The 72,089-nt window shown below is 46.0% G+C and overlaps 1 protein-coding gene across 2 annotated transcripts; it reads left to right on the top strand.

Moving 5' to 3' along the window:
- Nucleotides 1-42,749: 42,749 nt before the first annotated feature.
- LOC144695388 (cornifelin homolog) lies at nucleotides 42,750-71,739 on the top strand. 2 transcript variants are annotated; one of them, XM_078566280.1, is made up of 5 exons: nucleotides 42,750-42,778; nucleotides 55,949-56,105; nucleotides 61,047-61,183; nucleotides 69,090-69,203; nucleotides 71,505-71,739. In XM_078566280.1, the coding sequence occupies exons 2-4, from the start codon at nucleotides 56,003-56,005 to the stop codon at nucleotides 69,180-69,182; spliced, it is 333 nt and encodes a 110-aa protein (XP_078422406.1). In that variant the 5' UTR covers nucleotides 42,750-42,778; nucleotides 55,949-56,002; the 3' UTR covers nucleotides 69,183-69,203; nucleotides 71,505-71,739. The 2 variants fall into 2 exon arrangements, with proteins under 2 accessions (XP_078422406.1, XP_078422407.1); XM_078566281.1 differs by having other exon boundaries at nucleotides 42,759-42,778; nucleotides 55,980-56,105.
- Nucleotides 71,740-72,089: the final 350 nt, after the last annotated feature.

The raw sequence follows: 72,089 nt of genomic DNA, 5'->3' as shown, positions 1-72,089 counted from the left end.
ATGCTGCATTCTGTCCCAGTGCTGCATTCTGCCTCTGTTCTGCATTTTGTACCCGTGCTGCAGTCTGTCCCCATGCTGCATTCTGTCCCCTTGCTGCATTATATTCCAATACTGTATTTGGTCTCCATGCTGCATTCTGTCACTTTGCTCCAGCTTGTGCTGTTGCTGCCGCCTCTCCCCATGCTGCATTCTTTCCCTGTGCTGCAGTCTGTCCCCATACTGCATTTTGTACCCATGCTGCAGTCTGTCCCCGTGCTGCATTCTGTCCCCGTGCTGCAGTCTGTCCCCATACTGCATTTTGTACCCATGCTGCAGTCTGTCCCCGTGCTGCATTCTGTCCCCATGCTGCAGTCTGTCCCCGTGCTGCATTCTGCCCCAGTGCTGCATTCTGTCCCCGTGCTGCATTCTGTCCCAGTGCTGCATTCTGTCCCCATGCTGCATTCTGTCCCCGTGCTGCAGTCTGTCCCCATGCTGCAGTCTGTCCCCGTGCTGCATTCTGACCCCATGCTGCATTCTGTCCCAGTGCTGCAGTCTGTCCCCGTGCTGCATTCTGTCCTCATGCTGCATTCTGTCCCCATGCTGCACTATATCCCGATGCTGTATTTGGTCTCCATGCTGCATTCTGTCCCCATGCTGCATTATATCCCGATGCTGTATTTGGTCTCCATGCTGCATTCTGTCCCCGTGCTGAAGTCTGTCCCCATCCTGCATTCTGTACACATGCTACAGTCTGTCACCGTACTGCATTCTGTACCCGTAATGCATTCTGTCCCCGTGCTGCATTCTCTACACAAGCTGCATTCTGTCCCCATGCTACAGTCTGTCCCCGTACTGCATTCTGTCCCCGTAATGCATTCTGTCCCCGTGCTGTATTCTCTACACATGCTGCATTCTGTCCCCGTGCTACAGTCTGTCCCCGTGCTGCATTCTGTCCCCGTGCTACAGTCTGTCCCCGTGCTGCATTCTGTCCCCGTGCTACAGTCTGTCCCCATGCTGCATTCTGTCCCCGTGCTGCAGTCTGTCCCCGTGCTGCATTCTGTCCCCGTGCTGCAGTCTGACCCAAGCTGCAGTTCATCTCCATGCTGCATTATTTCCCCATGCTGCATTCTGACCCCGTGCCGCGTTCTGTCCCCGTGCAGCAGTCTGTCCCAGTGCTGCATTCTGTCTCCGTTCTGCATTCTGTCCCCGTGCTGCAGTCTGTCCCCGTGCTGCATTCTGACCCCATGCTGCATTCTGTCCCAGTGCTGCAGTCTGTCCCCGTGCTGCATTCTGACCCAGTGCTGCAGTCTGTCCCCGTGCTGCATTCTGTCCCCGTGCTGCAGTCTGTCCCCGTGCTGCATTCTGTCCCAGTGCTGCATTCTGTCCCCATGCTGCATTCTGTCCCCGTGCTGCAGTCTGTCCCCATGCTGCAGTCTGTCCCCGTGCTGCATTCTGACCCCATGCTGCATTCTGTCCCCATGCTACAGTCTGTCCCCGTGCTGCATTCTGTCCTCATGCTGCATTCTGTCCCCATGCTGCACTATATCCCGATGCTGTATTTGGTCTCCATGCTGCATTCTGTCCCCATGCTGCATTATATCCCGATGCTGTATTTGGTCTCCATGCTGCATTCTGTCCCCGTGCTGAAGTCTGTCCCCGTCCTGCATTCTGTACACATGCTACAGTCTGTCACCGTACTGCATTCTGTACCCGTAATGCATTCTGTCCCCGTGCTGCATTCTCTACACATGCTGCATTCTGTCCCCATGCTACAGTCTGTCCCCGTACTGCATTCTGTCCCCGTAATGCATTCTGTCCCCGTGCTGTATTCTCTACACATGCTGCATTCTGTCCCCGTGCTACAGTCTGTCCCCGTGCTGCATTCTGTCCCCGTGCTACAGTCTGTCCCCGTGCTGCATTCTGTCCCCGTGCTACAGTCTGTCCCCATGCTGCATTCTGTCCCCGTGCTGCAGTCTGTCCCCGTGCTGCATTCTGTCCCCGTGCTGCAGTCTGACCCAAGCTGCAGTTCATCTCCATGCTGCATTATTTCCCCATGCTGCATTCTGACCCCGTGCCGCGTTCTGTCCCCGTGCAGCAGTCTGTCCCAGTGCTGCATTCTGTCTCCGTTCTGCATTCTGTCCCCGTGCTGCAGTCTGTCCCCGTGCTGCATTCTGACCCCATGCTGCATTCTGTCCCAGTGCTGCAGTCTGTCCCCGTGCTGCATTCTGACCCAGTGCTGCAGTCTGTCCCCGTGCTGCATTCTGTCCCCGTGCTGCATTCTGTCCCCATGCTGCAGTCTGTCCCCGTGCTGCAGTCTGTCCCCGTGCTGCAGTCTGTCCCCGTGCTGCATTCTGACCCCATGCTGCATTCTGTCCCAGTGCTGCAGTCTGTCCCCGTGCTGCATTCTGTCCTCATGCTGCATTCTGTTCCCATGCTGCACTATATCCCGATGCTGTATTTGGTCTCCATGCTGCATTCTGTCCCCATGCTGCATTATATCCCGATGCTGTATTTGGTCTCCATGCTGCATTCTGTCACCTTGCTGCAGTCTGTCATCTTGCTGCAGCCTCTCCCCATGCTGCATTCTGTCCCCATGCTGGATTTCGTCCCCGTGCTGCAGCCCTTCCCCATGTTGCATTCATTCCCCGTGCTGTATTCTGTCCCCGTGCTGCATTTTGTACCCATGCTGCATTCTGTCCCGATGCTTCAGTCTGTCCACATGCCGCATTCTGTCCCAATGCTGCACTCTGTGGCCATGCTGCCGCCTCTCCCCGTGCTGCAGTCTGTCGCAGTGCTGCATTCTGTCTCTGTTCTGCATTTTGTACCTGTGCTGCAGTATGTCCCCATGCTGCATTATATCCCGATACTTTATTTGGTCTCCATGCTGCATTCTGTCACCTTGCTGCAGCCTCCCCCCATGCTGCATTCTGTCCCCGTGCTGCAGTCTGTCCCCGTCCTGCATTCTGTACACATGTTGCAGTCTGTCCCCGTGCTGCAGTCTGTTTCAATGCTGCATTCTGTCCCCGTGCTGCATTCTGTCCCCGTGCTGCATTCTGTCCCCGTGCTGCATTCTGTTCCCGTGCTGCAGTCTGTCCCAACACTGCATTGTGCCTCCATGCTTCAATTTGTCCCCATGCTGCATTCTGTCCCCATGCTGCAGTCTGTCCACATGCCGTTTTCTGTCCCAATGCTGCATTCTGTCCCCGTGCTGCAGCCTCTCCCCGTGCTGCAATGTGTCCCTGTGCTGCTGTCTGACCCTGTGCTGCAGCCTGTTCCCGTGCAGCACTCTGTCCCCCAGTGCATTCTCTGCCTGTGGTGACTGTCCTAGTGCAGCACTCTGTGCTCGAGCTGCATTCTGTCTCCATGCTGCATTCTGTCCCAGTGCTGCAGTCTGTCCCCATGCTGCAGTCTGTCCCAGTGCTGCAGTCTGTCCCCGTGCTGCAGTCTGTCCCCAAGCTGCAGCCTCTCCCCATGGTAAACTCTGTACCCGTACTGCATTCTGTCTCCTTGCTGCAGTCAATGCGCTTGCTGCAGCCTTTCCCCATGCTGCATTCTGTCCCAGTACTGCGTTCTGTACCCATGCTGCCGTCTGTCCCCATGCTGTATTCTGACCCCGTGCTGCAGTCTGTCCCCGTGCTGCATTCTGTCCCTGTGCTGCATTCTGTCCCCATGTAGCATTCTGACCCCGTGCTGCAGTCTGTCCCCATGTTGCAGTCTGTCCCCGTGCTGCATTCTGTCCCCATGCAGCATTCTGACCCCGTGCTGCATTCTGTCCCCGTGCTGCAGTCTGACCCAAGCTGAAGTTCATCCCCATGCTGCATTATTTCCCCATGCTGCATTCTGTCCCCATGCTGAATTCATGTCTCTGTTTTGCATTTTGCCATCGTGCTGCATGCTGTCCCCGTGCTGAATTCTGTCCCCATGCTGCATTTTGACCCTGTGCTGCATTCTGTCCCTGTGCTGCATTCTGTCGCCGTGCATCAGTCTGTACACATGCTGCCGTCTGTCCCCAAGCTGCAGCCTCTCCCCATGGTAAACTCTGTACCCGTATTGCATTCTGTCTCCTTGCTGCAGTCAATGCGCTTGCTGCAGCCTTGCCCCATGCTGCATTCTGTCCCAGTGCTGCATTCTGTCCCCGTGCTGCATTCTGTCCCCTTGCTGCATTCTGTACCCGTGCTGCATTCTGTCCCCGTGCTGCAGTCTGTCCCCGTTCTGCAGTCTATCTCAATGCTGCATTCTGTCCCCATTCTGCATTCTGTCCTGATGCTTCAGTCTGTCCACATGCCGCATTCTGTCCCAATGCTGCACTCTGTAGCCGTGCTGCCACCTCTCCCCATGCTGCATTCTGCCTCTGTTCTGCATTTTGTACCCGTGCTGCAGTCTGTCCCCATGCTGCATTCTGTCCCCATGCTGCATTATATTCCAATACTGTATTTGGTCTCCATGCTGCATTCTGTCACTTTGCTCCAGCCTGTGCTGTTGCTGCCGCCTCTCCCCATGCTGCATTCTGTCCCTGTGCTGCAGTCTGTCCCCATACTGCATTTTGTACCCATGCTGCAGTCTGTCCCCGTGCTGCAGTCTGTCCCCATGCTGCATTCTGACCCCATGCTGCATTCTGTCCCAGTGCTGCAGTCTGTCCCCGTGCTGCATTCTGTCCTCATGCTGCATTCTGTCCCCATGCTGCACTATATCCCGATGCTGTATTTGGTCTCCATGCTGCATTCTGTCCCCATGCTGCATTATATCCCGATGCTGTATTTGGTCTCCATGCTGCATTCTGTCACCTTGCTGCAGTCTGTCATCTTGCTGCAGCCTCTCCCCATGCTGCATTCTGTCCCCATGCTGGATTTCGTCCCCGTGCTGCAGCCCTTCCCCATGTTGCATTCATTCCCCGTGCTGTATTCTGTCCCCGTGCTGCATTTTGTACCCATGCTGCATTCTGTCCCGATGCTTCAGTCTGTCCACATGCCGCATTCTGTCCCAATGCTGCACTCTGTGGCCATGCTGCCGCCTCTCCCCGTGCTGCAGTCTGTCGCAGTGCTGCATTCTGTCTCTGTTCTGCATTTTGTACCTGTGCTGCAGGATGTCCCCATGCTGCATTATATCCCGATACTTTATTTGGTCCCCATGCTGCATTCTGTCACCTTGCTGCAACCTGTGCTCTTGCTGCAGCCTCCCCCCATGCTGCATTCTGTCCCCGTGCTGCAGTCTGTCCCCGTCCTGCATTCTGTACACATGTTGCAGTCTGTCCCCGTGCTGCAGTCTGTTTCAATGCTGCATTCTGTCCCCGTGCTGCATTCTGACCCCGTGCTGCATTCTGTCCCCATGCTGCATTCTGTCCCCGTGCTGTCGTCTGTCCCAATGCTGCATTCTGTTTGCAATCTGCAATTTGTCCCCATGCTGCATTTTTTCCCATTTCTGCATTCTGCCTCCATGCTGCAGATTGTCCCAGTGCTGCAGTTTGTCTCTGTATTGCAGTCTGTCCCCGTGTGGCAGTCTGTCTACGGGCTGCAGTCTGTCTCCATGCTGCAGTCTGTCCCAATGCTGCAGTTTGTCTCCATATTGCAGCCTGTTTCCATGCTGCAGACAGTCTCCATGCTGCAGTCAATCCCAATGCTGCAGTTCATCTCCGTATTCAGGTCTGTCTCCAAGCTGTAGTCTTTCTCCATGCTGCAGTCTGTCTCCATGCTGCAGTCAATCCCAATGCTGCAGTTTGTCCCCGTGCTGCATTGTGTCCCTGTGCTGCAGTCTGTCCCCGTGCTGCATTCTGTCCCCATGCTGAATTTTGACTCTGTGCTACATTCTGACCCCTGCTACATTCTGTCCCCGTGCTGCATTCTGCCTCCATGCTGCATTCTGTCCCCATGCTGCATTCTGTCCCCATGTTTGTACATATTGGTATGTGTTTTAGTGTGCATATTAATGATGTGTGTGTGTTGGCTTGTGCGTATATTGGTGTATGCATGCTGATATGGGTGTATGGTGTGTATGTGTGTGTATGTTGGAATGTGTGTTGGAGTTCTGTGTGGATTGGTGTGTATGTTGATATGTATGTATTGGTTTGCATGTGTTGGTTTGTGCATTGCTGTGTGCATTGGTATGTGTATCAGTGTGGGTGTATGTGATTCGATGTTCATTTGTTGGTATGTGTGGTGGGGCCAGAAAATCCCAGCCTTCTTGTGTATTGATATGTGTATGTGTTGTGTGTTTGTGCATTAGTGTGTGTGTTCACATGTATTAATGTGTGCATTTGTGTGTTTTTTGTATTGTGTGTATTAGTGGGTGTGTGTGTGTTTTGGTGTATATTGGTGTGTATGTGAGTGTTGGTGTGTTAGTGTATTAGTATGTGTTTGTGCATTTGTACCTGGGTATTAGGGTATGTGTGTTTTGGTGTGTATATTGGAGTGTGTGTGTGTTTTCATGTCTATATTAGCATGCATGTTGGTCTCTGTATGTTTGTTGTGTGGGTTTGCATAGTATGTGTTTGCTTAGTATGTGTGTGTTTGCATCGCGTATTTGCGTTGTGCGTGTATGTTTATTGGAGTGCGTGCATGTTTCTCTGTGCGTTAATGGGCAGAATTTTACGCTCTACGAATGGGCACATGCCCAATTTGATCGGGCATAAAATTCCACGCAATGACCTCAGGCAAGCATCCTGACATCATTGCGCACTCACGCGATACTTCACCCAGTGGGCTCACTGCCGACAATTAAGAGGCCGATTAAGGCCATTAATGTAGTAATCGACCTGGATTTTGCACTGCCCGTCCAACGGTCGGCGGGTGGGCGAATCAACCAGGCGGCCTTTGGAATTTTGCAGAAACCTCTTCTGTGTGCATCTGTGTATGTGTGTTTCTCTGTGTGTGTTTCCATGCGTGTCTGTGTGTGCATGCACACGTGTGTGTGTGCGTGCACATGTGTGTTGTGTGTGTGTGTGTCTGTGTTTCTGTCAGTGTGCATGTGTGTGTGTTTGTGCGTGTCTATGTGTCGGTGCATGTGTGTCGGGGTGTGTGTGTATGCTTGTGTCTGTGTGTGTGCGCGTGTGTCGGTGTCGGTGTGTGATTGTGGTGTATGCTGATGTGTGTGTCTGTACGCTTGTGTATATGTGTATGTGTCGGTGTGTATGCTTCGGTGTGTGTGTTTCCATGCGTGTTTGTGTGCTTGAGAGTGTGTGTGTGTGTGTGCATGCCTGTGTATGTGTGTGTGTGTCTGTGTCTGTGTCTATGTATGTATGCTTGTGCGTGTGCCTCTGTGTGTCTGTGTGTGTGTGTGCATATGTGTGGGTGCATGTATGTGCAAGTGTTTGTCTGCGTGTATATGTGGGTGCATGTCTGTCCATGTGCGTGTGTGCATGTGTGCATGCGTGTGTGTGCATGTGTTTGTATGTGTGGATGTGTGTAGGTGTATGTCCATCCGTGTGTGTCTGTATGTGAGTTTGTGCATATGCGCAGAATTTTTTGCTTGGCATATGGGCACGAATTGAGAGGCCACTTAAGGCCATTAAAAAGCCAACTGACACCGATTTTTTGTTGCCCATGCGATTTCGTGCTTGTTGCACAGGGAAAACGGGCAGGTGGCTGAAGGGTTCTCAAAATTCCCACATTTTTTCATATCAACAAGGATATGACTTTTGGACTTTTATGGTAAAGGACCCAGCTGCTGAGTTAAGTGTCGAACCCTGCAGACAGGAGGCAGCCCATGAAGGCCTGGGACTGGACATGCCCGGGCTTGTTCAGTGTAGTGTGGATTGTTGCCTGTAACCAGACAACGAGAGGAGACAGAATACGCATTCTTCCCTTTAAAACAATCAACCCAGAGAAAGACTTCATCTTACATGAAACTAAAGCCCATCAAAATCTTGCATAAATAATCGCTACTAACTACTAAGGCAGGAAGGCCACAATCAATGCAATTGTGCAAACCCATCAATACTCCACACATACAATGGCTTTCAGTTCAAGACTAGTTACAGGAACAGGAAGACAATGATAAACATCATGCGAGCCCATTAAAAACAATGAGACAACAATCACCTGAAGAAGCCCAAATCAGACAAAGAACTAACCTTGATTTGGTTTCAGATAAGAAATTCGAAAAAAACAGTATAACTGGGCCACCAATTACGAAAGGGAGCAGTTTTGGAGAGTGGGCAGTTTTGGGCAGTGAGCAGTTTGGAGCGGTTGTAGCTGAGCCAAGCAGAGGGAGGAGATCTGGAGGTTTGCAGACCCGCAGGCAACATCACGGCGAGGGGCACGGGGTGCCAGGCTCAGCCAAAGACAACAAGGCCGCAACCGCAGCCCTCCACGAAGATTGACCACCCACAACCGCGCCCTCTACCCAACTGAAGAACATTCGCAGACTCCACAGACCAGGACCACATGGGCCAGCAGGCCCCAGAGGACCCAAAGAGCGTACCCCAAAACTGCAACCGGCTTACCTGGCTGGATTTCGAACTGTCAAGGAACCCTGGTTGGTAAGCATGATCCCTGATCTCTCCTAGTTCAATTTAGTTAGGTTTTGGGGGTGGGACAAGGGTAAGGGGATTAATAGCGTGATTGTCCCTCATTATGCCGTGTGTTCTCCATTCTTAACTAAGTGTACTTTGTAGGTCTGTATAATCTCAATGTAATCCTAATGTTATAAATTCATTTGTGACTTCAATAAACCCGATTTTTTTTTTCTTGCACCAAAACCAGTTGTCTGCTGCATTTTGTTACAACCCCCAAATAAGTCCAAAGTCAGACTCAGAAAGTGCAGAAAGTGATGGTGCAGCCCATCAATCTTATTTTCAGATATCTTCAAAACCGATACAAGATCCAAGTATGGTTATATGAGCAAGTCAACATGAAGATAGAAGGCTGTATAATCCCAGAGAGTGGGAGCGATTCGGACCGCTCAGAAGTCAGAGATGAAGCTGACACACACCACCACCCCCTACAGCAGCCAGCCAACAATTGCAAAAACCTCACCCATGAGCAGGATAAAAGGGGTCAGTAGCATTGCCAGTGTCAGTAGTGGGGAGTTTGGTACATAGTTTGCTGCTGGTGGCTCGTTGGTACTTGGCAGCTTCATCTCTGTTTGGGGCTTCATTCTTAGCATTTCCAGGCTTCATTTCAGGTCTCGAAGGCCCCTGGAAAATTCGGACCATGTGGACCCTTCCAGGTATCAGACAGCTTTCTGTTACCCTGGTAATGGGGATTGTGGTCTCCGCTGGAGGCACGTCCTCTGAGGAGGAAGAGAGGGGCAGAAGGGAGAGGAGGCCAGGTGCCCCAATGCAGCTTCAAGGGGAGGCACCTGTGGGAGGAGAGGCGCAGACACAAAGGGCACAGGGCCAACAGGCAGTCCAAGGTGGAGCGGGCCACAGAAGACGCCACTATCCTGCTGCCAGGGTTTACAGGCAGTGAAGCAGCTGCCTCAATATGTACAAGGTGCAGTGCTGAAGGAGGCTCTGCCTCTCAAGGGAGACAGTGACCTCCATTTGTCAGGTGATTGGGCCTGAGGTCAGCTCCGAATGTGTGAGTGGACACCCAATGCCAGTGGCTCTGAAGGTCACAGTGGCCCTCAACTTCTATGCCTCCGGCTCTTTCCAGGAGTCAGCGGGGGATCTGTGTGGAGTCTCCCAATCAGCTGTGACAGAAGCTCTGTTCAGGTGGGTACTGACCTTTATTCTTTACTGCACAGTCGAGGCCAGCCAGTCTGAGCGAGCCAGAGGATTTGGAACGATTGCTGGGCTCCCCTGTGTCCAAGGTGTCATGGACTGCACACATGTGGCCATCAAGGTGCCAGCAGGTCAGTCGGGTGCCTTTGTCAACAGGAAGGGCTTCCACTCCATGAACGTGCAGATAGTGTGTGACCACAGGATGCAGATTCTGCAAGTCTGTGCAAGGTACCCTGGCAGCTCTCATGACGCTTATATCTTCAGGCATTCCCAGGTGCCGAGGCTCTTCAGTGCTCCAGCCCGGCTGGATGGATGGCTGCTGGGTGACAAGGGCTATTTGTTGAAAAGGTGGCTCATGACCCCTCTCCGTCGCCCTAGAACAGAGGCAGAGTAGCGTTACAATATCAGTCATGATTCCACAAGGGCGGTGGCAGAGGGGATCATAGGTCTTCTCAAGATGCGCTTCCGATGCCTGGACCTTTCAGGGGGAGCACTACAATACTGCCCCAGAGCGGATGTCACTGATCGTGGTTGCATGCTGCATTCTGGCACTGGCGAGGGGGTCCCACTGGAGGAAGAGGAACTTGACCCAGCTCCACAGGCCACAGATGATGAGTCCTGTGGTGAGTCAGAAGAGAAGCACAGTGAAGAGAATGCTGACAGTAGGGAGGCAGACCTCGGTAACCTCCAGTGGGGCAGGGGCACCAGGGATGCCTTGATTCAATGCTCCTTCAGGTAGGCTACCAAAGGCCAGCTTCTACCTCATGCCAGGGCTGCCACCTCCATCCCGGATGTGTGAAATGATCCTTTCATTTGAACCCAAAGTCCACTCAGTGCCTGTGCAATAAGGTTTAGAGCCAGTCACGTGCAGTGTTACATACTAGCGCATCCTGCACCAAAAAAATATAAAGATGAAGCATATGTGGGCCATTACAACAAAAACAAAATTGATCTCATTTTGACAATCCAAAAAAATTTACATAACCTTCTCTGGTCTTCATTACCAGACCAGGAAAGATAAACCAAACATAAATGAACAGAAAATCACCCATGAACAGTCCCTCTGGTGCTCATGGTGCCTTTAACTTAGATTTCCAAGGGCTATGTCTTGGTGACCACCCCCCTCCCTCTTGCTGGCACTGGCATTGGGGACAGCCTGCTGACTGTGCTGTCTTGTTGGCCTTGATGACCTTGACAGTTGTCCTCTGGCCAGTGGAGCCTGTGCTGGTCCCACCTGGGAGGGACCAGCTAGTGCCACAGTTGGAATCTCCCCAGTTGTCTCAGCCTCATCAGAAGCCAAGGGCACTGGCCGAGGGGTGGAGGAGGCTGCTGCCGTCATCCGGAGCACCCTGAGAGGAGCCCACAGAGATGACAAACAGCTTGTGTGCCAACATGAGGTCGCTCTGGACCTCCCTGCTCACCATTGATGGACGGACACCGAGCTGAGATACTGGTGCCTCATCCATCTCCCATACTGGCAATGACCACTTGAGGTCATTGCCTGTGTGAGGGCTGGCAGGTCTGAATGCAACCCCAGGAACCCCTGATTCTGTCCCTGGAGCTGCCTTTCCATGAGAGTCACCACTCTCTCAATGGAGGAGGCAGTGCGCTCGGCCATGAGAGTCAATGAAGTGCTCACGCTCCGCATGGACTCCTCCACAACAGAGACCATGGCACGCAGAGCCTCATCGATCTCTGTCAGATCCTCCCGCACATCTCGCTGGACATTGAGCATCTGCTGCCTAATGGACAACTCCAGAGGCTTGTCATCTGTCTTCAACCCAGCATTGTCCTGGTCCCCAGCAGTCCTCCGATTGTCGGCACCCTGGGCACTCTCTGCCTCCACCTGCTCCTCAAGCGAGTCTGAAATGCCCTCACCGCTGTGCACCAACATTCTAGCTGCTGATCTAATGCCCACCAAGGTGCTGGTATCTGTGCTGGTGCCTGGTTCACAGAGCGTGTGTGACGCAGGTACAAGTGAAGCCTGGATGGTCCTCCGGCGTCAGGGGTGGTCCTTCGGGGTCCACAAAATGATTGTGTGCTAGCAAACCTAAATGGGAGAACAAGGACATATCATTAGTTTAAGTCACCACACTGTTACTGCGAATGCCAGGCACCCTGGTGAGACAATGGAGATCTGCATCATGGTACAATGGTTTCAATGATTAATGGGGACTCCAGGTTCGAGATTCCCATCAATGAAGGGACTACACTAGAAAGGTTGCACAATCTGCAGCTTCATGTGGCACCCACGCCTCTACACATGCGGTTACATGGGGAGCAAGCCAGCTTTTGAGCTCCAGGGCATCCTGTTCGAACCTGCTGAGCAGCAGGAGATTGGACGGGCCTCCGCCAGTACTGCCCTCTCTGCCTGGTTATAGCTCGTCTTCTCCTGAAACAACAGAGGAGAATAGATTAGTCCATTCTCTACCTGCAGCACCACTGCAGCCTGGCCAACCCCACCTGAGGAACACCTCGCAGGGCACATCCGAGACATGGCCCTTGAGCTGCACGGCACTCAGTCCAAGCAGCCAGGGCTCACCCCCTTGGCCAGCACCAGCATCATTGACAGTTGGCACTCAGACTCTAACACCCCTGAGGTCCACTGGGGGACGGCCCCACCTTAACACTTCTGCACACTGACCCATGCCAACACGGTACCCACCCTTCCTGAGTGCAGCAGGTCATTGAACCTTTTCTGGCACTGTGCACTATGTGCGCCACACCACGTCATTCCTGCTAACCAGCTAACCCTCCCACACCCTTTTGGTGCGGTGCAGTGGCCTCCTCCACCCATCTCTGGGGACAAGGGTGTTCCTCCTGGCAGGCACCTCCTCCAGCAGGACCGTGATGCGCTCACCTGAAAAGCGGAAGGCCGAGCGCTCACCCGGCCTTCCCTCCCGCCTGTTGTGTCCAGCCGCACTGGACTCCATAACTTCAATGTTGAACACGCAGAATAGATGTCCCTCCATAGCAGCCTTCCAGGGGCTTCCTGGGCCATTTTTTACCCAACTGCCCAGTCACCATTGGATTCGGCAGCTGACAGGCACCCATCTCCACTCGGCCCTTCCCGACCAGTGATAAGCCATGTTTTGCGCTGGGCAGGCCTTAATTGGCCCGCCAACGTGAAATCGCGGTCGGGGGCCAATTGTGGGCGGCGATACGTTTCCTGGCTGCTCCCGGGCCCACCCACCACACCCACCCGGCATCCTGTGCATGTGCATCTGTGTGTGTGGGTGTGTCTGTGTGTTGGTTTGTGCGTGTTGGGGTGTGTGAATGGCGTGTGTTGGCATGCGCACCTGCTTTTTGTATATATGGGTATATGTTTGTGTGCGTGTGCAGTGTGTTTAGGTGTGCGTGTGCATTTTGTATGTGTGTATGTATATAGTAATGTCTGTCTGTGTTGGTGTTTCTGTGAGTGTAGGATTGTCTCTTTGTGTGTTGGGGTTTATAGGTGTTTCTGTATAGATATTTGTGTATTGAAGTGTGTGTTGTCACAACTCACTGGAGATAGTGCACTGTAATGTCAAGCCCCTCTGCTCCCAAGCCAGGACAAAAGTGAAAAGTTTGATCAACCCACCTAACTGTTCAATTTAGGTTAACAGAATACAAGCACCAGGTTTGTAAACTTAATAACTAAATAACTGCTGCACTGCTCTCACACAAACCCTGGTCACCTGGTCAGGAGCCAATTAAAACATTTGTTGCCAGGCAGTTCCCCATTAGGCCAGACTCCTCGGCACCATCCTGTCTTTCATGGCACACTCTATTCCAGGACAGCAACATTGTATATATCCCTCACACTGTTCCAGTAGCCATGTCCTTCAAACTGCAGCCATTGTAATTTTAATCCACAGTCAATCAGAAATAAAAAGCTATGTTCTTTATAGTGTGTTCGTCTATGTGTTGGCTTGGTATGTGTATGTTGATATCCATGTGTTGGTATGTGTTTGTGTGTTGATATGTGTGTGAATTTTAGCTTGTATTTGTATGTGAATGTTTGTTGGTGTGTGTGTGTTGGTGTTGGTGTGTGTGTGTGTCTGTGTATTAATGTATTTATATTAGTGTGCATGTATAGGTGTGTGTTTGCATTGAAGCCAATTTATTGATGTGTGTGAGATGTGCTGTGTGTACACATTTGTGAGTGTGGGGGTGTCTGTTAGTGCATGCATATTGGTGTTTATTTGAGTGTGTTTGTGTTGTTGTGTGTGTGTGTGTGTGTGTGTTGGTGTGTGTATGAGTGCTGACGTGCAAGTTAGTGGGCTGAGTTTTTTGTCCTGTGAGTGGGTGCGCGCTCGACCTGAACAGGAGTAAAATAGTGCGCAATGACGTCAGCCGAGCGTCCCAAAGTCATCGTGCACTCGCGTAATATTTCACTTGGCGGGCGCACACAGGTGCCGGAGCAGCGCCCGCCATTAATTAACAGGCCACTTAAGACTATAAACAATCCAATTCTCTGATTTTTCATTGCCTGTGCCAATTTCTGCTCATCGTGTGGGCAAAACAGGCAGCTGGCTAACCGATATTTTCACAAGCCTCATCCAAAGGCAGGGTAAAAGGGTCAGCAGAATTGCCAGTGTGAGTAGTGAGGAGTTTTGGAGATAGTTTGCAGCTGATTGCTTATTTTTATTTGGCAGCTTCAGCTCTGTTTGGGGCTTCATTCTTAGCATTTCCAGCCCTCATTTCAGGACTCATTGTTGTCTTCCAGGCCCCCGGAGGATTCAGACCATGTGGACCCTTGCAGGTATCAGACAGTCTTCCCTTACCCTGGTAATGGGGACTGTGGTCTCTGCTGGAGGAACCTCCTCTGAGGAGGAAGAGAGGGGCAGAAGGAAGAGGAGGCCAGGTATCCCATGGCAGCTTCCAGGAGAGGGACCTGTGGGAGGAGAGGCGCAGACAGAAGGAGCGCAGGGCCAACAGGAAGTCCAAGGTGGAAGGTGCCACTGAAGACGCTAATATCCTGCTGCCAGGGTTTACAGGCGGTGATGCAGCTACCTCAATATGTCCGATGTGCAATGCCGAAGGAGGCTTCGCCTCTCAAGGGAGACAGTGACCTCCATTTGCCAGTTGATTGGGCCTGAGGTCAGGTTTGGCTGTGGTTTGGGGTGGATACCCCATGCCAGTGGCTCTGAAGGTTACAGTGGCTTCAACTTCTATGCCTCTGGCTCTTTCCAGGGCTCAGTGGGGATCTGTGTGGAGTGTCCCAATCAGCTGTCCACAGTTGCGTCAAGCTGGTGACAGAAGCTCTGTTCAAGTGGGTATTGACTTTCATTCATTACCGCACGGACGAGGCCAGCCAGGCTGAGCGAGCCAGAGGCTTTGCGGCGATTGCTAGGTTCCCCCGCATCCAGGGTGTCATCGACTGCACACATGTGGCCATCAAGGCACCAGCGGGTCAGCCAGGTACCTTCATCAGCAGGAAGTGATTCCACTCGATGAATGTGCAGATAGTGTGTGATCACAGGATGCAGATTCTACAAGTCTGTGCAAGGTACCCTGGCAGCTCCCATGATGCTTACATCCTCAGACACTCCCAGGCGCCAAGGCTGTTTGTCTCTCCAACCCGACTGGATGGATGGCTGCTGGGTGACAAGGGCTATCCATTGAAAAGGTGGCTCATGATGCCTCTCCGCCACCCGAGAACAGAGGCAGAGCAGCGGTATAACAGGGGCCATGCCTCCACAAGGGCGGTGGTAGAGAGAACCATTGGTCTTCTCAAGATGTGCTTCCAATGGCTGGACTGTTCAGGCGGAGCACTACAATACCCCCAGAGTGGGTGTCACTGATAGTGGTTGCATGCTGCACTCACCACAATCTGGCACTGGCAAGGGGGGACCCACTGGAGGAAGGGGTTCTTGGCACAGCTGCACAGGCCACAGAGGATGAATCTAGTAGTGAGTCAGAAGAGGAGAACGGTGAGGAGAACACTGAGGGCATATAGCTAGACCTCGGTAACCTCTAGATTAGTCCACTCTCTACCTGCAGCACCATTGCAGCCTGGCCAAACCCAGCTGAGGAACACTTCGCAGGGCACATCCGAGTCGTGGCCCTCAAGCCGCAAGGCGGTCAGTTCAAGCAACCAGGGCTCACCCCCTTGGCCAGCTCCGGCGTGATTGACAGTTGGCACTCAGATACTAGCACCCCTGAGGTCCGCGGGGGGAACGGCCACACCTTAACACTTCTGCACACTGACCTATGCCAACACGGTACTTACCCTTCCTGAGTGCAGCAGGTCATTGAAGCGCTTCCAGTACTGCACCCAAGTGTGCCGCGCCACGTCAACTAACGGCCAGCCAGCGTGAAAGGCACACTCAGAGCCTCAGTGCTGCCAGGGTGGGGCAGGAGGAGCACGAGCGCTGAAGTCAGCGCACGCATGGGGGTGCACTCAGTGAAAGTTCCCTGAAGGCACAGAGCTGCCCCAGGGACCTGAAGATTTTTAACATTAAAAGGAAAGATTTCAAAAATAAGGAAAACATGTCCCCTCATGTGACTCTGTCACATGAGCAGGGACATGTTAAAAATGAGTTCTAAAAATATTTTTTGGTTTTTTATTTACTGTCCGAAACCTCTTCCTGCCCATGGATGAGGTTGTTAAAAATGCAAAGGCCACCTGGCCTATTCGCCCGCCTGCCAACCGAACGGTTGGATGGGCAGTGAAAAATTTTATTTAATTAATTGATTAAGGGCCTTAATAGGCCTCTTAATTGTCGACGGGCGCACTGCCTCTTCTCACGTGCGCCCACCTAGCGAAATATCGCGAGAGTGCGCGATGACATCGGGATGTTCGCCCAATTTCATTGCGCACTATTTTACTCTCGTTTGATCGGGCTGCGCCCGCCAGACAAGGGAAAAATTCTGCCCTATGCATTGGGGCATTTGTGTGTGTGGGTGTGTGTGTGTGTGTGTGTGTGTGCGTGTGTCTGGGTGTGTCTGGGTGTGTGTGTGTGGTGTCTGTTTGTGTGTGGGGCATGTGTGTGTGGCATGTGTGTATGTGTGTGTGTTGGGATGTGTGTGTGTGTGCATTGGGATGTGTGTGCGTTGGGGGGTGTGTGTGTGTGTTGGGGAGTGGGTGTGTGTGTGTTGGGGTGTGCTTGTGTGTGTTGGGGCATGGGTGTGTGTGTGTGTTGGGGTGTGCTTGTGTGTGTTGGGGTGTGGGTGTGGGTGTGTTGGGGTGTTTGTGTGTTGGGGTGTGTGTGTGTGTTGGGGTGTGTGTGTGTGTGTGTGTGTGTGTGTTGGGGTGCAGGTGTGTGTGTTGGGGTGTGTGTGTGTTGGGGGTGTATGTGTGTGTGTTGGGGGGTGTGTGTGTGTTGGGGTGTGTGTGTGTGTGTGTGTGTTGGGGTGTGTGTGTGTGTGTGTGTTGGGGTGTGTTTATCTGAGTATATGCCCTGTCCACAAAAAGAACAAAAAATCCAATCCGGCCAATTACAACGCTATCAGCCTGGACTCAGCAACAAAATAATGGAAGGTGCCATCAAGAGGGATTTATTCAGAAATAACCTGCTGACTGATGCTTAGTTTGTGTTTTTTTCAAGAGTGATCACTCAGCTCCAGTCCTCATCACAAGATTCATTCAAACATGGACCAAAGAACTGGAGTCCAGAGCTGAGATGGCAGTAACTTCCTTCACATCAATGGAGCATTTGATCAAGTGCGGCACTTAGGAGCCCTTGTAGATCTGAATTCAGTAAGTGGGCAGGTAAAACTCTTCCATTGCCTGACGTCATCCAAGCTCAAAGAGAGACAGTTGTGCTCATTTTGGGCCAATAATCTCAGCCTCAAGATATCACAGCAGCAGTTCCTCAGTGCAGCATCCTAGGCCCAACCATTATACAGGTTCCAGCAGGGCCACTGAAGCTTCTGACCTCATTACAGCCTTGGTTCAAACATGAACAAAAGAGCTGAACTCAAAAGGTGAGGTGAGAGTGACTGCATTGAGGCACCATTTTACTGAGTATGGCATCAAGGAACCATAGTAAAACTAAAGTCAATGGGAATCAGGGGGAAAGCTCTCCACTGGTTGGAGTCATACCTAGCACAAAGGAAGATGGTTGTGGTTGTTGGAGGTCAGTTATCTTAGTCGCAGGACGTCACTGCAGGAGTTCCTTCAGGGTGGTGTCAGCTGATTCATCAATCACCTTCCCTCTATCATAAGATCAGAAGTGGGGATGTTCGCTGATGATTGCACAATGTTCAGCACCATTCGCGTCTCCAAAGATACTGAAGCTGTCCATGTCCATGTGCAGCAAGACCTGGACAACATTCAGACTTGGGCTGACAAGTGGCAAGTAACATTCACATCACACAAGTGCCAGGCAATGACCATCTCCAACAACAGAGAATCCAACCAGCTCTCCTTGACATCAGTGGCACGACCATCACTGAATCCCACATTGTCAACAGCCCGAATGAGTGTATCTCCAACAACACTCAAGAAGCTCAACAGTATCGAGGACAAAGCAGCACATTTGATTGACACCCCATCCACAAACATTTACTCCCTCCACCACCGACGCACAGTGGCAGCAGTGTGTACCATCCAAAAGAGGCACTGCAGCGACTCACCAAGGCTCCTTCGACAGCACCTTCCAAACCCGTAACCTCTACCACCTGGAAGGACAAGGGTAGCAGACACATGGGAATACCACCACCTGAAAGTTCCCCTCTAAGCCACTCACTATCCTGACTTGGCAAAATATCACCATTCCTTCACTGTCACAGGGTCAAAATTCTGAAACTTCCTCCCTAACAGCACCATGGGTGTACCTACACCACATGGACTGTATTGGGTCAAGAAGGCAGCTCACCACCACCTTCTCAAGGACAATTAGGGACAGGCGACAAAAATGCTGGCCCAGTCAGCGACACCCACATCCTGTGAAAGGGTAAAATAAAACAAACAAACGTACATACGAATTAGGAGGAGGAGTAGGCCACTCAGTCCCTCGAGCCTGCTTCACCATTCAATAAGATCATGGCTGATCTGAATGTAATCTCAACCCCAAATTCCTGCCTACCCCCGATATCTTTCACCCCCTTGTTAATCAAGAATCTATCCAGCTCTGCCTTAAATATATTCAAAGACTCGGTTTCCACTGCCTTTTGAGGAAGAGAATTCAAAGACTCACAACCCTGAGAGAAAAAAAATCCTCCTCATCCCTGTCTTAAATGAGTGACCCCTTATTTTTAAATAGTGACCCCTAGTTCTAGATTCTCCCACAAGAGGAAACGTCCTCTCCACATCCACCCTGTCAAGACCCCCCAGGATCTTAAAGGTTTCAATTAAGTCTCCTCTTACTCTTCTAAATTCCAGTGGGTACAAGCCTAATCTGTCCATCCTTTCCTCATAAGGCAACCTGCCCATTCCTGGTATTAGTCTAATAAACTTTCTCTGAACTGCTTCTAATTTATTTACATATTTCTTTAAATAAGAAGAACAGTACAGTACACAGTATTCTAGATGTAGTCTTACCAGTGCCCTGTACAACTGAAGCATAACCTCCCTACTTCTGTAATCAATTCCTCTCACAATAAATGATAACATTCTATTAGCTTTCCCAATTACCTGCTGTACCTACATACTAACCTTTTGTGATTCATGCAGAGGGCATCTCAGAGCTCTGCAATCGCTTATCATTTGGATAATATGTTTCCTTATTATTCTTCCTGCCAAAATGGACAATTTCACATATGCCCACATTATACTCCATTTGGAAGATCTTTGCCCACTCATTTAACCTATCTTTGTCACTTTGTAGCCTCCTTACTTCCTCTTCACAATTTACTTTGCTACCTATCTTTGTGTCGTCAGCAAATTTAGCCACCATTCCTTCGATCCCTTCACCAAGTCATTTATATAAATTGTAAAAGGTTGAAGCCCCAGCACTGATCCCTATGGAACACCACTTGTCACCTCCTGTCAACCAGAAAAAGACCCATTATGCCAACTGTCTGCTTCCTGTTAGCTCACCAATCTTCTGTCCATGCTAATATGTTACTTCCTACACCATGAGCTTTAATTTTCTGCAATAGCCTTTGCTTCACTTTATCAAATCAAATCATACCCATCACCAAACAGCACAAACTTGTCCATTACTTTCCCTGGGTATGTCTTTCCCCACTGGTAGACAGTGATATACATCGGGAGGGAACTGATATGGAAGCCCTCAACAGTGACTCTCAACCCATAAAATGTCATGGCATCTGGTCAAACTTAGGCAAGGAAACCTCCTGCTGATCACTACTTACTGTCCCCCAGTACCACCACCTTTCTCCTCAGCTCCTCCATGTTGAACATCACTTGGAAGAATCTCTGAATGTAGAAAGGGCACAGAACATACTCCAGGTAGGGGACTTCAATGTCCATCATCAAGAGTTGTTCCATAGTACCACTACCGACTGACGGGTCCTGAAGAGCATACCTTCCAGACTGATCCTGTGGCAGATACTAAGAGGGAAATACCCACTCAGCCTTTTCCTCACCAATCTACCTATCGCAGACGCATCTGTCCATGAGAGAATTTGTAAGAGTGCACAGTCCTTGTGAAGACAAAGTTCCATCTTCACATTGAGGATACTCTCCATCGTGACACTACCACTGTGCTAAATGGGATAGATTTCAAACTCATCCAGCAGCTCAAAACTGGGCATCAACGAGGCACTGTGACCCAATCTGTAACCTCATGGCCCGGCATATCCCTCACTCTACCATTACCATCAAGCCAGGGGATCACTTCTGGTTCAATGAAGAGTGCAGGAGCAGCACCAGGCATACCTAAAAATCAAATGCCAACATTGACAGAAGAGCTGCATTCCAGAGGTGAGATCAAGGCAGCATTTGATTGAGTGTGGCATCAAGGAGCCCTAGCAAAATTGAAGCCAATGAGAATCAGGGGGAAAATTCATCATTGGTTGCAGTTGTTGGAGGCCAACTATCTCAAGCTGAGGACATCGCTACGGGGGTTCGTCAGGGTAGTGCTTGAGGCCTGACCATCTTCAGCTGCTTCATCAATGACCTTCCCTCAATCATAAGGTCAGACGTGGGGGTGTTTGTTGATAATTGCACAATGTTCAGCACTGTTTGCAACTCCTCAGATACTGAAGCAGTCTGTATCCATATGCAGAAAACCTGGACAATATCCAGGCTTGGGCTGATAAGTAGCAAGTAACATTCGTGCACACAAGTGCCAGGCAATGGCCATCTCCCCTTGACATTCAACAGCATCACCTTCGCTGAATCCACCACCATCAACATTCTGGGGTTACCAATGACCAGAAACTGAACTGGATAAATACTGTGGCCACAAGGTCAGGGGCTGAGAATTCTGCAGAGAGTAACCCATCTCCTGACTTCCCAAAGCCTGTCCACCATCTACAAGGCATAAGTCAGGAGTGTAATGGAATACTCTCCACTTTCCTGGATGAGTGCAGCTCCAACCACACTCAGGAAGGTTGACACCATCCAGGACAAAGCAGTCCACTTGATTGGCATCCCATCCACAAACATTCATTCCCTCCACCACCAAGGAACAGTGGCAGCAGTGTGTACCATCTACAATTCGCCAAGACAGCCTATCAATTATATTGGCAGTGGAAACCTTGTGGTATTACTGAGGGGCATCAATTTTCTCTAGTGGCTAATCACACAGCCCACAGCCCTCGGTACAATCTAACAGAAACAAGTGCCCATGTTACCTGTGGATTTTATCATTATTGTTTTGAGGAGAATCACTGGGTGGGAGTAACTCATGGGAACCATAAAGTCCTTCCCTGAGCATATTTCCCTCGTTCTCTCCTTTCGGTTTTCATTTAATACTTACTCTTTCTTCCCATTTCCCTTTTCTCTACCTTGCTTCCCTTCTTTCCTATTTTATCTCAAGTTTCCATTTATCACTTTCTCTTTCTTAACAACTTTTTCTCTTCTTGTCTCCCTCATTTTTCTACTCTTCACTTCAATTTTTGGCTAATTTTTCATCTCTCTTTCTGCAGACTTGTCCTATTTATCCTGTTTCCCTTTTTCACTCTTTTCATTTAGTACTGGACAGCCCACCTTCAATAGCTCATAAGCTGGAGCCTCGGCTCCCCAGAATGCACATGCTTAGAAATGGACATCGCTAGCCTCTCTACATAAAACAAACCAGTTATAAACCCTCTAGAATATCAAACCTCAAATAATTATATACCATGGTGTTACTGAAATTATCAGTTTTTACTGCCTTAATCTGATGCAATTGAGGACTGTCTGAAATTGTCAAGTTTGGGACATCACCAGACAAGCCCAACACCTTAGTGAAGAGTCCATCTAATAGCTCACGTAATGAGATTCAGATCATTACTCTTTTCCCCAGATCCCAAATATACACTGGTACATTTCTCTGTGAGCCAACCTCTCAAAATGACCCACAGTCATTCTATTCCTAAATCCCAGAGATTTGTCCCAACAAACTGCCTTCATTCAGCATTGACTGGATGTGGTCCCTACACCTGGGTTCACAATTGCAGGGAATAGACTGCAAGAAAGTCAGCAAAAGAAGTAAAGGGGTCAAAGGGAGGTCAGTAAAGTCAACCTGTTTCTAGATGTTAGAGATGATAAAGGGACATTCTGATGCTGATGGGAGAAACAAGAGATCCAAGAGTAATTTTGGTGCCATTAGAGGGAATCCTCATCCATCTCAGCAAGTGCCAGAAACTGGATTCTCGATCAGTCAGATGATGTTTTCCATGACAATGGGGATGTCAAAGTGTGTCAGAGGTATAGGCCCCCAGTCTGACTGAACATTGACAGTAATGGTGATTAAGAGGGCCAAAAGCTGCCACTTCTCTCCAGAGAGTTATGGCTGATGTTAGAAAAGGAGAAAATAATATCTACAGGTGATCCCTCTAATGACTTCAGTTGGTATATTGGTCAGTTCTGCACCATTTGCCTCTGGAGAGGAAATTAACTTTTTGTAAGGTAATTAGCCATAGTCCACAAAGGATCATAGGCATCTTTCTCCAGCAGAGAGAGAGACAATTGGTTATATATAATTTGAAGGGCACAATTCCACAGGTGTGGGGCAAGGCAAGGAGGCAGGCTGCCACAGCTGACATGGGGACGAAGCCCTTGTCATTGGCATCATTCTGCAACACACTCTCACCAGCCAACTGAGCAAACCAACCCACCACAGGAACTAACTGTAAGCAGAATTTAAACAAATTGCAAACAAATGGTAAGTTTCACTGGATGGCCATCTCATTGGGCCAATGCACTACCTAAGCAGCAGTGGGATCATATGAGAGTGGGAGGATTTGGTCCTCCCAATTTGGTTCAGGGAACACCACATTAGTGCTTCAGCATCCGAGTTACTACAGATCATTTCCTTCCTTCTTTCTTCACTTTCTTCCTGTAGGGTCAAGTTTCGTTGTGTCTCTAACAATCCAGATCTTCTTATCGATCAATACTTCACATTGCTATTTATCTTTGTCTTGCTTCATCTGGCATTGACTGTTAATTCTCTTGGCCTGCAGGCACTCTGCACTGAACAGTATCTGGTGTGAACACGTTGTAATCTGAGGAACCTCATTTTGTTCCCAATCCAGTTTGTCAAAGTTCCACACTTTGGTCCTTTCCTTCACCCCACCTCATGACAAGTGACTATTTAAAACAAAGCTACTGTTATCTCCCTCCTCAGTAGAACACCATTCCCCAATCAGCACGGCAACAGATGTCGGTAAGATGGGTGTTGATGAGTGTGACTGCACATGTCTTACCTCTTTCCTGTCACCCTATTTTCTTTTCTACAGTCCCAGAAATGCGGCAGTGACATCTGAAAGACAGTCCTGGTTCTCACACATGAGCTGAAATGAAAGAATTGAAAAGGTCAAAGGAGGTAAATTCCTGAGGTTTGATGTCACAAACCCACGGTATTCCAAAGGCAACCACGAGACAATCAGAAAGTAAACACAGAAAATGCTGGATAAAACTCAGCAGGTCTGACAGCATCGTGGAGAGTTAATCCATGTGATAGCGGAATGTGTTAATAGCAGAACAAGGGTCAGCACTCTCTGAATGCAAAACATAAGAAGTTACAGATTGGCCCTGGTGGGGGAAGTGGGGGGGGGCGGTTGTTGGGGAAAGAACTATCAAAATGGACGACAGAGTTCATCATCTGAAGTTGTTGAACTCAATGTTATGTCCAAAAGGTTGTCAAGTGCCTACTCAGAAGATGAGGTGCTGTTCCTCCAGTTTGCGTTGGGCTTCACTAGAACATTGTACCAGGCCAAGGACAGAAAGGTGGGCATGAGAGCAAGATGGTGAATTGAAATGGCAATTGATAGAAGGTTGGCGTCCTGCTTGCGGACTGAGCGAAGCTTGTCCGCAAAGCGGTTACCCAGTCTGCATTTAATCTCCCCAATGTAGAGGAGTCTGCATTGTGAGCAGTGAATGCAGTAGACTAAATTGAAGGAAGCTGCTTCACCTGAAATGACATCAAAGACAGGCGGAGGCCTCCCAAACCTCTGAATCTTGACGCGATACAAAATGGATTCATTGGAACTGGAGAGCCACCACCCACCTCGGTCAGCCGGTCATGGAGAGGTAGGGGTCTCTGGTGAAGGTAAAGAATGCAGTGCAGAGGTGAGACTATTAAATTGTCCAAACATTTTTGTGTTGTCTCATCATTAATGGGAGCCTCAAACCTGGAGACCCCATTGATCATTGAAAGACGATGGAACCGTGATGTTGTTCTCCCTTTGATTTTCCAGCACGTACTTGAATGCAGGACCCCAAAGGGCCACCCTTGACGCCAGAGGACCGTGGAGCTTTAGGTGCACCTGCGTCACACCCCTTCACTGAACCAGGCACCAGCGCAGATACCAGCGCCTCGGTGGGCATTAGATCGTTGGCTAGAATGACAGTGCACAGCAGTGAGAGCATTTCACACTCACTTGAGGAGCAGGCAGATGTAGAGAAGGCAGGTGATGAGCCTCTGGAGTCATCCATTAGGCAGCAGATGCTGGATGTCCAGCGGGGTAAGCGGGACGATCTGACCTACCATGGTCTCAGTAGTGGAGGAGACAATACAAAACATGAGCACTGCGTTGAACCTAATCACCAATCACACCACCTCTTCCATTGAGAGAGTGGCGACTCACATGGAGAGGCAGCTCCAGGGACAGAATCAGGGGGTCCTGGGGTTGCACTCGGACCTGCAAGCCCTCACACAGACAATGACCTCAGGATAGTCAGTGCCAGTGTGGGAGATGGATGAGGTACCCAGTATCCCAGCTGGTGCCCGTCGATCAATGGTAAGCAGGGAGGCCCAGTGCGACCTCATGTTGGCGCACGACCTGCCTGCCATCTCTGCGGGCTCCTGTCAGGGCACTCTGGGTGACGGCAGCAGCTCCTCCACCCCTCTGCCAGTGACCTTGGCATCTAATGAGGCTGCGATGACTGGAGAGATGCCAGGAATTGCACTGGCCACTCCGTCCCAGGCGGGGCCAGCACAGGCTCCACTGGCCAGAGAACGACCGCCAAGGTCATTAAAGCCAACAGAACAGCACAGTCAATAGGCTGCCTCCAATGCCGCTGCCAGCGAGGGGGAGTGGGGAGCAACACGACATAGCATTAGCAAACATAAGTTTAAGGCACCATGTGCACAAGAGGAACTGTTCACAGGTGATCTTCTGTTCTGCCACTTTTTTTAATATGTTTACTGGTGTGGCCGTTAACACCATATATAGTTCTGTTCATTTGGTGTGTGGCAAAATGATATAAATTTTGCTTTTGCCTTTAATGGCCTGAGTATGCTTCACTTGTTTTGTAGGTGCAGGGCACGCCAGTATCTAACACTGGACGTGAGTGCCTCTAAACTTTATTGCACAGGCAATGAGTGGACTTTGGGTTCAAATGAAAGGATCATTTCAGACATCCAGGATGGAGGTGGCTACCCTGGCATGAGGTGGAAGCAGATTTTTAGCAGCCTAGCTGACCGAGTGTTGGATCAAGGAGTCTCTAGTGTCTCTGCCTCCCTAAAGGATACAGCGGTCAGCCTCCACGCCCTCAGCATTCTCCTCACCATCCTCATCCAGATTGTGGAGAGCGCAGCATGCAACCACTAGCACCCACTCTGGGGGTTTTGTAGTGCTCCACCTGGATGGTCCAGGCATTGAAAGCGCATCTTTATGGTCCTCTCTATCACCGCCCTTATGGACTCCTATTATAACATTGCTTTGTTCTTGGGTGATGGAGAGGCGTCATAAGCCACCTTTTCAATGGATAGCCCTTGTTACCCAGCAGCCATCCATCCAGTCAAGCTGGAGCACTGAATAACCTTGGCACCTGTGAGTGCCTGAGGATGTAAGCGTCATGGGAGCTGCCAGGGTACCTTGCACAGACTTGCAAAATCTACATCTTGTTGTCACAAACTATCTGGATGTCCATCGAGTGGAATCTCTTCCTGTTGATGAAGGCACCCAGCTGACCCACTGGCGCCTTGATGGCCACATGTGTGCAGTCGATGGCACCCTTTATGCGGGGGAACCCAGCAATCGCTGAAAACACTTTGGCTCACTCAGCCTGGCTGTCCGTACAGAAATGAATAATTGTCATTACCCGCTCGAACGCAGCTTCTGTCTCCAGCTTGACGCAACTGTGGACAGCTGATTGGGACACTCCACACAGATCCCCCACTGACCCCTGGAATGAGCCGGAGGCATAGAAGTTGAGGGCCACTGTGACCTTCAGAGCCACTGGCATGGGGTGTCCACCCACACAGTTGGAGGTGATCTCAGGCCCAATGATCTGACAAATGGAGGTCACAGTCTCCCTGGAGAGGCAGATCCTTCTTTGGCATTGCACCTCAGACAGGTTGAGGTAGCTGCATCGCCGCCTGTAAACCCTGGCAGCAGGATAGTGGTGTCTTTCGTGGCCCCTTCTGCCTTGGTCTATCTGCTTGCCCTGCGCCCCTTGTACCTGCACCTCTCCTTCCACAGGTAACTCCCATGGAAGCTGCATTGGGACACCTGGCCTCCTCTCCCTTCTGCCCCTCTCTTCCTCTTCAGAGGAGGTGCCAACTGCAGAGACCACAATCCCCATTACCATGGTAACGGAAGGTTGTCTGGTGCCTGGAAGGTTCCACATGGTCAAAATCCTCTGGGGACCCTGGAGACACCAGTAAGTCCTCAAATGAAGCCTGGAAATGCTAAGACTGAAGCTCAGAACAGAGATGAAGCTGTCAAGTTCAAATAAATAACCAGCAGCCAATTATCTCCTAAACCCCTCACTACTCACATTGGCAATGCTGCCGACCCTTTTTATCTTGCCCTTGGATGAGTTTTTGTTAAAAATGGGCTGCCTACCTGCCCGTTTTTGCCTATGCAATGAGCGCAAAATCATAGGGCAACATAAAATCACGAACAGTTGCCTTTTTAATGGCCTTAAGTGACCTTCTAATTGTTGGCGGGCATGGCTCCAACACCCGCGCGCGCCCTCTGACCTGAAGATTGCTCGCGTACGGGATGAGGTCGGGACGCTCGCCCAACGTCAGCTCACGCTATTTCACGTCCGCTCAGGTCGGGCGCACACCGGCCCACGAAGTGCAAAATTTTACCCCAAGATGCCTTTAATACAGAAATTTCAATCCTAATTCTGGAATCTATAACTGCAATAAAATGCCACTATTTTTGTGAATATGATTTGAATATATTTGAAAATAATGATACTTGGCTAACTTGCTCTGTGGTAGTGGATAATATCCCCTGCCTCTGAGCCCAGTTCAGTCTGGAATTCAGTCCCACTCCAGGAGATGATGGCCAAGGATAAGTGGCCAAACAGGTTTGAGTATCAACCTGCAAATCCTTCCAACACACACCAATGGCAGGCGGTAAGAGCAGGTGAGATTCCTGGCCAGCCATGTGATGGAAAGAACATTGGAGCCTCCACCATCACTGTCCATAGCTCCAGGCTACAACATTTTTTTAATTCATTTCCCAAATGGAAAAAACAGTAAAAACTGGGAAATAAGAACACCTTTCCGAATCGGTCTTGTATACCTTAAAATAGAACACCAGAAAAACTGGGAAATAAGAGTACTGTTCCGAAGTGTTTTTTCCTTCTGGATTATGGGATGCGGACATCACTGGCTAAGCCAGCATTTACTGCCCATCCGTAATTGCCCTTGAGAAAGTGGTGGTGAGCTGCCTTCTTGAACCACTGCAGTCCATGTGGCGTAGGTACACCCACAGTGCTGTTAAGGAGGGAGTTCCAGGGTTTTGACCCACCGACAGTGAAGGAACAGTGATATATTTCCAAGTGACTTGGAGGGAAACTTACAGGTGGTGGTGTTCCCATGTACCTGCTGCCCTTGTCCTTCTAGATGGTAGTGGCCGTGGTTTTGGAAGGTGCAGCCTAAAGAGCCTTGCCGAGTTGCTGCAGTGCATCTTGTAGATGGTGCACACTGCTGCTACTATCCATTGGTGGTGGAGGGCGTGAATGTTTGTGGATGGTGTGCCAATTAAGTGGGCTGCTTTGTCTTGGATGGTATCTAGTTTGCTGAGCATTGTTGGAGTTGCACTCATCCAGGCAAGTGGAGAGTATTCCATCACAATCCTGACTTGTGCCTTGTAGATGGTGAACAGGCTCTGGGGAGTCAGGAGGTGAGTTACTCTCAACAGAATTCCTAGCCTCTGATCTGCTCTTGTAGCCACAGTATTTATATGGTTAGTCCAGTTCAGCTTCTGGTCAATGGTAACCCCCCAGGATGTTGACAGTGGGGGATTCAGTGATGGCAATGGCATTGAATGTCAAGGGGCGATGGTTAGATTATATCTTGTTGGATATGACCATTGCCCGGCACATGTGCACTGCAAATGTTACTTGCCACTAAACTAGGAGCCTATCAGTACAGCCAGAGACAATGATGTCACAAGACAGTGCAAACTCCACCCACTCAAAGTAGTTCATGGTCACATGACCAGACTCTGTTCACCAGGCACGAAGGCAGATTTTGTTATCAGTCATGTCTCCAACTGCAACCCCATTTACTCAATATTGAGGCAGAGGTACAGCCTCGGAAAATTACTTATGAATTCTGCCTTCTATCCTCCAACTGTGATGCTTGACTATTCAATGGCTCCGATATCAACCTTTTACTTTATAGGCCCTGACATCTACTTCTCTTTATATCAGGCAGTGTGTTTCCCTCCGGTCATTAGGAGGCAGATTGAGGGAATGGTCCTGGGATGGGGTAGTTATAGTGCAACCTCCTCTGTGCTTTGAAACCAGTCTATTCTGTGTTACAGGAAGAAGTGCCAGGAGGCATTAAGTGCAGGATCACCAGGGCCAATCAAGTGATGGGACCATCAGAGCAATAATTGGAGGGAGCATCATGGGCAATAATGGACACTATGCTGCCTCCAAACAGTCCCAGGGCAGGTGCAGCACAGATTAGATACAGGAAAAGCTTCCTCTACATAATCTCATTAAACACTCCCAGGCAGCTAAGATGAAAAGATCCCTCCACACTGTCCCATCAAACACTCTGCAGGCACAGCAGAGATTCCATACAGTGGAATTTGTTTCTAATTTGTTTCACCATGAACAGCTAACCCAGAAACAGAATGTAAGTACAGTATATATAGTTCGCTTGACACTAACCAATAAATCACTCCACCTCAAGCTACATCATGGGACAAATACATAATAAAAGTCCCTCTAGATGTAACATTTGAGAACTCCTAGCTGAAATATGGTGAAGGTAAATACAAGTTGAGCTCCAGTCAACTTACCACATGAGGGACCAAGCCTTATGACAGTTTGTTGATCAGCTCCCAATACCTGACTAGACACCTTGATGAAACAATGGATTGATGAGTTTCTCAATAAAGGTCCATACCTTTTCATCATGTTGAACCTTCTTTTTTTATTTTGTCTTCAACACTGGGAGTCTTAGTCACAACCTTACCTGCTGTATGAACTGGGTGATGGGTAAATGGAATTGGTGTGAATTAGGATATGGGCAGTAGTTTTATATGAGCACAAATATATGGATAGTGGAAAGTGGGAGGCCAGGCAGTTGAGCATTCAAATAGTCCCAATTCTGGGACATAATGGAATGTTGTAGCAGTCAAATTCTCCCAGAACAACTACAGCATATTGCATAAACTCTCTAAAATGGTCGATCAAGGACAGCCAATTCAGATACAGTATGTGTTAAATACAGCATACAGCTGCTTTGACACTACCAAATGGAGCACACCAACAGATATAGAATGGGCTGAAAGCTGTATAAAAATCCTTAAAATGTCAAAACTGTGCAGGTGAGGTATGTGCAAGACATGTAAAAAGCTATGTTTAACTAACATTTTGACAGATGTTGAACAGCTCTCAATGGCTGGTTAGATTCTCATGATGGCACAATCTGGATGATGGTGCTCTTAATGGACCTCATCAACATGAGATCTTCGTATTTCATCTTGTCTTCAACACTAAGAATCCTCGTCCCACCAGATCTCCTCTTGACCAGAGCAATATTTCTCCAGTCCCAGCTACTGTGGTGATTCGATTTCTCTCTCCAACTTTGAGATATTGCTCACTTCATACTTTTAAGACAAAATTGTTAGACTAACTTAAATTGTTATGTTAATCGAACATATTTTCAATTAGTGATACTTGGTTCAATTACTTACTTTGTATTAAATGTTCTTTCCTTTCCTAAATTTGTACGGAATGAATTCACTAATATCTTCTGCCATCTCCAGACCCTCCCACATTAAAATACCACAGTTGGGGTGTAACCAGGGCCTCAAACCTGTCTCCAAGTGACATCACAAAGGAGGCAATCACACAGCAGTCATGAATGACATCACAAAGCAGCTAAGCCCCTCCCTCTTGAGGTGTGACAGGGTAATCCCTGGTGGGCATGAATATGGGTTATGTAATCAGCCCCATCCCCAATCACACTCCCAGGTGCTGAGACACCAGAAGAGAGCACAGCCTGCCAAAATTACTCTTTACAAACTCTCACTCCAATCCTCCAAATGTGAAGTTTTACAATTCAGTGGCACCCATGTCCACTCCTTGCTTGATTGAGACCAAATTCTCCCTTTGCTTTATATCAGAGAGTTGGTCTCACTCTAGCTTTGTCAGTGAGAAATGCAGTTTGAGGGAATGAGACAGGCACATTACAACCTCCTCTGTGTCCTGAGTCCAGTTCAAGTGGTGTCAGGGGCAATAAGTCAAGAGATCATCAAAGCAATAATTGGATGTGACATTATAGCAACACTGGGCAAGGCTTCCCCCGACACTGACCCATCAATCACTCTCAGACTCATGTACAACATGTGTAAAATACAGAGTAAAGCTCCCTCAACACTGTCCCCATCAAACACTTCCAAGGCAGGTACAGCATGGAATTAGATACAGAGTAAAGCTCTGTTGAATCCAGTGCCCTTGGCTTTTTGGGGCTAAAAGATCCAGGTTGCACGCTTGTTCCCTGGTGACCAAGTTGGAACAGAGACAGAGAACATTAGGAGATCGTTATTAGAATAAACACATGCTGTTTATTTACAAACTAAACTCTGCAGCTACACTTGTGCTCACAACATGAAACTCTGTCTTTACTCATCAGTGACTTACTCAAGACTCTCACACAGAGGTAGCTCGCGCTACTCTGCTATTGGACAATAAGATCATGCGACCTTACATTACAATACTTGTCTTAAAGGTATATTACATCTCAGGTTACGACAAGCTTCCACTACAATGTTGCATTGAACATTCCCAGGGCAGGTTCAGAATAGATTAGATACAGAATAAAGCTCCGTCTACAGTGTTCCATCAAACACTGCCAGGACAGGTACAGAACAGATTAGATACGGAGTAAAATTCTCTATTCTCTATACTTTGGTTTGGCAAACGGAGTCAACTCAGATAGAAGCTTATATTTAATGTAGCTTTCAGTTCCTTTGACACTACTCAGTGAAGCACACAGCTCAGTTACAGTAAGAGGTGAACACAGAACAAAAAACGTGTGAACACTCCCAGGTAAATACAAGTTTACAGCTTCTGATATGTATCATGTTCTGAATTTGGACATGTGGGGCATAATTTTGAAGTTTGTAGATGGTAATGAAACTCAGGAGTATAATAAGCTATGAGGTGGTCACAGCCAGATTGGTGACATTGTCAGGCGTGTGACAGATGAAATTTATACATTTTGGTAGGAAAAATGAAGAGAGACAAAATGAACTAAATAAAGGGGTTGCAGGAATAGAGAGTTCTGAGGGTTCACGTACACAAATCTTTGAAGGCGGTAGGATACATGGAGAAGGAAATGGAATCCTTGGTTTTATTAATAGAGGATGGTAATTAAAAAGAAAAACTTCCCAGTGACGGAAGAGTCTGTTTAAAGCAATTGGCAAAAGAACCAGAGGTGACATAAGGAAACATTTTTACACAACAGGTTGTGTAAAATACTGTCTAAAATGGGTAGTGGAAGAAGGTTCAAAAGCAACATTCAAGAGAATTGGATAAAAATTGCAAGGAAAAAGTTTCCAGGACAAATTAGAAAGAGTAGGAAGTGGGATGAATTGGATAAGCCGATAGTTGGCACTGACAAGATGGTCCAGCTGGCCTTTCTCTGCACTGTATCATTCTATGAATCAATAATTCTAAGCTATATGACACATATTGAAATGATGCCATTAACTGGTTAGGCTCTCACTGTGGCGAAACCCTGGACTGATAGGATTCTCAAGAGTTCTGCACCTTTTTAACCACTGTTGAATCTTCCTTTCTCACCTCGCCTTTGACACTAGGAGTCTTGATCTGACCTGATCTTCTCTGTGAACCTAATAACATTTCTCCAGTCCTAGTTAGCGTGATGATTCAACTTCTCTCTCCCTCCAACTTTCTGAGATGCTGCTCATTCCAAGAAACTTTTAATACAAAAATGGTTAATATTAGTTCTAGAATCTGTAAATGGGATGAATTGCTACTATATATGTGAAAATGATTATATTTAATTTGAATGTATTTGCAATTAATGACATTTGGTTGAATTACTTACTTTATATTACATTATCTTTGCCATCTCCATCTCCTCCCACAGTAATATCCCACTGATAGGTTTGTGCCCCTGGTTGTACCCTGTCTCCAGGTGACATCGCCGAGGAGTCAGAAATGATGTCACCAAACAGCCCAAACTCCTCCCACTCTGATACGACACAGTCACATAACCAGACACTGTTACTGATACGTCATCTCACCAGGCATAAGCACAATCAATCCTATCTCTGATCCCATTTCCATGTAACATGCCCAGACAGGGCATTATGAATTCTCTCCCATTCCTTCAAAATATGGCATCTCCCTATTCAATGGTCCTCAAGTCCACCTCTTGCTTTACACACCCTAAACGCTCCCTCCCCTTTGTATCAGACAATTAGGAAGGCAAACAGTATGTTAGCTTTTGTTATAAATGGATTGGTGTATAAGAGTAAAGAAGTCTTACTACAATTATACAGGGCATTGGTGAGACCACACCTGGATTAAAATGTACAGTTTTGGCTTCCTTACCTAAGGAAGAACATGCTTGCCCTAGAGAGAGTGAAATGAAGATTCACTAGACTGGTGCCTGGAATGAAAAGATTATCTTATGAGGAATGCTTGAGTAGACTGGGCCTATGTGCTATGGAGTTTAGAAGAATGAGAAAACAAAAACAGAATTACCTGGAAAAACTCAGCAGGTCTGGCAGCATCGGCGGAGAAGAATAAAGTTGACGTTTCGAGTCCTCATGACCCTTCAACAGAACTGAGTAAAATTGGAGAGGGGTGAAATATAAGCTGGTTTAAGGTTGGGGGGAGAGAAGTGGGGGGGGAGGGGGGGTGGGGGAGGTGGTTGTAGGGACAAGCAAGCAGTAATAGAAGCAGATAATCAAAAGATGTCACAGACAAAAGAACAAAGAGGTATTGAAGAATAAGAGGTGATCTAATTGAAACAAATAAGATTCTTAAGGGACTTGATAGGATAGTTGCTGAGTAAATGTTTCACCTGGCTGGGGAATCTAGATAATGGGTTCACTGGATGAAGTCTCTGGATGAAGGGTTGGCCATTTAGGATGGAGATGAAGTGAAATTTCTTCACTCAGAGGGTTGTGAATCTTTGGAATTCTCTGCCCCAGAAGGTTGTGGATACTCCATCATTAGAGATATTCAAGACAGAGGTGAATAGGTTTTTAGGTACCAATCAGATTAAAGGATAGAGGGATTGTTTGGGAAGCTGGAGTTGAGGTAGAAGATCAGCTGAAAGGGCTGAATGGCCTACTCCTGCTCCTATTTCTTATGATCTTATGTTCTTATGTTGTTAACTGATGTCCATTAAAATAAACATTAGGATATCTTCTTACTCAAATAGTGCTAAATTCTCAAAGCAGTTTGACAGATGGAAAGTGATTGAGGTAATAAAGTGAGGCTGGAATGCTCTATCCTGGATTTTTTGTTCTCTCGATTAAAATCATTTCAGTTTGAGATTGTCACCACATGGTGGCACAGTACACAGACTGAAGTAAACGTTGCCTGCAGACCCAACTGACTTCCAATAATTTATAATTTTTAACAAAATATATTTTTCTTTTCCCAACTATTTTAAAATTTATTTCGATCTATTGTTTTATCTCCACCTTTTAGCCCATTTCAATCCCTTCCCCCTACCCCAACCCCACATAGGGCCATCTGCCACTAGCTTGTCCAGCTTGCTACCCTACCATTAGCACATTCCTTAGATAAAATCACCACCATCAACACCCTTTTGTCCTTTTGTCTATGACATCTTTGGCAATCTCTTCTTGGCCTCCACCTATCACTGCCCGCCTATCTAGCTCTACCTGTCCCACCCTCCTCTACCAGCTTATATTTCATCTCATTTCTCTATTTCCTTAGTTCTGATGAAAGGTCATACGGACTGTGTTCCTCTCCGCAGACGCTGTCTGACCTGCTGAGTTTTTCCATGTATTTTTGTTTTTGTTTCTGACTTCCAAACATTCTGAGCTGTACCGAGATTGTCTCACAAGTATTATCAATCCCAGTCAAACACCCTTAGGCCAGGATTTTCCAGCCCCACCACGGTGCATTCCCCGTGGTGGATGCAGCAAACTATTCAAATGTCTGTTGGCTTTGGCAGGATTGGGAGATCATGCCAGTGGGAGGGGCCAGAAAATTTCAGCCTTAGTTCCTGGAATTCCTTTTTTCCACTTGGGCCTAAAGGAGGACAATAAGACAATATTCCACTGTGGAATACTTGAACTTGCCAATATTTAAATCTTGCTCTTTATAGAATCTGATGAAATTCCATTCTACAATCTATAGTATTGCACAGATTAACAGCACAAAAGCCAGCCATTCAGCCCACCATGTCTGTGCCAGCTCTTTGATGAAGATAATTCAAAACCAATCCCACTGTCCTCCTCTCTTTCAATAGCCCTGTATCTTTCTCCGTTTTGATTACTTATCCAACTTTCATTTTAAAAAATGCAATGGTCTCTGGCTCAACCATTTGCTACTCCAACAATCCCCAATTTCTCCTTCTGCCTCTCTGCTCTCTCTTCGTAAGAATTATAAATTGGTGACCGCTCACGATTGACTCCCCATCCAAAAGAAATAGTGTCTCCCTGTTCAGCCTAGAAAGGGCTTTCATAATGTTTTTTTTCCAAAACTGACCGTGACATCCCAAGGATATGAAAGACACTAAATAATTATAATAACTTCCTTCACTTATTAAATCCACTTTTATCTTTCTCTGCTCCCATGATCTGATGGGGTTTTATTCACATGCAGAACAGTTTTACTACAATCAAATATATATTTCGTAAGAAGGTTCTTTCACTTTTGAAAGACATCCTTGTTCCTCTTTTGGAATCCGATTCAAAAACATCAGTAGATTCAATTTACAATTTGATGAAATTTAGAAAACTCTTTGCTTCCTCAAATCCTTTTGAAAAAATCTTGCACTGTAACTGAGTTTATGATATCGATCGTTTTGGTTCCACTCTTTGATTGGTCTTTCTTCCATATTCCAACAAACTGAATTAAGTAAATGGTTTACGTTGGTAAGAATGAGCCACACCATAAGGCCAGATCAACTGAATTGATCAGATCAACCCAGGCCAGATCAATTTTCAAACAATGCTTGTCAGGTAACTGTCAGTCAACATCACTGGTGCATTCTCCATGGCAATGCTTCTACCAATCAGAGTCCACTTGCCAATCAATTCGCACTCTCTTCACATACAGCATAAATTGCTGTTTTCCCCTTACATTGGTGTTCTTGAGAAGTGTCCTGATGCGTGCGAGATGAAAACTCCGACATGTCTCTTTTTCCAGCAATATTCAAATTGATTTATGATAAAACCTTTATGGCTCATTCTTGCTAAAAGTGAATAATAAATTACCCCATCAAGTTAAGCTTTCTGGCAATTTCCAAAACTATTGCCATTAGTTTTAAATCACAGAATGATCAAATTAGAACTCCAATTTCAGTAGAACAGTGGCATTTTGAATCAGCAAATGTGAATTTTTATTCATGTCTAAACAAGAGTTTTAAATTTCTACACTTACATCAACGAATTGTGTATTGGGTTTAAAGAAAGTCCCTGAATCGAATATCTCTTACCCTTTTATTACTTTTTTATTACTTGGAGAGAGAAATCTTTTTCATTGTCTGGTATGGCTATTGCAAACCTTTAACCACCTGACATGATTAGCTGAATGCTTTCAAGATGTGGAAAATAGGAGGATGTTCCGCATTTCTTAAAAAGAAAGTCTGATGAGGAAGTGCTGGAAATGGTTGGAGAAAAGAGGAAATGCAAAGAGAGAACGTTACAATATTTTGCTTACATCATTATTGGAGGGAAAAATCAACGGAAAACACAAGAGAAGGAAGCAGAGGAGAAAATAGATGAAGGATACAATGGAATGGATGCAGTTGACCCAATAAAGAATGTGTAAGGGCAACAGAGGACAGACAGAGGTGGAGGTCCATGGGCAGAAGATGACAGCAACGATCAAACTTGGCATGTTGGTATAGGTTCTCCTGGTTTCAGAGACTTTGGAATATCTTCTAATCAAGAACACAAGACAAAATTAATCAAAGCAGAAACAATCAATGATTTCAAAAGGAAACTGGATGGGCACCTGAAGGAAATAAACTTGCAGGGCTACGGAAATAGAGTGGGGAAATGGGACTGACTGGATCGTTCTGCGAAGAGCTGGCAAAGACTCAATGTTTGGTCCAAATGGCCCCTGCGGTGCTGTAAATGACTCTATGCCTCATCAAATTTTCACAGGATCCTATTTTTGTCAGACAATCCAATCCAACACAACCTGAAAAATGTATCCCCTGCCTACTTATAAAAATAACTTGCATTTATATAGCGCCTATTACATATTAAAACAGGAGCATTATCATACAATATTTGACACTGAGCACATAAGGAGATATTAGGACTGTGAGGGAGATTACAAGGAGCATCCTAAAGGAGGAGTGAGAAGCAGAGAGGTGAAGAGATTTAGAGGGGGAATTCCAAAGATTAGGGTGTAGGCGGCTGTAGGTATGGCTGCCAACGACGGAGTAATTAAAATCTGGGATTCTCATAAGGCCAGAATTGGAGGGTAACTGATATCTTCGTGGGTTGTGGGGATGAAGCAGATAGTAGAGATAGGAATGGGTGAGGCCATGAAGAGATCTTTTTTATTATCTATTCATTTTTGGGATATGGGTGTCACTGACTAGACCAGCATCTATTGCCTATCCCTAATTACCTTTGAGAAGGTGGCAGTGAGCTGCTGCAGTGCATGTGTTGTAGGTACAACCATGGTGCTGTTAGGGAGGGAGTTCCAGGATTTTGACGCAGCTACGGTGAAGGAATGGCGATATATTTCCAAGGCATGATGGTGAGTGGCTTGGAGAGGAACATGTGGTATTCCCATGCATCTGCTGTCCTTGTCCTAGATGGTAGAGGTTGGGAATTTAGAAGGTGCTGTCGAGGGAGCCTTGGTGAGTTGCTGTAATACATCTAGTAGATAGTATACCCTGCTGCCACTGTGCATTTGTGGTGAAAGGATTGAATGTTTAAGGTGGCATATGGGGTGCCAATCAAGTTGGCTGCTTTGTTTCGGATGGTGCTCTTGAGTGTTATTGAAGCTGCGCTCATCCAGGCAAGTGGAGAGAATTCCATAACGCTCCTGACTTGTGCCTTATAGATGGTGGACAATCTTTGGGAGTCAGGAGGTGAGTTACTTGCTGCAAAATTCCCAGCCTTTGGCCTGCTTTTGTAGCTACAGTATTTATGTGGCTGGTCCAGATCTGTTCCTGGTCAATGGTAACCCCCGGGATGTTGATAGTGGAGCATCCAGCAATTGTAATGCTATTGAATGTCAAGGGGTAATGGTTGGGTTCTCACTTGCTGGAGATAGTCATTGTCTGGCACTTGTGTGGTATGAATGTTACTTGCCACTTATCAGCCCAAGTCTGGATATCATCCAGGTCTTGCTGTGTGTGGACATGGACTGCTTCAGTATCTGAGGAGACAAGAATGGTGCTGAACCTTTTGATCTTATGATGGAAGGAAGGTCATTGATGAAGCAGCTGAAGATAGTTGGGCCTAAGACACTACCCTGAGGAGCTCCGGCAGCAATGTCCTGGAACTGAGGTGATTGACCTCCAACAATGACAAACATCCTCCTTTGCTTTTTTTATTCTTTGAAGGGATGTGGGTGTTGCTGGCAAGGCCAGCATTTGTTGCCCATCCTCAATTGCACTTGAACGGAAAGGGTTACTAGGCCATTTCAGAGGGCAGTTAAGAGTCAACCGCATTGCTGTGGATCTGGAGTCACATGTAGGCCAGACCGGATAAAGACAGCAGATTTCTTTCCCTACTGGGCATTAGTGAACCTAATAGGTTTTTATGATAATCGACAATATCTTCACGGTTGCTATTACTGAGACTCCATTTTAATTCCAAAATATTTTTATGAATTGAATTTAAATTTCACCAGCTGCCATGGTGGGATTTGAACCCATATCCCCAGTGCATTAGCCTAGGCCTCTGAATTACTAGCACAGTGACATTACTACTACACCACCATCTCCCCCCAGTATGTGGTAGGTATGACTCCAACCAATGGAGAGCTTTCCCCACAGATTCCCATTGGCTTCAATTTTTTTAGTTCTCCTTGTTTTTTTTTGACAAAAAAAATTGTTTTAGAATTTCATCGATCACCGCATGATTCCTTCCACAGAGTCCGTTGCTGCAAAGATTTTCAACTGCAGCATTCATGACTATAATGTTTATGTTTTCACACATCTCTGAACTCACATTTGGAAAATTCCCTCCCAGTATCAGTCAGAAACTTTGCTGGTGCTCCAAATTTGGTTCTATCCATTTCACCATGATTTTGTCTATAATAACCCTTTTGTCCTTATTAAGAATTATTCCTGGTTAATAGGGTTTTGTGTGCGTAAACTGATTTCCCCAGACTACAAGTTAACTACATTCCAAAGATACGTCATTAGCTGGTAAGACACTTCAGACATCTTCTGGCTGTGATAGGTATTATATAAATGCAAGTAATTTTTCTCTTTGAAAAAAATAACAAAATACCTAAAACAGGCATCATGAGTAACAACAATAACTTGTATATCTATAGCATCTTGCACATAATAAAATATCCCAAGATGCTTCACAGGAGCTTCAAAAAATGAAAGTTAACACCAAGCCACAGAAATACAATAATGGGGAAAATGACCAAATGCTGGGTCAGAGGTGTGTTTTAAGGATCATCTTAAAAGGATAAAAAAAAGAGAGTCAGAGACATTTAGGGAGGAAATTCCAGAGCTTAGGGTCTAGGCAACTGAAGACACAGTCACCAAGTGTGAAGCAATTAAAATCGGAGATGTTCCAGAGGCCAGAATCAGATAAGTGCAAATATCTCAGAGGGTTGTAGGGCTGGAGGAGATTGCAGAGATAGGGAGGGGCAAAGTCATTCACAGATTTGAAAACAAGGGTGAGAATTTTAAAATCGAGGGGTTGCTTATTAGAAGCCAATGTAGGTCCGTGAGCATTGGAATGATGGGTGAACATGACTTGGTGTGCGTAAGGACACGGTCAGCAGTGTTTTTGATGACCTCAAGTTTATGGACGGTAGATTGTGGGAAGGCAGCCAGGAGTGCATTGGAATAGTGAAGTCTAGAAAAGGCCTGGATGAAGGTTTCAGTAGTGGATCAGCTGAGGCAGTGACAGAGTTGGGCGATGCTAGAGGTGAAAATAGGCAGTCTTAGTGATGGCGTGGATATGTGGTCAGAAGCTCGTCTTGGAGTAAAATGTGACATCAAGGTTGCAAACAGGCTGGCTTAATCTCAGACAGTTGCCAGGGAGTGAAATGGAGTCAGTAGCTAGGGAATGGAGTTTGTAGCAGAAAGTGAAAACAATGACTTCAGTCTTTCCAATATTGAGCCAGAAGAAAATTCTGCTCATCCATTACTGGCTGTTAGATAAGTAGTTGGATAAGTTAGTGCCAATGGAGGAGTCGAAAGAGGTGGTGGTAAGTTAGAGCTGGGTGTCATCACCATACATGTGAAAATTACCGCTGTGTTTCTGGATGATGTCACCCAAGGAAATAGGAGTGGCCCTAGGATAGATCCCTTAGGAACACCAGTACTAGCATGTGGGAGGGGAAAGAGAAGCGATTGCTGGTGATATTCTGTCTACGATTAAATAGATAAGAATGGAACCAGGCAAATGCACATCCACCCAGCTGGAAAGCAATGGAGAGGCATGGGAGGAGAATGGTGCAGTCAACTGTGTCAAAAACTACAGACAGGTCAAGAAGGACAAGGACAAATAATTTACCTTTGCCACTTTCACGTAGGGTGTCATTTGTGCCATTTTGGTACTGTGGCATGGATGGAAATTGCAGTATAAAGGGTTATTGTTAAATGTGTAAATATATAGTCTACATCATCAGTGACATAGAATCACATGATAACAGATCAAGGGAGAGATAGTTCTATGTAGAGGGTGCTACAGAGTCTACCTTGTAAATGGTTAGCATAATGTTCAATAAAAGATAGAGTTTGCTAACAGTATTGCCTCCAGCCTTACCTCTAAGCCCAGATTCACCACTACCACATATAACACCAAAATCAACAATAACAGAAAAAACTGATAGGAGTTATGATGGAAATATTGTAAGCAAGGATAGACTGTGTTAGGAAATGCGGCAGGTTACATGCCCTAACCGGCTTTTGCAGGTGTAAAGGCATGAGAAAACACATTTCTGAGCAAAATAATCAAAACAGTAATTCAAGGTGAAATAAAAGAAGGAAATGTTATAGAAAATACTAGATAAAGAAAGGAACTGTGAGTCTCCAACCTTGAGCAAGTGCAGGTAAGGATGGGCCTTGCAAAAGTTATGCTTTTATTGTTAGATCAATGATCTGAGCAGCTTCTTCATACACGGTCACTGTGATTTCCTGCAAGAGGACTATTGACGCTGTATAATAAGAATTCCAGGTTTATCACTGAGCGGAAACATATACCTGATACAAAAACAGAAACAGAAATACCTGGAAAAACTCAGCAGGTCTGGCAGCATCGGCGGAGAAGAGCACAGTTGACATTTCGAGTCCTCATGACCCTTCAACAGAACTAAGTAAAAATAGGAAAGGGGAGAAATATAAGCTGGTTTAAGGGGGGTGGGAGGGTGTTGTTGGGACAAGCAGCCAGTAATAAGTGGAGATAACCAAAAGATGTCACAGACAAAAGAACAAAGAGGTGTTGAAGGTGGTGATATTATCTGAAGGAATGTGCTAATTAAGAGTAGAAGGCAGGACAGATAAGGTACAGATAGCTCTAGTGGGGGTGGGGGAATACTAAAAGGTAGAGATACACAATGGGTGGAAATACATTTAAAAATAATGGAAATAGCTGGGAAAAGAAAAATCTATATAAATTATTGGAAAAAGCAAAGAGGGGCAAGAAACAGAAAGGGGGTGGGGATGGAGGAGAGAGTTCCAGATCTAAAGTTGTTGAACTCAATATTCAGTCCGGAAGGCTGTAAAGCGCCTAGTTGGAAGATGAGGTGCTGTTCCTCCAGTTTGCGTTGAGCTTCACTGGAACAATGCAGCAAGCCAAGGACAGACATGTGAGCAAGAGAGCAGGGTGGAGTGTTGAAATGGCAAGCGACAGCGAGGTCTGGGTAATGCTTGCGGACAGACCGAAGGTGTTCTGCAAAGCGCTCACCCAGTCTGCATTTGGTCTCTCCAATGTAGAGGAAACCACATTGGGAGCAACGAATGCAGTAGACTAAATTGAGGGAAGTGCAAGTGAAAAGCTGCTTCACTTGAAAGGAATGTTTGGGCCCTTGGACGGTGAGGAGAGAGGAAGTGAAGGGGCAGGTGTTGCATCTTCTGCGGTCGCATGGGAAGGTGCCGTGAGAGAGGGTTGAGGAGTAGGGGGTGATGGAGGAGTGGACCAGGGTGTCACGGAGGGAACGATCCCTACGGAATGCCGCCAGGAGGGGTGAAGGGAAGATGTGTTTGGTGGTGGCAACATGCTGGAGTTGGCGCAAATGACCAGCTTATATTTCACCCCTTTCCTGTTTTTACTTAGTTCTGTTGAAGGGTCATGAGGACTCGAAACGTCAACTGTGCCCTTCTCCGCTGATGCTGCCAGACCTGCTGAGCTTTTCCAGGTATTTCTGTTTCTGTTTTTGTTTTGGATTTCCAGCATCCGCAGTTTTTTGTTTTTATACATATACCTGAGACATCATTAGAGAAAGGACATTATACAATTTATGGTATTGCTGATTTCAATGCATTTGCATTTCATTTCTTTTTCACCATTACTTTGTTTTTGCTGTGATTAAAAAAAATATAATGCAAATGTGTTTTAAAACCTGTGAATCTGAGTGCATAATCAGCAATAATTCTGTTACACTGCTATTTATCAATTAATTTGATGCTTCTTATTAATTTAGTCGGTAAGTAATGACAAATGAAATATTGGTTATAACGTGATTTTACAGCGCTACTTCCTGTTCTCATTTCCACAATTTCCTGCTTCAAAAAGTTTGATTGGAGAGTTTGCACAGAGAATAACTTGCTGCAGAAGGTAAGTCATTTCATCAGTAGGGAAAAAAAGTCACTTCTCTCTACCGTTTAACCTTCTTTTGCAGTTCAATAACTTGTGATTTCATTTACAGCGTTCACTGTCTGTCAGCTCTCACACCACTGACATCCAAGGTTGCTGTTAAATTTATTATACCTCCACAGCTTTCATCCTCCTGTGCTAAGGATGTTACTTAAATTGCAATAACGTTCTAAAGGCGTTAACAGTCTTCTAGTCCGATGGAAATTTACCATATGTGAAGAGGTACAGCCGAGCCTGGTTTTGCCTTCATAATCGCTAGTAAACTTTCCGCCTGGGATCAATGGTCTAGTGATCTGAGCAGGGATATGGCTGACTTTTCAGCTCCGAGTCTGAGGGTATTGAAGCCAATGCCCCAAATGCTGTCCCACCTGATAGCAATTAACTCAGCACCAATGCAGCCCTTAAAAAATGAATAGAGTTTGGAAAGCTTAATCGGTAAAGCACGAGACTTTTAATCTGAGAGTTCACCGTTCCAGTCCCCTGCCTATAGGCTCTGCTTTGTCAGTGTGTGATAGTGGTGCAGTGGGAAGCGTGGGTGCTTTTCAAGTAGTTGGCCTGGGTTCAATTCGGTGGCTGAAACAGTTGGGAAAGCATTAGATTGAATGTATAAAGCTCCCTGGTTCTATTCTGGGTTTCAGTAGCTCTCAATCAGGGAGCTGCCTGTTGCTCTCGCTATAATCTCTTCACCCCCTTGACATCCTAAAAAAAAGAATTGAAGCTATTGTACTATTTTCCCCCTTTTTGGTTTACATTGCTCTGCTCAGAGAGGACAGACAGGCACAGCCTGCAGCTGGGACGTCTATAACAACCATCCTTACTGTCTGCAATGTCCTTTCCCATGTAGGATGTGGAAGGTAATTTGATGGATTTACCTTTTCATGCTATCAGACATAATATTTTCAAGAACTGAAAACCTGAGTTTCTCCAGTCTTTTCTTTAACACTGGGGATTGGCCTTATTGCTCTTTACTCCACTGCATCTGGGCTTGAATTTCTTCATTGGGTTATTTTTATAACCAGGATTAGACACAGTACTCAGTGTGGTCTGACTAGAGGACTCTTCATAGGAATGTAGGAACAGGAGTTGGTGATTCAGCTAATGTTGTTCTGCCAGATTGATTGTGCCTTTCTCCAACCTTGTTCTACGCTTGTCACTGTGTGGTTTGACATTCTATTGACATTTTGGCTGTTGTGCACTGTTTGCAACCGCTGAGCACAAAGTCTGCTAGGACTTCTACCTTTCTTTCAACCATATTGTTAGCAATTTCAAACAGTTCACAGGGTATATTTCTCAAAAGTCTAATTATTTCTTACTTTGATGTCTTCACCCCACTCCTTATTTACCTATTAATATTCTTGGCCTTGTTGACCTTTGGTTTCAAATGGAATTCCTTTATCTCCCCTAATTTGTAAACTTGCTTCCAACAAGCTCAGTTTCCTCTCTATGCCAGAAGCATCTTTTCCTCTCCATGACTCAATTCCACATTGGTGAGACCACATTTGGAATGCTGTGCACAGTATTGGTCGTCTTATTTAAGAAAGGATGTAAATGCGTTAGAAGCAGTTCAGAGAAGGTTTACAAGACTAACACCAGGAATGGGTGGGTTGTCTTACGAGGAAAGGTTGGACAGGCTAGGCTTGTAACCGTTGGGAGTTTAGAAGGTGGTGACTCAATTGAAACCTTTAAGATCCTGAGGGGGCTTGACAGGGTGGACGTGGAGAGGATGTTTCCTCTTGTGGGAAAATCTAGAACTAGGGGTCACTGTTTAAAAACAAGGGGTCACTCACTTAAGACAGAGATGAGAAGAAATCTTTTCTCTCAGGGCCGTCAGTCTTTGGAACTCTCTTCCTCAAAAGACGGTGGAAGTAGAGCCTTTGAATATTTTAACTCTTTCGAGTACATTCACAGTTCTTGACTTTTTTTTTGTTCAAAGTCCTGGAGTGGGACATGAACCCACAACCTTCTGACTCAAAGGTGAGGGTGCTATGAACTGAGCCACAGCTGACATCTCCTTGAATATTTTTAAGGCAGAGTTAGATAGGCTGTTGATTAACAAGGGGTGAAAAGTTATAAGGGGTAGGTGGGAGGTTACAATCAGATTATCCATGATCTTATTGAATGGCAGAGTAGGCTTGAAGGGCCAAGTGGCCTACTCCTGATCCTAGTTCTTATGTATGTTTGCATGCATGTACTTAACTCTGCCTCTGCACTGGGGGAATCTCTTCCTGTAACTACTCTGTAATCCTGGACAGGATACAAGAAAAAGTTTGTCACCTGATTGGTAATCTGTCCCTCAGCACCTTTCCCGCCAGGTATCAACTGTAACTTAGTCTCTTGTAATTTAGTAACTCTTGTCTCTTCTAAGTCAGAAAGTTGTGGGTTCAAGTCCCACCCCAGGGGCTTGAGTACAAAAATCCAGGTGGGCATTCCAGTACTGAGGGGGTGCTACACTATTGGAAGTCCTGCATTCCAGATGAGGAATGCTGAACCAAGGCCTGTCTGTTCTCTAAGGTGGATATAAAAGATTCCATGGCACCATTTTGTAGAAGAGCAGTGGTGTTATCCCGAGTGCGCTGGCCAATCGCTGAGTCAGCATCACAAAAATAGATTACCCCAGAATTATCACAGTGCTGTTTGTGGGAGCTTGCTATGTGCAAATTGGCAACATTACAACAGTAACTACATTTCAAAAGTAATTCATTCGCTGTAAAATGCTTTGGGATGTTGTGAAAAGCGCCATATAAATTCAAGTAATTCTCTTCTTTCTTCATCACAACCACTCCCATCTTTCTCAGTTTAATCAGTATTATATTTTCCCAACTTTCCCCTCACATTGTTCTTAAGCTTGCAAATAAGTCATCCTACGTGCTGTTCTTCTGCTCTGCAACTCCCTATCAAGACTCATTTCACTACCAATACTCGCCTCACTGTCTCCTGATTTATTTGCTTTCCTCCCTTCGTGTTTCCTTTCTTCTCTGTCACAAGGTTTTAAAATTCACACTTGCCATCGCCATGTTAGAATTTCCCAATATACTTTGCCAAGTAAAACGAAGAGAAGACAATGTTCCACATTATGATCCTTGGGCTCTATATCCAGCATATCAGTACATTCAGATTTGCATCATTCTGGGGAGTCTGTGTGTTATATGATACTCTAAACTCTGTTTGAATGTGTTTGACATTGCAATCAACCCAGAGCACTGTTATAGTTGCCCACATCCTGTAGACTTTTATCTCCTTCATTTGGATTCTTTATATTAGTTTCATTCTCTTATCATTCTTTTGCTTACCCTGGCTCCTGATGCTACATTGTTTTATTTAGGAGTGGTGGTTGTTAGGCTGGACAAGCTGATGTTCCATTTGTATCTGCTTTGTTTCCACCCCTCCCTTGACTTTCTGAAAATGGGGTAGTGGGGAGTGTGGGCAGGAGAACTTGATGTACAATTAAGTTAGATTAAAATTTTACCCTCATTTCTACCTTACTTGATATTTGCATTTTACTCTTACCGTGGTTGGTACAATTTATCTCACGTTTGAGCTTCTCTCTATCAAATGACTTCCTTTTGTTGCGGGTCTATGAAGCTCAAGCATTCTGTTATGTTTGCAGGCAATTGTGGTCACTGTTTTTAGCATTTCTGTTATCAGATACATGTTGGTTTCAATTCCTGTTTGCTTGATTGCTTTTGTGCTCATGTTGGTATGGTGATGGTTTACCTCCCAATTCAGAGGACTAGGTTTTGCCTTGTTAATGTTGCTAGGGTCCTTCTCATTTTCACACTCCTATCAGTACAGTATAAGAATATAATAAAAGTCAAGAATGAGAAAAAGACATTCGACCCATTGAAGCTTGTCTTGTAACTCTCTCACAGAAGATTACCTCTCAGAGACCCTAACACTGCTTTGGTACAAAGCTCTTCCCACACTTCTTTATCTAGTGCACCAACACTCCTATTCTAATAACCAAGGATATTTTGAATGCCCCAAATGTTTTTGCTACTTCTATCACCTCACTTGGCAGATTATTCCAAGTATTTATCAGTCTAAGGCATTTTTCCTAATATACCTTCTTTTCATTTTGCTGCCCTGTTACCCTCCTCTTCCATTCCCTTACCTCATCCCTGCCCTAGCTTCCAAATCCCCATCACACCCTCACTCACTCCTATCTGGGGTTCCAACTTCCATTATTAAGGGAGGTCCAAGTGTTGTACTGGGGCCTGCCTGGCTGTGGCCACATGTCACAGTGTACTGGAGAGCCGCCGGCCTCTTATAAACCAGCAGCTCTCGGGGGTGGGACCTCTGCCCAATGGGAGTTCTTTGTGTGGGAGAACTGATAATGTCTAGGTAAATGCCTAATAACCTTGGAATAGAGGCAAAATACTGAAGATGCTGGAAATCTGAAACGAAAACAAAAAATGCTGGAAAAACTCAGCAGGTCTGACAGCATCTGTGGAGAGAGAGACAGAGATAACGTTTCGAGCTTTGGGCTTCTTGAAGAGAAGCGGTTCGGCTTGCTGCCTGTTTTCCAGCCGATGGAGTCACCAGCACTAAATTTCGCCTGATGCTCTCAATTCACTTCTGCCATTTTAGGCCATTACATAAAATCAAAAATACTGACCTTTGGTCGAATAGAATACTTCCTTATGGGATATTGGCAAAATTACTCTGTGCAGTCATGTTTCAACCAGACACCAGAGCACAACCTCCTCCAGCTTCACTCTAGATGGAATATGATCCCAATCGGAGTGAAGCAAGTTTAACAGATACGCAGGCGTTCCCTAACTCCAAAGTGAAGCTGGACTTAAGAAGCACTTAATGATTTTTTAAAGATTTCTGGGCACATTTGTGAATTTTCTGCTTTCCAGTAACATTTAAGAAATAAAAACAAAAAGCTAAAAGCTACTACGGATGCTGGAAATCCAAAACAAAACAAAAACAGAATTACCTGGAAAAACTCAGCAAGTCTGGCAGCATCGGCGGAGAAGAAATCAGTCAACGTTTCGAGCCTCCATGGCCCTTCGGCAGAACTGCAGTTCTGCCGAAGGGCCATGGAGGCTCGAAACGTTGACTGATTTCTTCTCCACATTTAAGAAATAGTTGATGAACTGTGCACATACAAACCAGCAAACTGCAGGCAGGCAAAATGTGAATCACAGCTATGTGCAGCCTATACTTGTCTCACTGTAAAGAACATGAGTGATTTCCTAAAGTTTTTCTGCTGGCCAGCAGTAGTTTGCTGTTTGATCATGATGTCCAAGTTGTTGAATTCCCGAAGGGGCAAGAAAGCAAAACACTTGAACGCATCAGGCATTGCAGCTTTACCTGAAGATGTAACATGAACAAATTGATTTGCAGAAACTGTTCTAATAATTTGCCATGAAGTTTGTAAAACTTTTATTCAGTTGTTGATATGCTGCTGTTTGTGGTTGTAACAATAATCAGATGACTCCTTCTCCACCGATGCTGCCAGACCTGCTGAGTTTTTCCAGGTAATTCTGTTTTTGTATCAGATGACCAAGGCCACTTCCACCCCCAGCATCACAGCACCCAGCTGCTTCTACAATGGTTCAGGGTTTTGTTTCCTCTCCCCTACCCTTTGAGATCAGTTCTAAATTTGCCTTGACTAACTTAAACCTGCATCTCATTGAGCTGCAATCATAATAGTGTTCCAGATTTAACTTTTATTCTTATTGTACCATTTATTATGTACTGATTTAAGGTCACTTCCTTTCAAGGCTGCAAAGCTCAAACTTCTTCAGTCTTTCTGACAGCTCAGCTAGTGTGACATTGTGGATCAGCCTCATGACTCCAAACTACTTCCCATGGTTGAATGTCTCCTTCATATCTTAGCGACCAGATGTGGTTTGCTCAGGGTGTTAGTTCATTGTGACTCTCTCCAACTTGTACTCTCCTGTTGTGTCCATAATTCACATAGCATTTTATTTGAATTGTTGAATTAAATTATTGGGTGACAGAGTAGGTTTGAAGGGTTAAATGGCCCACTCTTGCTCTTATTTCTTACACAGTTATATGGCCAGCAGGTTCCCAAGTTTATTTATAGCCAATAGGGTATTTCTTGAAGTGTAGTCACTGTTGTGATGTCGGAAACATTGTTATATTCTGGATGCCAAGTTGCCTTTGTCATCTGATTATTGTTACAACCACAAACAGCAGCATATTAACAACTGAATAAAAGTTTTACAAACTTCATGGCAAATTATTCGAACATTTTCTGCAAATCAATTTGTTCACGTTATGTTTTCAGGTAAAGCTGCAATGCCTGATGTGTTCAAGCGTTTTGCTTTCATAACTAAAGCCAATCTTTACACACTTGTATAAGTATTTATTTACGGTGCTACAGGCTGGGGTTTTACCAGCCCTCTGGAGATGGGCTGGGAGGTGTGGGCTCATAGAATGGCAGCGGAAGGCATTGAGAGAGATATTCCCAGAAGCCAGAACAGTGGTGGCTCAGCCAACCCCGGACCAGAGGCTGCTGTGCAATTACTTCAATTAAATGGCCAATTAATAGCAAATTTATGTCCCTGCCAGCATTTTACCGGCATTGGCCCAATCTCGGCGTGTGGAGACCACCAGGTACATTGAGGCATGCTTCCCGGTGCTGGGTCTCCATTTTGGGCTCCTCCAGGGCCCACGGAGGGGCCACCTGGAAACAATGGCCGTACCCACGGCTCCAGTGCTACCACTGGAGGGTTCACCCCTCTGATGGCCTGCCTGGCCCCGGCATATTGATAAGGTTTCTTCAAGGGCACCTCAACATGGAGACGCTCGCTTCATCCATCTACAGCCGCAGAAGCAGCCACCTCTCTCGATGACGCTGCAGGTGCCAGCCTGCCTCTACTGGATGGCAGTTCAAGTGCTGACCTTTTTAAATAGGCTCTACGATCTGCCCTTCTGATCATGCGAGTTCAGGGCCCACTTTCAATCCAGGCGATGGGAATTCTTTGCTCAAGATTCTTTGTTGGGTTCGGGCCACATATTCCAAACATGAACCTCCTCACCCAACAACCACAGTTTCAGACTGCTCTTATTCATAGGAGCACAAGGTGAGGAAAGAGTGACTGCCCCTGACATCAAGGCAGCAGTTGACTGGGTGTGGCATCAAGGAGCCCTAGCAAAATTGAAGTCAATGGGAATCTGGAGGAAAGCTCCCCACTGGTTGCAGTCATACATAGCACAAAGGAAAATGATTATGATTATTGGAAGTCAATCACCTTAGTTCTGGGACATCTCTGCAGGAGTGCAAATCAGGTGAACAGGAGAAAGGAACTAGGTGAAATTGAAATCACTAGGGAAATGGTCCTGAGCAAATTGATGGAGCTGCAGGCTGGCAAGTCTCTGGGTCCTAATGGACTACATCCTAGGGTCTTAAAAAAAATGAGGTAGTCGATGCGCTGGTGTTAATTTTCCAAAATTCGCTAGATTCTGAAAAGGTTCCATCAGATTGGAAAGTAGCAAATATAACCCCCCTATTCAAGAAGGGAGGGAAGCAGGAAACTATAGGCCAGTTAACTTACCCACAACAGTCAAGCTATTAGAATCGATAATTAAGGAGGTTATAGCTGGGCACTTAGAAGAGCTCAAGGCAATAGGTAAGAGTCAGCATGGTTTTGTGAAAGGAATATCATGTTTAACCAATTTTGGGAGTTTTTGAAGGAGTAACATGCACAGTGGATAAAGGGGAGCCTGTGAATGTACTGTACTTGGATTTCCAGAAGATATTTGATAAAGCGCCACATCAAAGTTTATTACGGAAAATAAAAGCGCATGGTGTAGTGGGTAACATATTAGCATGGATAGAAGATTGGCTGGCTGGCAGAAAGCAGAGGGTATGCATAAATGGGTCTTTTTCTGATTGGCAGGATGTGACGAGTGGAGTCCCACAGGAGTCTGTACTGGGGCCTCAACTTTTTACGATTTACATCAATGACTTAGATGAGGGGAGTGAATATATAGCTAAATTTGCAGATGACACGAGGATTGGTAGGAAAGTATGCTGTGAAGAGTACATGAGGAAGTTGCTGATGGATATAGATAGATTGAGTGAGTGGGCAAAGATCTGGCAAATGGAGTTTAAAGTGGGAAAATGTGAAGTTGTTCACTTTTTGGCAGGAAGAACAAAAAAGCAGAGTATTACTTAAATGGAGAATGGCTGCATAATTCTGAGGTGCAGAGGGATCTAGGTGTTCTAGTACATGAGTCACAAAAAGTTAATATGCAGGTACAGCAAGAAATTAAGAAGGCTAATGGACTGCTATCTTTTATTACAAGAGGGATTGCACATTAAAGTAAGGATGTTATGCTTCAGTTATACGGGGCAATGGGGAGACTGCACCTCGAATACTTTGTGCAGTTTTGGGCTCCTTATTTAAGGAAGGATGTAAATGCATTGGAGGCGGTTCAAATGAGGTTTACTAGATTGACACCTGGAATGAGTGGGTTGTCTTATGAGGTTGGACAGACTGGGCTTGTTCCCACTGGAGTTTAGAAGAGTGAGGGGTGATTTGATTGAAGTGTACAAGATCCTGAATGGTCTTGACAAGGTGGACGTTGAAAGGATGTTTCCTCTTGTGGGTGAGTCCAGGACTAGAGGGCACTGTTTTAAAACTAGGGGTCGCCCTTTTAGGACAGAGATGAGGAGAAATTTTTTCTGAGGGTTGTCTGACCTTGGAATTTTTCTGCCTCAGAAGGCGGTGGAGGCGGGATCATTGAATATTTTTAAGGCAGAGGTAGATAGATTCTTGTTAGGCAAGGGAATCAAAGGTTATCGGGGTTAGATGGGAATGTGGAAATTGAAACACAAAAAGATCAGCCATGATCTTATTGAATGGCAGAGCAGGCTCGAGGGGCTGAATGGTCTACTCGTGTTCCTATTTCTTATGTTCTTATGAGTTCCTTAGGGTAGTGTCCTAGGCCCAACTATCTTCACCTGTTTCATCAATGGCCTTCCCTCCAATATAAGGTCAGAAGTGGGGATACTTGCTGATAATTACACAATGTTCAGTGCCATTCACTCCTCACAGGCTGAAGCATTCCTTGTCCTGGAATGACAAACTGGAAGTAGTCCTTATTCAGCAAGACCTGGACAACATTCAGGCTTGGTAAGTGACAAGTAACATTCATGTCACACAAGTGCCAGGCAATGACCATCTCCAACAAGAGAGAATGTAACCATCTGAGCTTGATATTCAACACATGACCATTGCTAAATCGCTCACTATCAACATCCTGAGGTTACCACTAACCAGAAACTGAACTGGATCAGCCACATAAATACTGTAGGCAGAATTGTCCCAGTCTTGCACAAAGTGTGGTATTGGGTGGGAAAAATTGACATTTTACCCGCTGGCCACAATGGCGGCTTTTTGCGTCGTATCATCCCATTCTTGGAGCGTCCGCCTCATTAATTATGCATTTATGGGGAAAACGCCAGCTTGCTGGCGGGCGGGCTTGGATTTGCCTGCCACACCATGACCTCAGCGCTTCCTCACTCCGGGCCCCATATTTAAAGCACACCGGAACGCAGCCTACTTCTTGTCTTCAGACCAGGACTGCTCCAGGTGACACATGGCCCTGGAAGCAATCAAGGCGGCAGCCCTCAAGTTTAGTGACACCTCTCTGGGGCGCCTGCTGGACGCAGTGGAAGGTCGTCGCGATGTCTTCTACCCCCGCTCTTGCCGCAGGAGATCCACCTGGGAGGCAACGGCAGTCAGTCCCACCGGAGCACAGAGTAAGTCAGCCATCCAGTGCAGGAAGAAGATGAATGATCTCATGCGTTCCCCAAGGGTAACTCGCTCTTCTCATTACTCTCAACTCACACTCACAAACCCATCACACATCCACAGGGATTTCAGGCCTTAAGGGACAACACCACTAACTTTCACACACACCCTCACATCTCTATCAGGCTCATATCCTCTGGAGCTCGCGTCCTCATCCTGTCCATGGCTCCGCTCACCGCACAAACATTCCACGCAGTGCCATGTGTCCTGCTCACACTCTCTCCATCTTTTTCCATGCAGGAGAAGCTGGCTCAAAACAGTAGGGAGAGGTCCAGACCGAGGTGGAGTGGCCCACTTTAGACCCCTCACTCACTTTGAGACGTGTGCCATCACGCTGACTGGTGAGGATGTGGACCATGCCTGCGGTGACTGTGAGGTCGGCAGCGTGAGGATCCTGCACCACATCATCCCTCTCTCAATGGAACAGCGAGTGCTCTCTCTCCTGCTTTTGACTCTGCTGCCATGCACAAATTATCTCTACTTTGGTTCACAGGGACTTCTGTCAAGCGACTGATACCCTCAGCCAGTCAGTCCCTCAGCTCCATCCAGAGACACACACTTCAGTGGGACCTAGATCTAGAGCAGGCTCAGGTTCACAATCTGGTGTTCACCATATGGGCACTTGTCAGCAGCAGGAGGAGGCAGGTTCAGCCGAGCTCCCTGGCACTTGGAGGACTGCTGGGGAACAGGCATTTCTGAGGTCCGAGTCAGATGACAAGCCTCTGGATTCGGCTTTCCAACTCATCGTGGAGAATCAGCAGAAGGCGGGAGAGCATCACAGGTCTGTTGGAAGCCGTCAACAGAGTGGCACATGAGTTGGAGGAGTGCATCCGCCTGCTCTCTGATGATTTGGTGCCCACATTTGGCGTGTATGGAGGTCTCCATGGGAAGGATGGCAGATGCCAAGGAGACCCTGGTCCAGCAGAATGTGGAGAAGTGCATTGAGCTATGCTCCATCACGGTAGCCATGGGTGAGTTCTTGCAGTGGCAACGCGAGAGGGAAATGGGCACATTGACAGCCCTCCAGGTGCCCCTTCCCCTCGAGGAGTCCGGCTGGGTCCCTATGGCACCTGAAGGGAGGAGCAGCAGCAGCTGGACACCCCTGGGTCACCCACACAGGAATCTCAGAGGCTGTCCTCTCGCTCTGAGTCCCCTTTGTCTGTGACCCCTCAACCTCGTCCTCTGTCACTGCAGAGGGAGCAGCTGACACACAGGAGGACAGCCAAAGCAAACCAGGGCTCTCAAGGCCTCATTTCTCCAGAGGACATATGCTGAAGGCACCAGGGGCAACAGGGTCAACCATTGCACTGGTCATCTCCACCCCTCCTGCAGATGTCAGGGCAGCACCTAGAAGAAGTGGTAGGTCTAGAAAAGTTAAGAATTTCTGATCACAAGTGGTTGCACAGGTGAGCACATTTTGTCACTTTATTCAAGAAAGCAGCTCACCACCCCCTTCTCAAGAACAATTAGGGATGGGGAACAAATACTGGCCGCTCCAGCGATGTCAACATCCCATGAAAGAATAAAAATAAAGTGAATCCCCAGTTCATACCCATGACCCATATACAATTAAATAAAAAATTTCAACACAAATTAGTTCAAAATTCTATGTTCTGCAAAAAGCATCTCATTGTGAGACACCTCTCTTCCAGAAGCCATAACAATTTCTTCGTGCACACATTTCTTTTGGTAAAACAATCTGATGGTTGATGGATTGTGTCCACTCATTTAATTTTAGAGGCTTCCTTTCTCTCCAGCATTATTTCGAGCCAGCAAGGTCAATCTGTATTCTTTTCTCACTTACATTTTTCATAGAGTGTACATTACCCCACAGTGAATGATTATCCACATAATATGACTTCAACCCCATTTTGGGAAATCTGTGACTCCAGAAGTCAACCTAAACGTTATAAACTCCAAACTCTCTTCAAATATCTAATTCAATTTGTTTTGCATCTCATTAGTTTATCCTTAAGTTTATTGGCAGCCACCAAAACCTCACAATCCATGGGAATTTCTGTTTCTAGTTCCATTGCAAGACTGTTCTATAACCATTATTTAATTGTCAAATCTATTCAAGCTATGACCTCTACTTGCAGTCTGTCGGAATTACTTACTGTGATTCTCCCTCATGCACTGTCAGAGACTCTTTTTCCAGTACATGATCGTTTTCTGATGCAAGAGTAACTTCCAGACTCACTTCAGTAGCTTTTCCTGCATGTCCCGCAGTTGTCCAATCCCTTCATTCACCAGACCCCTCTGGAATATATGTCACTTAAGTATCCACTCTGGACAATTGGCCTTTGGATGGGATAGATCCGTCCTGCGTGACATGATCACTCACATTTCCACTATCTAGCCCTTCATCTATTTTATTCAACTCTTCAGAATTCCCGCTATAATAGCCGGGTCTGCTAAAGGCGCTTCCATCCTCATTCCGCCTGTCTTTAATCCTTCCATTGTATTGACGCCTGTGTCCATTATCTGGACTATTTTGAAATCTGCCAATAATTGGGTCCCTCTTCTTTGTATCATCACACAATGAAATCATTTATTCCATGAAGGCAGAAGGAAATAAGTGGTTTCAAGGCAGGAAATATCTGATCCTCCTCTGAGAACCAAGAGCATGGCATCCTTCTGTACTAGAATGAAGATGGACATGCAGAAAACAAGTCCATTTCAGTTGAGGTGTCTTCATATGGCACCTTTGCTGATGGCTGAAGAGGCCAGTTCTTGCAAGGTAGGTTTTGTCACAAGTACTGCAAATAGAGTTACCAAGGGTCATTGTGGGCTGTCATTTTCAGCACTGACCGCTGTAGCCACTGCCATCATGGTGGTGCATGCCAGCCCGCAGAAAGTGTCAACATTTTCATCTGTCTCTTTCTCTGAGAACCAAACGCTATTAGGACCAGTATTCTGTCCATATGACACCTTAGCAAACATGGCAGCCAAGTTGTGCACAGCAGGGTGCTTCAAATGGTTATGTGATAATGGCCATGTACTCTGATTAATGATGTTGGCTGAGGGATAAAGGCTAGACAAAGGACATATTTCCCCCCTGTTCTTCTTTAAAACGATGCCATGGGATTTTTACATACACCTTAGAGAGCAGATAGTGTTTATGGTCACAGCTGTTGATCTAGTGGAAAGCACAGATGATCAAAACTGGGACATTCAGGTCTGTAGTAAGTTACATAGAATCAGAGAATGGTTATAGCACAGAAGGAGACCATTAGGCCTGTCTTGTATCCCATCTTTTGTTTTTAAAATGAGATTTACTTCCAGCATTCAGGGGATTTAACTGCTCATCATAATAACTTGATTTATTTTGCAGCCTGCCTAAAACTGTTTTCTTCTTCCTAAAGACATTGAGCCACTAATCTCAAACATGGCATCAACGACTGTAATCATTCAGCAGCCAGGAGCTGTGGGAGGAGGTAGTGGGCAGTGGAGCTCAGGATTATGCAACATTTGTGATGATATGCCCGTCTGTAAGTCTTTTATCAATTAATTCTTTATTATGTCATTGTAGCGAGTTGAGTTCAAGTTGTCTTTATAAATCACTCTTTCCAGCAACTCATCAGGGAAGAGGGCAAACGCTCAGGTGAGTTCTTTCTACAGGAGATTGTTAGTCCTGGGGATGTACGTTATGTTCAATCTGTCCACAAATACATCTTCACAAAAAATGACAAAAAGATGGTTTGATTAGAATACCCTTTGATGGCTGGGTTAACAACATGCCTTGGTATGAAGGGCATTTCTCTGTAACCTCCTCCAATCCTCTGAGAATTTGGCACTCCTCCAACTCTGGCCCCTTGTGAACCAGCGAATTCCTTTGCCTCCCATAGTGCGGCCATGCCCTCAGCCTTCTATGGTCCCTTTTTAACTCATCAAGACTCTTTTTACGGTCCTTTTGAGCCACCACATGGCATCACTGACCAAGATGCACCCCAGAGATACTCAGTTGGCCACAAATAGAGCTCAACCTATATACAGAATCAGAAACACCTGACTCCATAGGATAACAAACAACAACAAATGCATTTACATACCGACATTTACCTAAGAAAAAGTGTGGTCATGTGGCTCAGTAAGCAGTGTCCCTGCCTCTGAGCCAGAAGCTCCAGCTTTAAGTCCCGTTCCAGGACTTGATGGCCACGGAGGGATTGGTAATGACGCAGATCAACAGGTTGATAATCAGCCAGCGAATCCTTCCAAGACTGCCCCATAGGCAAAAAAGTATGTGTGAACTTATGAAACAAGCAAAAACTTGTAAAGCATCTCAAGGCACTTCGGACAAAAAATAACAGAGAGCCAAAGAGACTTGGGCACAGGTGATGAAAAAATAGATTTGAAGGATGGTCTTATAGGAAGAGTGAGATGTGGAGAGATTTGGGGAGAGAATTCTAGGCCTGAGGGGCTGCACAAGGCATCTATTGAATTGTTACCTAATTCTAGATGTTAGCACTCACTCCACAGTTATTTTTACATTTGACATTTTACAATGACACTTAATAAGCCAATAAATCTGTAATGGTTTGAATTACTATGAGTTTTCTCTCAATCATACAATATAACCTTAATGGGTGATTGTTGAAAATCCTGGAGAAGCGATATCAATGTCATTTCAGCAGGACATCTGCAGAACTTCCGTAATAGTTACCATGAATGATCGGGAGAATACATCACAGGATCACGAAATCACAGAATCTTAACGGCACAGGAGGCCACTATTCAGCCCACCGTGTCTGCACCGGCTCTCCAATGAGCATTATGACCCAGTGCCATTGCCCTGCCATTTCCCCGTACCCCTGCGCTTATTTTCAAATAATCATCTAATGCCCTCTTGAATGCCTCAATTGAACCTGCCTCCACCACACTTCCAGGTAGTGCAATCCAAGCCCAAACCACTCGTTGTGTGAAAAAGTTTTTTCTCACATCACATTTGCTTCTTTTGCAAATCACTTTAAATCTGTGCCCTTTTGTTCTTTTACGAGTGGGAACAGCTTCTCTCTATCTACTCTGTATACTGCATAGAAATTCAACACCCAAAATTTTGGATCTCTATCTGTGGCAAGTCTGCTTTGAACTCTGAGGTTTGAATCAATTCCCAACTGTTGGGATCAAAATCTCTTTCCTTTATTGAAATGGAAAATGTCACATTGGACAGCTGAAGATTCTGATTCAATATCCTGTAGACATTATCCTGTATCTAACAATGTTTTACCAGAGCTGAGTGTTCAATATGGAGATTTTCTCCTTAAATGTCTCTGCCTCTCTGCTTCTCCCTACTCTTAAGACACCCCTTCCTCCAAGACACTCCTTAAAACCAACCTCTGTGACCACATTTTTGGTACCTATCCCAATATCTCCTTATGTAGCTCCGTGTAAAATTTTGTCCAATTTAACACTCCTGTGAAGTGCCTTGAAATATTTTAACACATTAAAGGTGCTATATAAATACAAATTATTGTTATTTCTATTCCCCATTTCTTGACTTTGATGAGCAGGTACTTTTGCTCTCACAATATTTTGGAATGGTTAAAGTATGTACTGGGGAGTTCTCTAGCCTCCTTGTTTACGTTATACTGAGTTTGGAGCACACTCTATGTAGATCCCATTGGATGTAGATTCGCCATAGAAAGCAGCTATAATCTAGTTCCAAATGTTCAATTTGACAACTTAGAAATACAACAACTGCTAGGTTGGAAGTGACAATGTTAATTTTGAATAGCTGTTGGCAGGTGCAAACTATATGAGGTTAGGAATAAGGGGACAAAGGGTGTGCACTTCCTGTGACTCTTACTCCTTTGTGAGTGGTATCTAATCTTGGAGTATTTGGTTCGAAGTGAACTATTTATGAGCTTTCACTTCTAGTGATAAAGAGGAAGTCCTCAATGAACATCTGCATAGACAGATATCAGTTTTGTTTCTTAAAATTAAAATTATTTGTCTCTTTTTGTTTTGCCTGGGGCCAGCCCAGCATCATTTGTACTTCCACCTCTGTGAAAGACCTAATTCCAGTCTTTAGCACCTGCAGTCTGATTAGGAGACTGGGTGATAATGGAGGGTGGGGGTATAGGTGGGTATTAGTTTACCCCACTTTGGTGCTTGAGATTTGGGTTCAAATCTGGTCCACATGAATCAGTTGAAGACTTCTTCTTTGTTCCAACTGTATGACTCAGAATGACCGAGTGGGTTATGGGGTGGGTGGGGGGCATGGTTGGGGCTTGGGGAGTATGTGTGGGGTGAGGGGGTAAAAGCTGGAGGGATGTTTTTGTTTTATTGTTTTTTTCAATCTTTCACATAGTGCCGGTGCACAGAGGCAAACCTTTGACAGGTGCTTCTGACAGTATTGACAGTTGATTTTGACGGATCTATTGACAGTTCCAATGAGCTTGACAGGAATTAGTTTATGCACTTTTTATGCACATTTATGTCTACTTCTAACAATTCCAAAGGCTCCTGACCTCCACCAAAGGTGTACCTGGACCATTCCCAAAGGAGTACCTCGCCTCTCCAAAGGAGTACCCCGGCTATCCAAATGAATCAGCCAAGTTCAGACCCCCTCTCACCTATTCTAACCTGCACACGTCAGATTTCACACTCCTGGCCCACCATAATCCCACTTCCGTGGAGGAGCTGATGATTTAAATGATCAGCTGCGTCTGTAAACTGCACTTGAATGAACCTCAGTCTGACTCCATTCCCATCCATTCTTTCCGTGATTGAGAGACTGGACATCTGGAAGGGATGGGCCCGCTGTGAGCAAACCCCTGCCCTTGCTGCTAACCCCCCTACAACCTTGTCCCCCAAACCCCCACCCTGCGAACCCCCCACACCTTTCCTCCCCACCTCCATCTCCCACATTACTTACCTGTGGCTTGGGTCACTCCACAATCCGAGTACTCCGCTGCCTGTCCTTCCGGCAGCAGCCACTACTGTGGCGCTGCTGAGCACAAGAGCTGCCAGCCTCTGATTGTGCAGCAGCTTTTGGTAGGCAAGACTTTCACCCCCGGGGTCTTGATTCCAGGGGAAGGCCCATCACTGGCCTCACCATTGCCTGATTAGCTTGTGGTTCAGCGGGGCTTCCCGAAAAGAGGCAGCACAGGTCTCTCACCAACCCTCCAGCCAGAAGAGATCCCTGATGCCTTAACAGGATTCCGCCCAAAGCATCAGCGGCAGAAATTTGAAAGGCATTTACTCTCATTTGCTGTAATTCCTTTTATTAATTAACTTGGTGATCACTGTCAAGGTCAGCATTTATTAGTCACTTCTTGGTGCCCAAAAGGCTGTGGTGGGCCACTATCATAAACTGATGCAGTTTGTGTGCTCCAACAGCTTTGATGCAACTGAGTGGTTTGCTAGGTCACTTCGAAGGGAAGTTAAGAGTTAACCACATGAGTGAGGGTCTAGAGTGACATACAGACCAGATTGGAAGAGGACGGCATGTTTCTTTCCCTAAAGGGCATGAGTGGATCAGTTGGGTTTTTATGACTCTTAATGATACAAGCACTTTTTTTTTTAGTTTCACATTTTTAAATCTGAATTTAAATCCTCAAGCTGCAAGGTGGGATTTGAAGCCACAGACTCTCGGTTATTAGTTTAAGAACATCACTGTAATACTGTGTCACAGCAGATGAATCTAGGGAATTGTTGTGACTGATGCAGTTGGTAAAAATCCCAGAGGGAAACTTTAAACAACTGTCATAATCTATATTTTTAAGAGTTATGTTTGAGATGCGACTCTAAATTCAGGGATCAGACCACCAGTTCTCGAGGTTTTACATTAAACTAAAAGAAACATTTTATAAATTTACACAGGTTAAAAATATATACACATGGCTACAAATTACTACTATCATAACTTTTAACAAATTCCCAACCTAATCTCCATTAAGGCAACAGAAACTCATAGACTTAACCGAACACCAGGCAAATTCAAAATGAGGTTCTTTCACTTTGGTTGCTTGGAGCCAGTTGGAGGGTTGCAGCTGCCTTTTGATCTTACATTGCCTCTGCTCTGCACACCCAAAAATTGCTGAAGTTAAACCTACCACTACTGATTGAATTCGAATTCTCATTGTTTCACCAGCCTCTTTGAACTTCACCTTTTAACAATTAAACCCGTTTCATAGTACCAACTTTATTAGTAATATAAACATATTGCTTGGTAGCTGCTAGAAAGGCGTCAGTTTTCACCCCACTTCTTGAATGCTCTATTCAAAAAATGCAAATGCACGCTGTCTCTCTTACACATCAAAACTAGTACACATCAAAACACCCAGACTAGCTGGTTTTAATCCAATTAAGACACACCCACAGACTAAATGTCTATTTTAAAAGAAAAATGTTTTCCAAAATATTATATACATTAATAGCTTCATGACAAGAATGAAAAAGTATCTTAAAAGTTATGTTTATTTTCATAGGCTGTTGTGGTTTCCTCTGTCCAATTTTAATGGATTGCTATGTGGCCAATAGTTATGGCGAGAGTTGCTGTTTGGGTTGTGTGCCTGGAAGTATGATTGCAGTGAGAACTCATATGCGTCTTTCATATGGTATCCAGGTAGGTGGATGATCTATTGTCATTTCTCCACAGCTCTTTTCCTCCCTCATAGATTTTTCCACTCCAAGATATTTGTGAGTCACTGCATTTCTCTTTGGCTTCTACAGCCTGTGTTTGAATTCCTTGTAGCTTGTTGGGACAATGGACTCCCGTCCCATTGCTGTTCAGCCAATTAGTAAATGGCATCAGGTTCTCTGGTACTGCGATTGTTCAGGAGTATGGGAATTTCCCAATACATTTTTCTTTTGAGGAAGAAGAAAAGGTGCAGTGGGAAAAAAGAATGAATGATTTAAATATTCAGCTGCCTCTATAAGCTGCGCATGCCGCACCATGGCCCGACTCCATTTTCAGTGCCTGATCGAGAGACTGTACACCAGAAGGGAGGGGCCCACTGGGAGCTACCCCCTCTCCTTGCTGTCAACTCCTTGCCACCACCCCCATCCCCCCCCCCTACATTTTTCTCCCCCCCCCCCACAAGACCCCACCCCCCACAGCCCCCCAATCCTCCCATATTACTTACCTATGGCCTGGGTCACTCAGCAATCCTGGTACTCCAGTGCCTATCCTTCTGGCAGCAGCCACTGCTTCTCCTGTGGCAGTGCTGAGCAGAAGAGCTGCCAGCCTCTGACTGGGCAACAACTCTTGGTAGGCAAGACTTCTACCCCTGGGATATTGATTCCAGGGAAGGCTTGCCATTGGCCTCGAGAACCCTAAGCATTTATACAGCACCTTTCACAACTACCAGACATCCCAGCATTTTACAACCAATGAAGTACTGTCACTGCTGTAAATGTAGCAGCCAATCTGCGCACAGCAAGCTCCCACAGACAACAATGTGATACTGACTAGATAATATGTTTTATTATGTCGATTAAGGGATAAATATTGGCTTGGACACCAGGGCCAGGATTTTTCAGATGGCAGAGTTTCCCACTCCCAAGCTCCCTCCCAAGAATTGGTGGGGAACACATTCCTGCCGATCACAGCAGCCCCATAGCCATTCATAATTCCATGGAATTTTAATTGGCTGGAGATGGGATTTCCACCCCACACTCGGGCAAAAGTCCCACCTCAGACTGGCTGGCAGCTCTGTAATCCCAGCAGCATCAGAAGCAACAATGGCCAGGGCTGGGACTACAAAATTCAAAGTCCCTGAGTCCAGGACCATGTAAATGTCGGAGCTTTCATAGTGTGGCGGGGAGGTGAGGCCCAGGGGTTGGGGAGAGGGGCTTGGATGCCTTGATGGAGCAGCCTGTTGGGCGGGAGCACCCGCGTGGGGTGGAGGGGGGTGATGCATGGGGGCAAACCTTGGGGGAGTTGCAGCCAATGTGGAAAGGGGGCCCTTGAGGGAGGTACAACCCCGCCGCCCCCAACACTAGTTTCCCACCTGAGGCACGAGCAGTATGCCCTTGAACTCATCCCACCGGCCTCAAATTGAGGCCACATAGGAAATGGCCCTTAAATTGCCAATTATTGGCCACTTAACGGCCTCATTTGGGGCAAGAGTGGGCCCTAGGCCTCGCCAGCCCTGTAAAATTGAGGACAGATATTGGGCAGGGAATTTTTGTGCCCCCCCCCCACCCCCCCCCCCCCCACCCCTCCTGCAAACCCACCGGCGGGGGAGAGTAAAATTCTGCCCCAGGGATAATTCCCCTATTCTTCGTCAAAATAGTACCATGAGGTCTTTTACATCCACCTGAGACAACAGACAGGGCCTTGGTTTAACATTTCATTTGAAAGACAGTACCTCTGACAGCGCAGCGCTCTGAGTTAGCCAAAGTTTTGTGCTCAAGCGGACTTACATCCAGAAACTTGTGACTCAGAGGCAAGAGTGCTACAGACAGGGCCACAGCTGACACACACAGTGAGGGGATAATATGTTATTTAAGGTGTTCCAGAGACAGATTATGCCCAACTGCACTGGCGGTATTTCTCCCATCCACAGTTGCAGGTGGATATGCACGTGCCTGGCAATCACTCTGCAGAATTGCCTGCACAGACTTAAAGATAGAAGATAGCTAGGTGTAATGCTACCTTTTTTTAAGATGCTCATTCTGGGAGTCTGGGTCTCCAGCAAAGCTAGCATTTATCGCCCAACCCTAGTTGTCCTAGAGAAGGTGGTGAGTTGCCTTCTTGAACTGCTGCAGTTCGTGTAATGTAGGTGCTCCCACAGTGCTGTTAGGTAGAGGGTTCCAGGATTTTGACCCAGTGACAGTGAAGGAGCAGCAGCATATGTCCAAGTCATGATGATGTGTGACTTGGAGGGGAATTTGATGGTGTTCCCATGTATCTGCTGCCCTTATGCTTCAAGGTGGTAGCGGCTGTGCATTTCAAGAAGCTGTAATGAATTGCTGCAGACCATTTTGTGGAAGGGCTCACAGTGTGCCTGCTACAAGGACACCTGCAGCTGATGTGTACCACAGGACTAGCATTGATGGCAGTGATGTCTTCCTCTGTTCCCTTCAGGCATGATGTAGAGCTGCAGTATGAAAAATTGTGGTACACCCTCTTGATAACACATCATTTTGCAATATTTCCCTTCTGCAGCTCTGCAGTGAAGAGACAATGTGCTTTGGCCACTGAGTCACTTTCCAATCGCACATGTATTGTACCTCATCACCTCCTATGACCTTACTTCTTTCATTGACTCAATCATTGACAAGACCATGGCTTTACATCCCTCACCACTCTCAGCTCCCTAAACCTCTTCAGCCACATTTCTTTCTGCATTCACCCCTGGAAAGAACTCATTCCTAAAGCATTTATGATTTTCAAACTCCCAAATGTCTGCCCTCCTATTGCCGCAATAACTCTGCAACTGGCGAGCTGTTCAACCACTCCCTCCACTTTTCATTAACGTGTCCCCCACAAAATCGTCACTGCCTCCAAACCTGATCTTTCACCTGGTAAAGATTCCCTCTTCACTCCATCAAGTCCATGTGGCACAGGCTTCAACAACAACAAATTATATTTGATTAGTATCCTTAAAATAATAAAACATCCCGAGGTGCTTCACAGGCATATTATAAAGCAACATTTGACAACGAGCCATATGGCAATATTAGAGAACATGACCAAAAGCTTGGTTGAGAGGTAGATTTTAAGGAGTGTCTTAAAGGGGGAAAGAGGGTTAGAGAGGCAGAGGGGTTAAAGAAGAGAATTCCAGAACTAGGGTATTGGTAACTGAAGGCATGGCCCCTAATAGTGAAGCAATTAATTGGATAGTATCTGGTGTGCACTTGGCTTCCCTACCTATTGTCGTTTCAGGCTTGATCACAACAAGTCCTAGCAGGCCTCATCTTGCTCTGTCAGAACTGCCCACAACTCCAGGATCACCCAGGAGAGCAAAGAGAATCACCAGTTTCCTTTCTTCATCACCAATTGCCTCTTAATCTTTTTTCTCAGTACCGTCCATTCTGAAAGCACTGAGAGCTGTGGACTTCTTTGTCAGCAAGATTCAGCTTTTTCTCTGCCTCCTTCTAGCCCTCCAAACCATCCCTCTGTCAGCTCATCCCTGATGTGTAATCACCCTCTAGGTTCTCTTCCAGCTTCTCAATTCTCCCATCTCATTTGTGAGATTGACTTCCGTTCACTTGACCCCATTCCCACTAAGCTGCTGACCACCCAACGTCTATCTGCTCCCATGCCCAGCTGGTAATATAATTGGTTTCCTCTTCTCAAGAACTATTCCCCTCTCTTTTAAAACCGTCATTATCACCATCTCCTCAAAAAAGCCTATCCTTGATCAACCTGTCCTGGAAACCTCTCGGCTTATCTTCCTTTTCCAACATCCTCAAATGTGCTGTCGTCTCCGAGATCCATGTCCATCTATCCCATAACCATTGCTTGAAGAACAACCAGTAGGTTTTAAACCTTCCGCAGCCCCAGAATGAACCTAAAGTATCTACCATTGTCCAACTTAGAAGAACTGTCCTCATTTGCTCTCTCTATGTTTCAATCATAACCACAGGATCTCTACCAACAACATTCTTCCCAACCCCATACCATCATCTTGGGAGTGCTGCTTGGATCCATGTTTTTCCTGTCCTCTTCCTCATCTACATCCTGCCTTTAGCAACACTAACCACAGAAATGGGGTCAACTACCAGGTGTACATTAACGACGCCCAACCCCACTTCTGCAGTACCTCTCTCAACCCCTCCATTATCCCTGTGCTTTCAGATCACTTGTCTGACATCTAGACTTGGATGAGATACAATCTTATTCAGCTAAGCATTAAGATGACCAGAACCGTTATTTTAGGCACCTAACACAAACACCACATTCTTGCAGTTGACGTCGACTCCTTCCGCAGTCAGAGTTCCAGTCAGACTGTTCACAACCATTGCATCCTATTTCACCCAGAACATAGCTTCCAACTCCATAAACCCTCTATCACAGGGGCTGCTTACTTCCATCTCCAGGTGTTATAAGCAGCTTCCCAGCTGTTAGTGGTTTGATTCTACCTGATTTTTCAGGATGTTCTTGCAGAATGTGTGCAAGGTCCTACCCATGCGGTATCTGGTGGTGGGAGCTTGCCACAGGGAGGTGTGAAGTGACAAGAAGCTTCTAAATTTCTTTTGAGTAAGCTTAAAGGGAAATTGCTAGCTTTTAGAAGCTGTTATATTTTCAATGGCGGGGATGGTTTATTGAGCCCCACAAGTGCGAAAACATGGCTCACCTCTGCCCTTCTGCCAACAAAACCTTCAGTCAGGTCTTTGTCACCTTCAGACTTAACAATTCCAATGCTGTTATTACAGACAGGAGTAGGTTTACTTTAAACAGCTGTAATTTCTCCTCTCACCACCTGTCCGTAAACGGAAAGGTGTTTTGATTTGCTTTCCATTTCCCAACCCTTGGTTTTGGTGTGATCTAATTTTTCATTAATAACCCCACAGCAAACTCAATATAGGATAAACTCAAAGAGTTAGTTTACTTACACACTCAATATGCAGAGTTGCAGGGGGGTGGGGGGTTCACTATGTAGCCCCTGTGTACTCATACTGTAAAAGAGGGATAGAAAAAGAAAGATTTACTGGGCAAAGACTACAGAGAAAAAATTATTTCATGTGTGTCGAGAGTCCAGAATGAAAGTCCAATGAGGTATTCCTTCACAGAGGTCAGCAGACTGAAAAGTGATGCTGGATAATTCATTTTTTCAGTAGAGTTGACTTCCACGATGAGATAGGCACGCAAAGATGAATCAGCCTTGTAGGCAATGCGACAGAATTTCCAGTAGAAGCGGTGTAGGTGGAGTCAGGTATTCAGCCTGGGCAGAGCCCCTTTGCTGTGCTGCTGCTTGGAGATGGTAAAGATGGCAGACTGAGATTTTTCCATACCACAAGGTAATATCACTGGTTCCACCAGCTAGGGTTTCATGTCACATGACTCCCACCTCTCCACTCTGGTTTTGAAAAGGGTGTGCATCCCTTCATCTGGGTCCCTGAGATTGTTAATGTTCCAATCATTAAGTCTTAAAGGGAGGTTGCTGGGTCATTTGTCCTAGGAGATGATTTGGCTCCAATTGGCCAGGCCTGGCTTATGAAATGTAGATGGCCTTTGTATAGTTCCCTTTGAATTTGGTCTCTGTAGCCAACAGTCTCTTCAGAAACAAAAAGGTGCCAGTTCCTGAGAAACTGCTATATTAGCTCTTATTGTTCAAGGGTCACAGCCAGACACAGCTTCAGTCATTCTAAAAAGGGTCTTTGTCCAGTTTCAAAACTGTGCTGTCCCTATCCTATGCAGTACCCAGTCCTGCTCATCCATTGCCCTGGGCATCAATGTCTGACATTCGCTTCAAGTCCCCCCAGTGCATCAAATTTAAAATTCTCATCCTTTAACCTTGCAACTCTCACTTCTCCTTTAACTGTAAATCCTTGACTAATCTATTGCTGACCTATCTTAAAGTTCTACTCTTGGCTCAGCATCCAATTCATTTACTTATGCCACTGAGAAACGCTTTGGATTAATTCTAAATGATAGATGCTTGATTAGTTGTTGACATTGTTGTTGTTACAGTCATTTTCGTTATCCAACTAAACTGTACAAAGGCTGAAAGAAGCATTGGACAGAAATATATCAGTGGCGTGCTATTCCCAAAACAGCAGAACTGGAATTGTACGCTACTTCCATTCTCTTGCTTTTTCCTGTTTCCAATGTGATCACAATTAAAATTTAACTTGTCGACGGCGCGCACGGAAGACAAGTGTGATTCTGCAGCTGGGGAAGCTTTTCATTGATGAAACATGGCATCAGCTGACAATGCAGCAGCAATGGGCAGGCTATAAAAGATCCTCCTGGACAAACAGGGAGGTCCTGCATCACGGCCAAAACTTTCCTGCCCAACTCCATTTCCATTAACATAAGATTTATTGAGAGCACAAAGATGGCATGGGTTTTTCAAATTTAAATTTCATGTAAATATTTCACATTACATTGGTTTCACTTTATTCATGTGCGCATCATTGTTATTTGTTGAGACTAGCTTAGTCAGAGAGCTAAATGTACTGGTATGCCTCATGGTTGGCACGCATTGATGGTCACAGAGGAGTTAGGGACATTTCCTTCATTATGGAAGAAACAATGTTGTGTGTTTTGTTTACTACATTCAAGTTAGTGCCCAGTGTTATACTCGCCGCTCTATGGGACTTGGCTGAACAAGCAGGCTCAGTTGGCCCTCCCTTCTATGCATTGTAAAGGACATTGTCCACAATTACTCCCAATGGGGATAATTGAAATGTTGCAGGTAAACTCAAAGCCCTGTAAGGTCTCTGCCAGCCACACCCTGAGATGGATACACAATTGGACAGTACTGACCCTGCCCATTAGGAGCCTCATTTTGTTACTTTGACTGATTGTCCCCACCACATCTAGGACACCAGACCCTTCCCACTCCACTCCTCGAGGCCCCCAACCCCACCCTCCATTCTCCACTGGATCCCTCTTCCACTCCTCCATGCCCCCAACCCCACTCCACACCTCCCCCAACACCCCCACCACTGACTCACCCTTGATGGTCCCAACCCTCCATGCAAGATGCCATTCTCCTGCTCCCCTCCCATGTGTTATAGATTTCAACAAGGAAGACCACTGATCTCAGATACAACTGCACAAAGCCGACTGATGTGCACGCCAATTTTAAGCAAACACGAGCCAGGTGCAACGAGATTCTCATGAGTTACTGACTTTATCAAAAAAGCTTTGCAGTAATGAGTCATCATGGCGGGCAAATGTATTACAAGTGTGAACCCACCACAGGCTGGAGTGAAGTCATCCTGTCAACACGTTGTTGACTTTTTCTCTGCATCTCAACCCACTATCAGATAATTTTGCATCCTGTCTCATTCAGTTACACCACATGCTAGGTTTCCACTCTTGTGGGCTGCATAAAATCCATCCCCCCACAATTGAAAATATAGCAGCTTCTAAAGTCTGGCGATGTCCATTTAAATTTACTCAAATTTAAAAGTTTCTTGTAATTTCACACCTCCTTGTGGAAAACCTCCACCAACAAGTACAGCATGGGTAGGAGCTTGCCCAACTTATGCAAGAACATACTGGAAAATCAGGTAGGATGAACACACTAACAGCTGGGAAGGTGCTTATAACACCTGCCCTCCTCTCACCCACTTGTTAGACCATCTTTCCATCCAAAAATTCTCCCCAAGGAATCAGTCTGCTGTCTGTTCTCTGAGACACATTCAATGTTTGAAAAACTCCCTTGGGTCTCAGTAATTGGAAATGGGCAGAGTGTGAATTGATTAGAGGGCTATATAGTTTCAGCATGACCTCTTATGATCAATAATCTTTTATTTTGACTGCATAGTTCAGTATTCTTGTTGCTCCGTTGGCTGCTGCTGTATAATGGTTGGATGCTTTGATTAAAACCTCCTTCTCTGTTGTACAGGGAACCATCAGTAATGATGCGATGATGATTTGCTGCTGTGGCACATTGGAACTTTGTCGAATGGCTCGTGAGATGCGTAGACACAATCGTTAGCACTGCGAAGACTGAAAAAAGGTGCCTCCTTTTTGAAAAGAAAATCAGTCCTATTTTCTCCCCTCTTTGTTTTTAATGATCAGGATATGGGCTTTCACTCTTTACTAGCAAATTGTTAGCAAAGGGTCTTCCTGGTCCTCCAGAAAGCTGCCATTCTTAAAAGGCGACTCAAAACAATATGTTCAGCAAGCTGTTCATCTATGGGTCCACAAAGTTGAATACGATCCTCTCCTAGCAAAGTGCCCACATGCATTTTCTCTTTTCAGTTCTCTTCTTCTACACACCACATCTATCTTCTCCCATGAAGGTGTGGATTTCTTCAAAGGAATATGGTGGTACACAAATGGCAGTCACCCTTTGGTACCATGTGCAGGTGCTCATTATTCATGTGTGAATCTCCAACCTGTGCGCTGGCAGCTGCTCAACTGCACACAACATCAGTGTGAAGCCTCACCTTGTCCTTACACACTGGCTTTGAGCAAGGGGTGCAGTATAACCATCAGGCCCAGAAACCTGGTGGATTTACCCTTCACTACTCCAGGGGTAACTTTCGCCAATTGTAAGAAACATGCCTACCCAATGCCCTGGCTAAATTATCTGATTCAACACAGAATTATTGTTAAATCTGTGACCTTTATGGTCTATGTGGCTTAGTTCTGAAACAATGTTTACCACATAAACCAACGTTACCAGGGAAGTTGCACTGACCAGTTGACCAGAGTACTTGCAGTGGAATTTTACAGCCCCTCCAGTTGAAGTCAGTGGAGTTTTGAATGGCTCGCCACATTTTATGTTCCTGCCCCCACCACAACATGGCCATAAAATTCCACTGTGGGTTTTGATGAGACAGGAAAAGCTAGAGGAATACAAATAAGGAAAGAGGTAAAACTATCTACCCCAAAGAAAGAACAAGGGTAATGTTGACTTTGGGTGACAGTGTAAAATGGGAGATATCAGATCATTGAGTCTTACAGCACAGGAGGTCCATTCGGCCCATCATGCCTCTGTTGGCACTTTGATAGATTCAGCCAATCAATCCCCCTTTTTACCCTCATAGCTTTGAAAATGTTTCCTTTTCAAGTATTTATGCAATTTCCTTTTGAAAGCTACTGTTGAATCTGCTTCCACTCTCTTTTTCAGGCAGTGCATTCCAGATCATAACAAATGGCTGTGTAAAAAAAAAACTTTCCTCATCGACCCACCTTTCCACCACTGTTATTTTGTCAATTATTACAAGGCTTCAATGGAAATGAAGATTAAGAGAGATATTGCCTGTTTTACACTATCACCAAAAGTCAAAATCACTCCCCTTTTTAATTTGCCTCCTTTTCTTCCACTTCTTGTCTTCTGATGTTAACAGTTATCAGTGGGATACAGTACCACAGGTACTGGTTGCCCTTTGCTTCATTTCCCCTGCAGACCAGCGAGCTCAGTAAGTTATTCACCTCAAGCTTATCATAGTTCAGTCTGAGCCTGTCCTTGCCTGGCAGTTGCACACACTAGAGAGGAGGGCTGACAGCAGAGAAGTGCCATGATCAAAGTGCAGAGGAGGAAGGTGAGCTGGGCAGCTATTCCAAAAAGTAATGCCCTTGGATGAAAATATTTCTTTTCTCTCCAAATCTCCACTTCAATCTCTATTGAGAACAGATGCTTAGTGGCACAAGCTTCAATTTAACCTGATTGTTGTGCTTTATTTTGTCCAACAAGTAAAGAGGGAGCCAAGAGTGGAGGTGGAAGGTCCACATTGCGCCCCTGTCACTTGTCAATGCAAATGTGATCACCAACTCTCTTGTACAATACGGTGGGTGTATAGGTTGATGGGGAAATGGTTTGGGACATAAAGGCAGTAAGAAGGGCACATTGTATACCCAATCCAGGAGGCTTGAACCCAGGTCAAAACTGGACCTTGGACCCCATTAATATGAATTGACTGAGCTGAAATCACCAGTTGAACCTCCATAGGTAGCTTGCCCATTTGAGAACAATGACAGGAGAGGGTTTGTGGAGTGGCAGCATATTGGGGAAGGGGTGTGGAATTGGGGAAGCATTCCTGCTTCTCAGTTACATATGCAGGGTGTTATCTCCTGTTTAATGTGGGCACCAGGGAGCCCTGAAAAACCACCCAACCCAATCAGGGTCTCAATTGGGATATTAATCTCTGAAATTGGACCTTGAAGTTCCAATCACTATCCCAATATGGTTCTCAGAGCACACAGGGAGAGACAGTCCAGCGTGAGTCAATTTCTTCAGGAAGGGTGAAAATTAGGAAAATTGGGAAAATTGTCATTCTTTTTGACTGTGCTTTTTTTATATTTATTACAGATTAAAGAAATACTTCTTCACGTTAAGCCTGATATGTACCCTGATACAGCAGCCCTGAATACTTTTTTGCCTCAAAGAATGCAAAGCTTTCATAATGCAAGCTTTAGCTGAATGATTTAACCATTTCATGCTTGTGCAACATGCTGCGAATGCAACAGTAATAAATTAGATGCAATTCAATTTAGGAGAAAACAATGTTCAGGGATGATTATACAATAAAGAGAATTTGATGTTGTCTCAAATGTTTGTGTCAATAGAGCTGGAGAGTCTGACATTGGGTTACTGTGTGGGTAATGGCAGTTATAGCAATGGCTTAGATACACTTAATAATTTAAAGTCCACCCTAAGGGTCCGGCAGTGGCTCAATGGTAGCACTCTTACCTTTGAGTTGGCAGGCTGTAGGTTCAAGCTTGACTGTCGGACTTGAGCATATAATCTAGGCTGAAACTTCAGATGTTTGAGGCCCCAGGTGCTCTCTCAGGTCCTCTTGAAAGATTCCATAGGACAATTTGAAGAAGAACAGGGGGCCATATCCCTAGTGTTTTGGCCAAAGTTTATCCTACAATGAACACCAACAACACAGAT

Source organism: Cetorhinus maximus, chromosome 21 (assembly GCF_964194155.1).
Source record: "Cetorhinus maximus chromosome 21, sCetMax3.hap1.1, whole genome shotgun sequence".
Lineage (NCBI taxonomy): Eukaryota > Metazoa > Chordata > Chondrichthyes > Lamniformes > Cetorhinidae > Cetorhinus > Cetorhinus maximus.
This window is presented reverse-complemented; position numbering and strand designations above follow the sequence as displayed.

Excerpts from the sequence above, each read along its gene's own strand:
- LOC144695388 (XM_078566280.1), top strand. The coding sequence starts at position 56,003 with ATGGCATCAACGACTGTAATCATTCAGCAGCCAGGAGCTGTGGGAGGA. Across the intron at positions 56,106-61,046 it reads TTGTGATGATATGCCCGTCT|GCTGTTGTGGTTTCCTCTGT; the intron begins GTAAGTCTTTTA and ends TTATTTTCATAG. Across the intron at positions 61,184-69,089 it reads GTCTTTCATATGGTATCCAG|GGAACCATCAGTAATGATGC; the intron begins GTAGGTGGATGA and ends TCTGTTGTACAG.